Genomic DNA, 72,089 nt, shown 5'->3' with positions numbered 1-72,089 from the left:
AGCGGGGTTAGGACTCAGACCACAAGTGGCCTGTGGCTGGAGTTTGTGGCCAAGAAAAGAGCAGTAGAACCTGCTGTCACACCCCAGGCTTCTCCACAAACCAATCTGGACACCCTGGGGTGCTGAATGGCCCTGGTGCCATGCAGGTGCTGGGAGGCTTGCAGTAGATGACCTGTTGATGAGCTGCAGCTGAGTGTTGTGTCCTGGCACCCAGGGACCTGCCCTGAGGGCAGCTGCCCTCCAGCACCTACAGCAGGGGTGGTGCTTCCACCAACTAGAGAGCAACACTGTCTCACATTCTCTGGCACAGACTGGCCCTCAAGTGCTCCAGCAGAACCATCCTCTTGGGGGTTAGGTTTCAACATATGAATCTGGGGGACACAAACATTCAAACCAAAACAGTCAACCATACTGGTGCCTGACAGAAGGAGGAGAACCAAACACAGGAATGGCCAGGTCTGGATACACATAGCTCAGGCCCTCAGATGTGTGACCATGACTGAGTGTTCGTCCTGCGCAGCCTTTCATCAGAGCACACCAGATCCTCATCCTGCTCCAGGTGGGGCTCATCCCACTGTGAAGTGGGGACCCTCGGAGACAGTGAACCGGTGAGAAAGTTCACGTTTTAGGGTGAGCTGGCGGCACAGCATTAACTCCTGCAGGAGGTCCAGGGTTTGGGAAGCTTCTTTATAACCCAAACTCATTTCCCTTATGTTTAAAGTGGAAATAATAATAAAAGTATGTCTTCACGTGCATGGCTACTAAGTTTTATAATCAGATGGAAAAGCAAAAAAGGACTCAACTTTGCCCTAGAAAAGCTCTCAAAGCCCTGAACACAATAAGCATTCAGAAAGCCTCATAGGGGGTGTGGTGACACAATAGTGCCCAAGGCCCGTCCAATAGGTGCTTATCACTGCATCAGGCATTCCAGAGGTGATCCTACTGTGCCACCTTCTTTTGTTTTGTAACCATCTTGACATCTAAGTGACAGAATAGAGACTAGGTGAGCCATTAGGTTGGAATTGTGAAACATTTGAAGAGTCTGGTGAGCATCACTCCCTGTTCATAGATGGCTGTGGCTTCCTGATGTCCTCACTTGGTAAAAGAGGCAAAGCTGCTCTCTGAGCCTCATTTTTAAGGGTCTTCATCCCATTCCTGAGGGCCCTACCATCATGCCTTAATTACCTCCCAAAGGCCCCCCTTCTTCATACCTCTTGGGGGTTAGATTTCAACATGTGAATTTTGGGGACACAAACATTCCAACCCATAACAGTCAACCATACTGGTGCCTGACAGAAAGAGTATTTTTCTCTAACTTTTCATATTTTGGCTCACAGGTGAATAGACTTTGCTCTCTTCTCCCTGTGGAAGAGTGTCGAAGAGAACATCCTGGCCTTTCTCTACCCACTTCAAGGGGCCTCCTCACAAAGAGGCGGTGAGCACTGGCTCTTGACAACTTGAAATTCATTATGTCCACTAGCGGGCTAGAACCAGTGCTCATATGCCACATACTCTTTCTGGTATTTTCAGTGGCTACGTGAAGCCAGCTGGTTATCCTTAGTCAGTGAGTGGGGTCAGGGATTTTCTCGAGGCCCTATCTCTCTCTCTACATTGGCATCTGAGAATGGGGGCTCCCAGATTTCAATTCTCAGGACCACCACCTTGTCCCGAGCTTCAGAACCCTCCTTCTCTCCAGATGTCACCTGCATGTTGCTCGAGAGAACAGGCTGGCCTTCCTCTAGCCACTTCAAGGGCCCCCTCACAAAGGGGTGGTGAGCCCTGAGCTCTTGATAACTTGAAAGTTATTATGTCTACTAGTGGGCTCTTAGTTGACATATCTATATCCCATTGAAAAGAAAGCATGAACCTCAAAATCTCTCTGTGTTGCTTAGTGAAACCTATATATAAACTCCACCAAGAGGAGGAGAGAATGGCCACTATTCCTGCTGTGGTGAAATAGTCAGAAGGTTAAAGGAGGGGGATAAATTAAACAATTTGGGCAGCTCTTGCAATAAAGGACAAAAAATAAAAACAGTTGGGGATACTGAGAGGGAAGTTGTCTAGTTGCATGGAGGGAAAATGAGATTCCTGAAGATCATAAGCTTTGACCTTTTCAGATTGTCCCCCTTTTCCTGAGAATCAAAGAGGTAAAGTTTTGTATATTTTCTGACCCTAGGGATACAGAGTTCTGCTTATATTGTTTTCCCAGGTCACCCAAATACAGGATCTCCGGGGCATATGAGCTACCTCCCACCTGATTACTCCACTCAGAAAGAGCCTATACTTAAGTTGCTGGTAAATTACCTTCCTGACCCATCCATCCAGTGGAAAACATTTCCTGTTGAAGACTGAGGAAATGGGACATATTTTACAATCAATGTTTATTAAATATATTCATCCTGTACAATGTAGCCAACCTGATTCATTTAGCATTATTTTATTTGAAAATTATTCTTTTTAAAAATTTATACATTTTTGTTGTCTCTATTCTTTTGTGTTAAATCCCAGATCACAAAACATAATCAATGACTTAAAAGTGGTTTGTTAAAAATGAGTGTAATGAAAGCAGTGATATAAATACTACAGTTCAAAGTAACATTATAAATAGGAAAGAAGACTTCTGTTGTGTTCAGATATAGTCCATAATCTGCATGTAGTAGAACAAGTGATACGCAAGGAGGTTTCCCAACTGGATGGGAAATCTGACAATGGAGCTTTAAATCAGATTTCATTAGACCCAGGAATGTACTTGTCTCTATTCTGCAATGAGTTGTCTGTTTAGAAACTTAAATAAAAAATATGAAGATTTTTCCACAATGGCCTTTTTAATAAACGTACTGGGAATGCTTTTTAAGAACAAGTACAACATATTGCTTTCCAGTTTTAAGTTAAATATTTTTATCTAAGACTCTAAAAAATCAGTCTTCTCAAAGGGATAAACAGGTTTGAGTCCAAATATGTTCCCAATGTTTATAAAACCAGTTTCACAGTTTTTGACACACTCATGATCAGGAAGAAAGTAGAGTAAGCAAGTGGAAATGGTTAGAGTGGTTCTCTACCTATTTCTGGTTCTTCACCTTCCTTGTGCACGGCAGTGTGGCATCTCTATGCTGCCTGTGAAGCTGGGCACAGCCATGTGACCTGCTCAAACAGAGAAATTAAAGTGGAAAACAGGTTTGGTTCAGTGGATAGAGCATCAGCCTGTGGACTGAAAGGTCCCAGGGTTCAATTCCGGTCAAGGGCACATGCCTAGGTTGTGGGCTTGATCCCCACTGTGGGGTGTGGAGGAGGCAGCCAATCAATGATTCTTTCTCATCATTGATGTTTCTATCTCTCTCCCCTTTTCCATCCTCTATGAAATGAATAAAAATTTAAAAAAAAAAGAACCAGTGTGCGCCCGCAATGCTCTCTTTCATGACAACTTGTGGAAGTCCCACCACTGGTTATTCCACCAATGGGGGAGATGTGAAGCAGAGCCCTCAGCTGACCTACACTGGACATGAACTTTACTCAGATTCGGGGGTCATTCATTACTGCAGCATAACTTAGCCCATCCTAAGTGATACTTAGAAATGGAACCCTTTAACCAGTCACAAGTTGGATGAAGAAGAGTATTAATCTATATATATAAAAGCCTAAGCAACCATTCAACCATTTGACCATTAGCTATGATGCGCACTGATCACCAGGGGGCAGATGTTCAACGCACAGACATGGAAACATGGAACAGACTGATGAATCTCAGAGGGAAGAGAGGATGGAGGAGGGTGGAAAGAGATTAACCAAAGATCTTATATGCATACTAGAGGCCTGGTGCATGGATTCATGTACCAGTGGGGTCCCTTGGCCTGGCCTGTGGGGATCAGGCCAAAACTGGCTCTCTGACATCCCTCAAGAGGTCCCGGATTGCGAGAGGGTGTAGGCCAGGCACCGGGCCTCTAGTAGAATATAATATGGAAGTGTAATGTCATTGGGGGTGGATGATAGTAAGGCTGTATTTGTTTTTGGTTTGTGGTAGAATTAAACCACTGATGTACAAACTTTTGAACCCCCTCTTGGAATATATTCAAGAAAGAAGAAGCTGGAAAAGTTTTTTTCTTCTGAAACTTTATAGTATTGAAGTGTTTATTTTAATTAGCACCGTGAGTCATGGTGAGGATTAGAAAATGTGTGTCAGGATCAGGGTACATGGAACACCGAGGAAGGTGGTTTCCATGAGAATAGAAGAAGTTGCTCCTAAATGTCAGTCTGCTCAGTGTCCAGCATTCTACATACTAATCGTGTTGCAATTGACCAAATGGGCACCACTCAATTTTGAAAATATGCAGGAAATACGCTAAAATTTGGGAAATTAAAATTGAGTGGTGCCCATTTGGTCAATTTCTTTTCAGCACATGGTATGAAGGGATTAACAGGAAGTACAAAACTGTATATTCCACACTGGCTGGGTTGGTTAAAAGGCACTCAAATGAGTATTTGAAATAGAAATGAGTTGTTTTTTTGTTTTTTTTTTTGTTTTTTTAAAAAACACATTACTTCATGGTAATGATAATATCAATTAAGGCCATTTCATTGATATCAAGTGATTGGCCCATGTGGTATGTGGAATATCTAACCATATATGTGGCAATTTATGAAGATTCTTAAAGAGATTGACATAGTGCAAATGACTTAACCATCAAGAATTTGGATCCTTCCTATTTGATGATTTTCTTCAATTACTATAGGAAAAAATAGATGACATGTTATTGAGTAGACAGTATTTTAAAACTGCAACCAAATGATTCCACAACATTTTTAAAATTCCAAATCTCAATTCAACCTAAAAGTGCATTAGTACCCATTACCTCCCAGCTTTTGAGTTTAATATTATACTTCTTTTTTTTTAATATATTTTTTATTGATTTTTTACAGAGAGGAAGGGAGAGAGATAGAGAGTTAGAAACATCAATGAGAGAGAAACATCGACCAGCTGCCTCCTGCACATCTCCCACTGGGGATGTGCCCGCAACCCAGGTACATGCCCTTGACCGGAATCAAACCTGGGACCCTTCAATCAGCAGGCCGACGCTCTATCCACTGAGCCAAACCGGTCTCGGCAAGTTTAATATTATACTTCTAATTGATGCTTTAGTTGGTACAGAGCATACGGGAGGGCTTCTCACACCTACTTAGTTCTCCATCAGATGCTTTCTGACAGAGCCACCTAGAATTTGCATCTAGTTTCATTGACCAATAACTGTGAGTTAGAATTTTGTGCTTTTGATATATTTCCATTATTCTGAAATGTCCTACTTTTTTTTTTGTACATTCATATTTTTAAATATGTGTGATTACCAAGAATTAGATAAAATTACACTTTAATTTTTAATTTATTTTTAGCTGACATTCAGCAGTTGCCCTTTTTTCTTTTTTAGATATGTTTTTTATTGATTTCAGGGAGAAAGGGAGAAGGAGAGAGAGTTAGGAACATCAATGATGAGAGAGAATCATTGATTGATTGCCTCCTGCACGCCCTCTACTGGGGACTAAGCCTGCAACCCGGGTATGTGCCCTTGACTGGAATTGAACCTGGGACCCTTCAGTCCTCAGGCTGAGTCTCTATCCACTGAGCCAAACTCGATAGGGTGTACACTTTAATTTTTTTTGCAAATAGCCAATTACTGAATAACCCATCCTTTCTTCAATTATTATGAAGCATTTATTTTATTAGATTCACATATACATGTGGGACTATTTTTGGATTTTCTTGTTCATTGATCTGTCTGCCTCACCCAGATTTTTTGTGTTGTTTCTTTTGTTAATCCACACTTGAGGATATTCTTCCATTGACTTTTAGAGAGAGTGGAAAGGAGGGAGAGAAGGAGACAGAGAGAGAGAGAAAAACATTGATGTGAGAGAGACACATTGATTGGTTGCCTCCAGCATGTGTGTCCCGACTGGGGCCATGGATTGAGTCTGCTACTGAGGTGCATTCCCTTGACCTGAATCGAACCTGAGACCCTTCAGTTCAAGGCCCAACATTCTAACCACTGAGCAAAACTGACTAGGGCTACCTATCCCAGTGTTAATTACGATGGTTTAAAAATACTGACTCTGAAATAATAATAAACAAATAAGAATGTCTGAATGATATTTTTAAGGATATTGAGAGGTCTTACCTTGCAATAAACTGTTATCAAATCATTGATCTATCACTAGATGATAATGCATACAGTAAGAATCTTCCAGGATGTGTCATTTCTCACTCTTCCCATTGGGTTTTTCTTGGCTTACAAACGTGAGCATGTTTTTTTCTATGTAGAAAATCCTAGAAAAAAGAGTCAGCTCTTTCTTGTGTTTCTCTGGCTGCATTGCTGTCCTCCTTTTGTCCCTGCTCAGCCCTGCTGCCCATGGAGCAGTTGCTCTTCCCTAAGCTCGGGTGCTATCTGGCTGCACTGTGCTCCCCACAGAGAACTGTTAAAGGTGCTCAGCAGCCTCCTCCAGTCCTCCGAGTCTATTTCTGACCTTCTGCCCCTTTGCTGATGTCACATCAGTCAGTAGACGCCAGGGCTCACATGCATCCTCCCCGCCGCTGCCCTGGCCTGGACTGCCTCTGACTTTTATGGGGCAACTTCTCTACCTCCTCCCCTAACACTTCTCTCATGCACATGGATGGGGTCCCTCCACAGCTGCGTGACTTTGCTCTTTCCCAAATCCAAAGAGCATGAAGTGGCTCAGCCTGTGTGGTTCAGGTCACGGACTCACATGCATGAAGCACCAGCTGCACATTTTCACAACTCAGTCTACCATCAGTTCCCATCTTCCCGACTTAACAATAAACCGGTCACCTTTCTGGGGGCTTCCAGAGCAACCGTGAAGTGCAGTGAGCATGGTGGGGATGCCAGGAAATAAAAGAGGGGCGCATTCCAATGCTGCATTGTCCCTGGTGCCTCTGAGGCTGCTTCTGGGTGTGAGAGATTGGAGCCTCTGGGTTACCGTGAAGCATGGTTTTTCCTGAAGCCCTCCCTTCCACCCACTCTCACACCACCACCATCTCAGTCTTCCTCCTTCCTCCTTCCTCAGTACTCCCACTGAGAAGTCCATGACGGCCTCCTGCTGCCAGTGGGTCAAATCCAAATTTCTGAGCCTGGCACTCGGCACACCACAGTCAGTGCACAAACCTTGCAGCATCTGCCCCCGATGCTGCCTTAGTTAATGTTCAGGTCAAAGGGATCTGTCCTTCAATCTGGACTCAGTCTCTTAGTAGCTGTGTGGCTCAGGCAAGTTGCTTGGCCTCATTCTTACCAAACCTATGGATCTTGGAGTGGCGTGGCCGGTGAGATCTGCTAGCCTATGTGTGTCAGGCACCAGCAAACCTGCAGAGCTCTAGGGCTGGCAGAGCACAGAGGCAGAACTTGACTCCTCTGTGCAGCAGTAGTGGGGACACCTCTAGACTCCTGCAGGGAACATGGGGCCCCTCGTTCCTTCCTTGGTGCTCTAGGGAGTCCACAAGAGCTCCCTTCTTCTTTTCTGCTCTTGGAGGTCAATAAAGTGATTTTCTTATTGATCACCCCTTTTGACCCTATTTTATTTCTTGGCATCTCCCACATACTCATTACACTTAACAGGTGCTCCATACAACTTTGAAAATAAAAGTCCTCTGGGACTCCCCATTTGTAACCTAGAGAAAGGATCACTGAGAGCCAGAAGAGCTGGTTTACATCTAAATGAGCCCTGTTCTGGCTCTGTGACATTGGACAACTAAGTAACTTTCCTGAGCTCCAGCGGCCAACACTTTCATGGAGCCCTAGACAGTACTCGGTAGCCACATATGGCTGATTGCTAGCATTTTCAACAGAGAGATATGGAGTGTTTCCATCACTGCAGAAAGTCCCCCTGGACAGTGCCCACAGGTAAAGCACCAAGAAGACTGGCGTGACTGGCAGTAATGGCACAAAACGATGCTTATGGGAAATGCCTAGAACAGAAATTTCACTGACCACAGACACAAGGCCACATTAAGCAGAAGAGACAGCCAAGTGACTCTGGGATGCACGCCAGAGTATCTGAGGAATTAGATTAGTGGAGATTCAGATAAACAACTGAAAAACCTCATCATAATCGTCTTGGAGTTTTCTGGGCTTATTCAATAATAGGAAGGAAGAAGGCAAAGTAGCCCCCACCTGCTGTGGAAGTCTCTAGCATTAAGCCAAAGAAATGAGGCAATTCCAAAAGTTATTCTGAGGCTTCAAATGCGACATGGTGGTTTTCAGATCTTCAAGCTTCTTAATTGATTTAAGAAATCGAGCCTTGAGTTGAAGAAGCAAAGGGAATTGGTATTAACTCAGAGAAAAAGGAGATTAAAGAAACTGAGTAAGAGATTATAGCTTTTCCCAACCAGGAGATGTCATTAGATTGCCCCCCCCCCCCAATTTCCCAGAGTCCTCTTCAATATATTTCTGTAACATGTTACTTTTAATAATATGCTTTGGGCATATTTGGTTTTGCCAGCTGTACTATACATTTCTAAAGGGCAAGGATAATGTCCACCCTTCTGTTCTTTACATCTCACTAGAGTGGTCCTGTAGGAATGTCCCTCCTTGCCTAAAACCCTCCAATGCTACAGGAAAAATCAAACTCCCACATGGACTGCCTATATATTTTAAAGGGCCCAGTGCAAAATAAAAATACAGGGTTCCTTGTTCAAAAATGGTGAAGAATTTAAAGATGGTGACCATAGCCCTAGCCAGTTTGGCTCAGTGGATAGAGTGTCAGCCTATTGACTGAAGGGTCCAGGGTTTGATTCCAGCCAAGGGCACATAGTTCAGTCGCGGGCTCATATCGATGTTACTCTTTGTCTCTACCCCTTCCTTCTAGTCTCTCTAAAAATCAATGGAAAAATATCCTGGGGTGAGGATTAACAAACAAACAAAACAAAACAAAAAAACACACAAAAAAACAACAACAAAAAGGTGGTGACCATAGAGCATTAAACCCAGCATGAGCCTTCTCAACCCAGGGGCCTGAGTGACTGCACAAGTCTCTGAGGATGAGACCAGCCCTATCTGATCTGACCTAACTTCTACTTACAGGGAGGGCAAAAGTAAGCTTACAGTTGAGTTTATTCTTGCATTACTATTCATTAATTGTTATTTTCCATACGACCAACTGCAAAACTACTTTCCCCCCACCCTGTGCAGCTCCTCAAAGTCTTAGATTTTTAGAATGTGAGTCTCTCAACTTAGAACACCTTTGGGGGCTCCCCCCACACCCATTTGCATGCATTGATTTCTTGCTTATCTGGATAGTTGCTTAAATGTAACAACTTCAAGAAAGCCTTCCAAGGTCTAATCCATGCCCTACATTTTCATAATTAATTTAGTGCCTTGTGTGATTAATTGACTGTCAGTCTAATCCACTGGACCATAACCCACGAGGGCGGAGACCAAGTCTGTTTGGTTCATCATCATAACTCCAGCGTCAAAAACAGTGCTACTAGATGGAAGACACTCAAGAGAATTCTGTTTATCAGGTAAGTGAAGAGATGAATGAATTGCAGTTTTCTATATCCTATTTCTTCAGAGAATTGGCTGGTGGGGACAGGAGAGAGAGGACTCTGGAGGAGGCCCCAGCACAGTTCCCAGCCCAAATCCCAGTTCCTAGCAGTTTCACATCCTACAACCTGTTTTGCCCTTCGCCAGAGAGCCAGCAGGGATGCACAAGAGTAAAGCCAAGATTTGGTTACTTATGGTTGAACCATCCCGCCATCCGTTTTGGGTCTTGGTGTATTCTTCTCGCTTGGCAATGAATTCACTTGTTTATATTTTGTTTACAGATTTTTTATTGGTTACATAACACACTTAATCCCTTAAAGTCCTATGTGCATCTTAACTCCTGCTTTGAAGGACATAGTAATGGCTCCCAAAAGTCAAACAAAACAGTCTTTCCAACCAAAGACATGAGAATTTCTCAAACCACTGAGTATTCACCTCTGAGGAGGGAGAGGCCAGACTGGGGTGGAGGACAGGGGGGAGGGGTCAAAGGAGAATTAGCCTTATCTGTAATGCTGCATTATTTTAAAAGAAAAATATATTCCCGTGATATATAATTTTAAGTTACATGCAAATATGACATACAGGTCCTTTACTTCACTGAACTGGCCATAAAAATTTAAACAGATCCTTGAAAACGAGGAAGTCCTAGCCTGTATATGTACATTTGCAAAGTTTAGAGGTAAAAAGCGAACAGTCATCTTGACTGCATCCGTCACATAATCGACTTTCTCGAGTTTCCCATCACTTCATTGATTTTGTTGGCTGGTTTAACTTTTTTAGTGGCTTTGATCTGTTTACTGAGCCAGTGTGATTTCAATAACTCCAATTTGGTTTTCAAATTTTTATTTGGTGTTTCTGCATCTCCAAATTATACGCTAACCATGCAGCAAGAACAGGTGCCACCAAGTCCTTCAAAATGACCAGTTTGGGATTTGTACAGAGTCAGTCCTTCAGCGACATGTCGCCCACATGTGCCTCGCCTTGTAGCGGTCCTGTTGCCACATCAAACTTTACATCAGAGAGCATCAGGCTTTTTTTTTTTTTTTTTTTTTCATGAAGAGGGTTAAGGTACATTATCCCCCTGCTGTGTCTCTATTGGTGTGTCCTTGCATTTCAGGGGTTAGCATCTCAGGCCCAACATGGTCATCAACAACATCATTTACAGCCTGAATAGAATGAACTTGGCTTCCAGGTCCGGTCCGGAGGAGAGTTCCAGCCCCACCATCATCCTTGTTCTCAAGCTGCTTTGTAAAGCAATCATCTGAGGATTTAGCATTACAGTGGGGCCTTGACTTACGAGTGTCCCGACTAATGAGTTTTTTGAGGTACCAGCTGTCTCTCAGCCGATTTTTTGCATTGAGTTGATAGAGTAATTTGAGTTAACGAGCTCCTTAACGAGCTCGGTCTCAGAACGAATTAAATTCGTAAGTCAAAGCCCCACTGTATTTCAGTCTTGCCCTCTCTCATCTCCCGGAGTTGAAGCCTCTTGACTCTCCCAGGGTTTACTAGTAAATGACTGCAGCAACAGGCGCAGCAGCTCCAGCCACGTGGGACCAAATCCTGTTCAGCTGCAACGGGCCAGAGCACACAGGGACCCCCTCTGTCCCACAGGGACACTCTGCAATTATCCAGGTGCCCAGACTCTCCTTTCCCCAGCACAGAGTGGAATTCCCACCACCATTTACCCTCATGACTGTCCTGTTGTCTTCCGCACAGCAAGTTACAGCAAGAGACTTACTTAGTAAACAGTCTTTCCTTATGTGTCCTGGCTGCCCCGTAGGTGTCCAAGTTTGCCACCCAGCTCCAGAGTCTTCGAGAGTTTTGACACTAAAGGGTGTGGGGTTGTTTGGCTGTTCTGTAGACTCAGAAATGCCTGCACTCTGGGCTGCCGCTCCTGTGCGTGGGAGGCCTTGCCATGTCCCTCTTCCATCCTGAGTGAGTGCAGACGAGGTCTTACTGCTGTTTCCAGGGATGGAGTGGCACAGGCCCCTGGCTTAGGCAGCACCCTGCTTGCGTGGGGAGAATCAGGAGCTGGATTTCACGGTGGAGAGTGACCCACCCCCACGAGCCTCTGCCTCCAGCTGGTCCCTGTGCTGTGCATCGCAGGCTCGTGAGGCTGCATAACAGACAGCGCGGAAGTGGCCTGGCTTTGAGTTGCAGTTTCTTACACATCGAACGTGGCTGCAGTGGGTCATCAGAGAAGTTCAGTTTTAGTGTAGTTGCTCAAGGCATATCCCAAAGGTTATCTCAAAGGTTCTCATGTGCGATGGTTAATTGAATGTGTCAACTTGGCGGTTGGTAAAACCGCTTTCTGGGTGTGCCTGTGTGGATGTTTCTAGAAGAGAGTGGTATTTAAATGGGTAGAGGCGTGAAGATCGCCCTCACCAGTGCCGGGGGCATCATTCAGTACCGAGAGCCTGACTAAGACAAGAAGCCAGAGGAAGAACATAGTGTTCTCCTTGCTAGAGCCGGGGTATCCACCTTCTCCATCCCCCGGGCACCTGTACACCTGCTTCTCAGGCCTTGGCACTGGGGCTGAACCCCACACTGGCTGTCCCGGCTCTCCCCTTGCAGGTGGCAGGTCATGGGGCTTCTCGGCCACTGTAATTACGGGAGCCAGTTCTCATTACATGTATTCAGTAACATATACACACATGGACTGGTTCTGTTTCTCCAGAGAACCCTGACTAATAAGTCATGTCAAAAGGAAGAGAATTTTGGAGAGTCTCATGCTGGCTATGAAATACTCAAGCCTAAAGAGACTCCCATGCCTCCTGCTTGGGAGTTACCTTGTTTGTCCAGAGCTAGTGGCCTGGATGTGTCATCGCCCAGAGCCAGGCCTGAGGAAGCTGGAAATCACTGAAGCACAGCACTGATGACTGCCACACCTGGCTCCGAGGGGTAAAGGTCAATAAAAGGGAGTACTGTCCTGGATTCTTTCCTGGTTATAGGTTTGGCCACATGCAGACCAAACCATTATGTGGCTATCTCATTTCCACATTTTGCCCTGTCGGGTTTTTTGTTTTTCTTTTGTCTCAAACTTATTTTATATTTTATCAATAGCTCTATCTTAGCCTAATACATGCTAAAATTATTTCCCAAGGAAACTAGTGATTTGTCTGCCTTCAAAATACTTCTCACAGAGGTAGACTGGAAACCAAGTCAAGCAGTGCTTTGGCATACAGCTCAGCAGCATGCCGTGGGGTTGGGGGTGATTACTCCTCAGTGTTCTCTTTTGTAAAGCAGGGACAAGATTCCGACCAATAATCCTATATAATAAAAGGCTAATATGCATATCAACCAAACAGTGGAACAACTGGTCGCTATGATGAGCACTGACCACCAGGGGCAGACGCTCAATTCAGGAGCTGCCCCCTGACGGTCAGTGTGCTTCCATAAGGGGAGCACCGCTCAGCCAGGCTCATGGCTGGTGAGCACAGCAGCAGTGGTGGGAGCCTCTCCTACCTCCACAACAGCACTAAGAATGTCTGGCTCTCCACAGGCCTAAGCCATCAGTCAGACATCCCCCAAGGGCTCCCGGACTGGACTGCGAGAGGGCACAGGCTGGTCTGAGGGATCCCTCAAGTGCACAGATTTCATGAGCCGGGCTTCTAGTTACTTCATAATATTGAGCTTCTCAAATGAAAACAAAGTCAAACTATTCCCTTCTATATGTCTAGCCATGCCAGAGGTTTCCTTTCCAAGGAATAGGGCTGATAATCTTTTTGTTGTTAACAATTGCAGTCATTCAAAACCATTGTAAGTTTTGATGGAATTTATAATTTTTGAACTGAACTCTCTTTAAAAACATGTCCAAACTCCTCATAATAGTCACTTGGTTCAGACTAAACAATTTTACTTGGCACACCCCGTCTTGGCACAATTCTAGTTGGGGTGGTGGGTTTGCCTCCCTTAATATCTACTCAAACCTCTGAAAGTATGCCCTATTCCAGTGGCTAAAGCTCTTTAAAAACTACATTTCCCAGACTGTCTTGTAGCTCATATCTGGATGTAATTTGGGTTTCACTAATCAGATTAATGGTGTGAGACTTGACTTTGGAACGCACCTATACAGGAAGAGAAGGAGGATGTGAGGTGTGAATTTTGCCCCTACAGACGACAGAGGTCATGTTCCTGGCGTTGGTAGCTACGTTTACCGTTTCCTGATTTAGCAAAGTCAACTTTCTGATCCCAACAGAGTGGCATAGTTCTGGATGGGTAGCTGTAGTGGTGGCTTCCCAGTCGGTGGGAAGTTTTCCTTCCTGATGAAAGGCCTCTTCCTTGGTGGCCTAGTTTAGCAATGTGGTTTGGGAGTTACTCAGGAAAGTCAGCCAAGAGTCTATTTCCTCAGCTTTAGCAGTGACGCTAGGAACCATTTAATACCCTATAAGCCTTCAGGCTAGCGGGAGGACACTCATCTCTCATGAAGCCGAGCAACAGAGGTGGTCATTATCTCACCACTGATGGGTCTTTAGGTTTCATTCCTGAGCCTCTGAGCTTTCCCCTTCCTAAGGTTTAAATTTCATCCTCCTCTTCTTGAAGGCTGAGCAACAATCACATCTCCGAATTTCTATCCTTTAGGGAGGTAATTACTGATTTTTAATACCAAACAACTGGGACTCAAATGACTCTTGAAATTTCCACTAGGTAGCTCTGTGTTATTGATTTGGGGTTTTCATTGACTCCCCATCTCTAGATTTTATAATTAGACTCCTTTCCGCATTCCCTAACACTGCCACTCTGCAGTGCTTGGTATTCATCACTGCAGCATTCTGGTGTACCCTGAGCTCCATATGAGCAAAGAAATGAAGAGTCTGAAAATCCACATGATGAAATGAAGAGACTCTAAACCAAAGTAAAAAAGGAATGTACCTAGTTCTAAATTCTCTCTTATCCCAAGTCATCCTGCTGGTTGCATCTAATTGCTCAGCTATTCCCTTGATAGCATCTCTGGTGTAATTGACAAACCTCTGTTGATTATAATAGTTTATCCAATCTACATTCTTATTAATAGTTGACCATCAGAAAAATACAGACTCAAATCCTGCTGCTATCTGATTCCTAGCTTTAAATTCATTAGGGACTCCTACTGGAACCAATGGGCTCTGTGTATATATGGGTATCAAAGGAGCCCCCTGGACTCTCTCTCTTCTTCCTAGTCTGTCCGTCTGTTGAAAAAGGTTTACGATATGCCAAAGTGAAAGGGATAGCCAATTGTATCAGAGTGCAAGTTCCGCTCCAATTGCTGGGCAAGGCCACAAGTCAGGGTCCCCATGACACCACCAGACATCAGCACGGGTATCGACAGTGCAGCTTCTGAGGATACTCGGCCATTTACGCATCCTATAAATTTCCCATAAATTCCAAGTACTGTTTCCCCTCTACCTTGAGAGGCAGGAGGTATGTATAGTTTATGTCTGAGAATGGGGGGCCAGATCATTTTGGGGGTCCTTGCTCTTTATCTCTGTTGGATGGGAACAACAGGGAGAGAGTCTTACAGGAAGCGTTTCTCCAGGGGGTTTCCTCCTGATATAGGGCAAGCACACCTTCCGCCCTGTTACTGTGTGAGGTCCATCCCAATGGAAATGGGATCACTTGGGCCTCTAGCCTTCCTGCAGAGCAAGAGTAACAGTCACTTTTATTTAGGGTGTGAACAGAATATCTAATCCATTCCACCCAGGCATTTATTCCCTTATACCTTTCTTCTATTTGCCTGGTGGTGGCAGTGGCCTAGGGGATCTTGTCCTCTTAACCACAGGTCACAACATCTGAGACTCAGAGAGCTCAGTCCTTCCAAGATTAGAGAAGTCAGAGGAGCCTCCCTTTGGAAAAGGTGCCTGAAGGCCAGAGGACAGGCATTCCTTCCTCCCTCCCACACACATTAGATAAATGTGTGCCAGGATGGTGTCAGGTAGGGACAGACAGATGGTCAGGTGTGACACCTGTCCCTGGGGCGTTAACTGCTCTCAAAGGAAATTGGCCGATGGTATGGACTCAGTGAAGGAGCACTGAACTCCTGGGCTCTGGTTCCAGCTTTGCCCCATTGGAGTTTCTCTGGGCTTGATTTTTCACATCTCTAAAATAAGGGGGGTCAACTGCATGATTTCTGAGGTGCTACCATCCCTGACATTCTATGAAACCATAAGTGCACCCTTAAAAACACCATATTGTAAAGCTCGACAGTAAACAACCCTATTAAAAAATGGACAAAAGACCTGAACAGACACCTCACCAAAGAAGATATACAGATGACAAATAAGCATCTGAAAAGGTGCTCCACATCCTATGTCATTAGGGAATTGCAAATTAAAACAACAATGAGATACCATTACACACCTATTAGAAGGGCCAGAATCCTGAACACTAGTGACACCAAATGCTGACGAGGATGAGGAGGAACAGGAACTCACTCACTGCTGGTGGAAATGCAAGTACTACCATTGGCCTTGGCCAAGAAAGGGTCACTGAGCCACTTTGGAAGACAGTGGGCTGGTTTCTTACAAGGTAAACATCGCCTTACCATACGACACAGCAATTGTGCTCCCTGGCATTTACCCAAATGAGTTGAAAACGTATGTCCACACAAAAGCCTGCATGAGAATGTTTGTAGCAAACATTCCAAATCTTGGAAGTAACCAAGATGTCCTTCAGTAGGTGAATGGGTAAATAAACTGTGGTACATCCAGACAGGAGAATATTATTCAGTGATAAAAGAAAATGAGCTACTAAACCATGAAAAGACATGGAGGAAACCTAAATGCATATGAATAAGTGAGGCCAGGGTAAAAAGTCTACATACTGTATGATTTTAACTCTATGATATTCTTGAAAAGGCAAAATTATGGAGGCAGTAAAAAGATCAGTGGTTATCTGGTGTGAGGAGGGAGGGAAGATCTGTAGAGCACAGAGAGCTTTAGGGCAGTGAAGCTATTCTATGTGATACTACAATGGGGATACCTGTTGTTAAACATTTGTCCAAACCCATAGGATGTACAGCACTAAAAGTAAACCCTAATAAAGCTGTGGACTTTGCATGATTAAAACAAAAAAAAAGCTAAAATCAGATGAACTTACAACTTGTTGACATATTTAGATGTTTATCATTTAACCCAGGAATGCTCCAAAGGTTTTACGTTACCAATCAGGCTGATGAGGCTGGAGAAAAGGTGGAGGGGGAGAGGGAGCAGGCCCTGCAGCCTGTTCTAGGACTTGCAGCTTCCAGGCCTCCAGCCACTTGGATTTAAAATTGCCACATTTTTCCTTAGAGTTAACATGCTAAGGTTTGGGTGATAATGAGCTCAGCTTCTCATAGTATCAGGATTGTTAAGTAAAGAAATTGTTTTTTGGGAAGTGGGTGAGAATGCTGGCCTTGGAGTCTAAAGGCTCAGTGAGGGGCCCCTTTCTTTTTCTCTCTGTGACTCATAGGCTCCCACTCTTTTGGGATGTCCACACTATTGTGGCCTATTTCTGGACCTCAGGGCCAGCCTTTCCCTGGGCCACTTATTCTACAGTTGTGAGCATTATCTGAGCTTTCTGTTTTTGTCTCTCTCATCTCTACACACAGACCTTCTGAGCCTCTTTTAACAGCTCTTCTACACTTCCATCCTTGCAGTTCTCTAACTTGTTCTATTTAGGCTTCTCTGCCTTTACAGGGAGAAGGACGACTGCTCCCCCCACCTCCTCTAACAGAAAGCAATCTCCTCTTGAGTGACTGGACTTTTATCATTAACATATTTATAATTACCACTGAAAAACTTTATCATAAACCCTTCATTTTAGTTACATCTATTTATTATACCTTAACAACGTTGAGATTTTAAAGCCAATTATTATTACCCAAAGCATTTTCTTGACCAAAAAAAAAATATATATATATATTAAACAGGGATAACTCGCAGGCTGATTCTTCTTTACAAAATGGGAGTGCTCCTCCCGCCCCACCCCACTATTATTTCTGCAGCTTGCAGAGCTGGTCCTCCTAGGAAAAAAAAAGACTTTGGGAAATTTAGAAGGAAACAGAAACAAACAAACAAACCAAAAAACCCTACAGTAAGTAAATGAGCACTCTCAAAAGGATGGACTGGACATTAGCCTTAGAATCTTATCTCACACTCAGCACAGCAAAACGACCTTAGGTTCTGAGAGGCACAAAGCCCACACAGCACAGAAGGGGCTTCCCTATGTTCATAAAATGGCGAAGAGCAAGCTAAGCTAGCAAAGAACCTCAGTGACCAAAGTTACCTTACAGACACACAGACAGAAAGTCTTTCAAGATTCAAACACTGAATTTCTGGCCACTGATGCCTTAAAGTTCCTGCAGTTTCTGCCATGTGCTCAGCCTGCCCACAAGCAGCTGGGCCCCCAGCAAAGTGGGATGTGCCACATCTTTAAACAGGTTGATCCAAACAACAACGAGACCCAAAACATCAACAGAAACACTCTTACATACGATATTTACAGGTGCACACAACCCACGGACACCACAGAATGCCCTGCATTAAAAAAAACCACCAAAACAGAGCAATGTCTCCTGTCCCTGGTTTGATGACTGCTTTCTCCCAATGGACTATTTGGGGAATGTATTCCCTAGGCCTAGAATATTTGCTTCCCAGCCTCAGAAAGTTCCTTGTGTTTGTTTGTGCGCAATCCCCCATACTGGAGATTTCTTGCACTCCCTGAGATCTGCTTAGTCCTTCTCTAGCTGCTTCCCTCCTCCCTCCTTCCCTCTTATGGGAGAACAGAACTGCAGATCAGAACTCCGCACTAGCTTCCCATCTGGGACACATCTCATTCACACACACACAACCTCCAGGATGTCCAGACCACCAAGGCCCTACTTACTTCCCTCCGAAGATTTTCTGTACCTTGGTCTAGGCAGAGAGTTACCTGGTCACCTGGTTTCCTTTTCTGAGCCCTTTCCCCCTGCATGGCCAATTATTGACCTTTGATCTGGAGTCTGTCGCTGGCTTGGAGTGTCGTAGGTTTCCCTCTCCCAGAGGCCACCATAAGGAGATGGTGAGGTGCAGCTCCTCTAGGGAGGGGGTCTAAACGACATGAGCCCCCAAATTGTTAGATATGCCTGTCAATGAGACAAACACTGGAAACTTGATCAGCAAGGCAGATTTACTTCTGCAGAAGGGTGCGTGCCAGCTGAAAATCACAGGCAAAGTACACCGAACTGGAAGTCCATTTGGGTTTTATTCCCTGACACGGTCTGCCCTGCTCCTCACTCTGACTCTGATTGGTCAGAGCTCAGAGCTCAGGTTCACATTAATTAGAGGAAGGGGAGAGGTAAGACAGAGCCTAAGGTGGCAAGCCCCTGAGAGTCTGAAGGTCATATCAAAATGACAGAAACTAAGATGGTGGTGAACTCCTTTCTTTGACAGAAAAGATTGCTGGTTTACTCTCACAGACGTTAGCTATTTTGGTAGCTATAACTTTAGCTCAGATGACAACCTAAAATGGACACATATGGGAAAGAACCTACTCTGGTTAACAAGTGCCAAATGCTATTGCAGGCCATCACTAAACACAAACACCTCTCACATGCGGCTGAATGCTTTTTAGGAGAAATATGCTGCAGGAGACCCAGGCACACAGTGGTCAACCCCGCAATTCATCAGTGTCAATGACCAGTGGGACGCTAGAAAAGGTTGAATAAAAAACGATTACTTGATTTCTAGAATTAAGTACTTTCTATTAAATTATTGGAAAGTTTTTCTTCTGACAAAACAGCTACACTCATATATTATTCTTAAATTACTAAAGATAGACTCAAAGAAGTTTAGAGTTAGGAATTTGCAGTACTAGAATGAAGTTATTGTGCTGATGAGATCAATTTTCCAAAATATCACACTTCCATGAATATGTTGACAAAAATCAGACATTAGTTTTAAAGTAATTTTCTTTAAAAAGACCCACAACTTTTGAGAATGTCTAATTCACTCTTAGAAAGAGATAATGAAAGTTTGGAGCACACCTGAGTTCAGCACCTGACTCTTGAGACTTACTAGTGGTTTGACTGGATTATTTTATTTCTTTTTGTTTAAAAGAATATTTCTTTTTAAAAATATTTTATTGATTTTTAGAGGGAGAGATAGAAACATCGATGTGAGAGTGCAACATCAATCGGCTGCCTCCTGCACGCCCTTTACCATGGATTGAACCCATAACCTGGGCATGTGCCCTTGACCAGGAATTGAACCAGCAATCTACTGGTGCAAAGGACGATGCCCAACCAACTGAGCCACACCAGCCAGGGCTATTTTACTTCTTTTAACCCTCAATTTTCTCATTTTTTGAATATAAATAAGAAAATGTATACACCCTAGGGAATGGTTGTGATTATGAAATAATATATGTAAGTTTCTCTGCTCAGCAATCATTAACTGGCATTATCATTATATGTATCAATCTCAGGATGTGATCAATGTCCCAGAATCTGGCTCTCATTCGTGTTTTAATTTTATACAAGTTTTCCAAAATTAAAAGTTTATTAAACGCTTCTGTCCTCACATCTAAACCCATCAATGCATTGTATTACACATCTTGTTATTGTTGCTGAGGAGGGAAACCACTATATAAAACAGTGGCTAAGAGCTCTGGTGCCAGACAAGGGGACTGAACACTAAATCCACCATGGTCTACCTGAGTAACCTCAGATTAGCTGCTTGGCAACTGTGGCATTAACCTTCCCGCGTCTCCGTTCCCCCATTTGCAGAGTGGCAATACATCTGTCTTATAAGATTGTCATGTTATGTGATGGAAACATAGTAATAAGCACTCAAGAAATATTAGATGCCCTTCCTTTTCAAGTATCTGGTGTCTGAAAAACCAATAAAAACTTGTTTTGGTTGCCTATTATTGCATAAAAATTACCCAAAAATTTAGTAGTAGTTAAGACGACAATTGATTATTTTTCAGGATTCTGTGTGTTGACTGGATAGTTCTGCTTCACGTGGTATGAGCTGAGGCACTGGGAGAGAGGGAAGATTCCGGTCTCTTTCACATGGCTGCACGTGGCAGCACACCTGAGACTATTGGCTGAGGACTCAGTTCTCTTCCGCATGAGCCTCTCCATGTGGCTGCTTGGGCTTCCTCACACCATGGCACCTAGCTTTTAAGAGCATGAAAGCAGAAGCTGTCAGGCCTTGTAGGGTGAGGTGGGAGTGAATTTACAAGGACATGAATATTTGGAGGTGTTATTTCTCCTCAAGACCCTAAGAAACATCTATTACATTTCCCCTAGCAAACTGGGAAAGTTGGTTGCCCCATTCAGCATTATGTCAAGTGTCAATGCTTTATTCTTTCAGGCTGTGGTATGAGTGGTACCCTGGGGTCTTGTTTGTGGCCCTAGGTTGTTATTTTCCTCTCCGGTTGCCTGGCCTCATTTATCTTAAGGAGCCACTGCCTTTACTACACACATTAAGTGGATCAGAGTTGGGAGGTGAAACCCACCAGCTTGTTGCAAATAAATGAATATTCCCCAATACATACAGATTTTTGTTATCAGTAAATAGATTTCTGTAAAGAGCAGGGTCTCAGACAACAGAGCACCATTTGGGGGAAGTAGAACAGGTGTCATTATGCACCTTAGAGAATGGCTGTGATGATGAAATAATATTTGTAAAGTTTCTCTGCTCAGAAATCATCAACTGTCATTATCATTATATGTATCAATCTCAAGATGTGATCAATGGCCAAGAATCTGGATCTCACTCATGTTTTAATTTTATGCAAATTTTCCAAAATTAAAAGTTTATTAAATGCTTCTGCCCTCAAATCTAAATCCATCAATATGACCACAGGGCTAAGATGTGAACTTTGAAACTCAGGCCAGTGATTTCACTTCACCTTACAGGAAGAAAATACGTAATTGAGAAATAAAAGCAATTCTCACAGCTCCCACAGCCTTATTTATACACAGTGAAATATCAGTTAGAATAGCAGTGAAAGGCTTCCCTCACCAAGAAGCCCCTCCTTGTTCTACCAGAAAGCCCCCAGAACTGTTGTTTGGGTCATGGTCAGCACTTTGGAAGGTCCTTGCTAAACAAAACAATCCGGTAGCAGAAAAAATTTCCTGTCAGCTCCTAGCAAAATAGCAAACAGCAAGGTCTTTTTGACGGTGAAAGATGAAGACCTGAGCCGAAGGACTCAGGGATGTTTGGAGCAGGTCCACTTCTCCATCCTGGACCCCTGCAGGTAAAACCATCCTATGGGATTCTAGATTCTTACCAGTCTGAGCTCACACATGGCCTCAGCATTCTTCTCAACACTCCAAAGAAGCACTACCAAGGTCAAGAGCTGGTCTTCAAGGTGAAATAGATCTTGCACCCCTGGTGAAGAGATTAAGCATTGTTTCTTTTCCCCATGAACTTATGTATACTAGTATAGGATTCAGAAAATACCGTGAGAGCACTCTGTCTAGAAGGCTGGTGTTGCCAGCACACCAATGGTGGAACCAGCACTGCCGGGAACAGGTGAAGGGCCAGAGCTGGAAGAGTGGAGACTGACAGGGAACATTTGGGCACAACATGGAGCAGCAACTTCACTTCCTCCTAGTGTTTTGGGTCAGTCCTGCGCAGAAGGAAGGAAATCATTCCTGTTTTCAGAGCAAAACAAAAATTATAACCTAAAACCAGACCCCACCTCAGCTATTTACAGTGTGAACTCAGGATTCAGAAGTGCCAGTTGAGGTGTTTATGACAACACTCTCCAGAGACATAAATGGAAATTACTAAAATTATAGGTGACTTGGCTATTTAGGGGCAGTTCCGCACTTTTCTAAATTGGAATGGTGCTTGGGTAGGTGGAAGCCTTGGACATTCCAGCAGCCCTTCTCGAAGCCACACAGTATTAAAGATAGATCTGGCCTGGATCTATGAAGCCAGATCACATGTTGATATTTCCAGTCCTGCGGGTCTTAAACAGAATTCCACTCTGTGAGTTTTGGCTGTGAGTGGACTTCAGCATTAGAATACTTGCCCTCACCAAGTAGCTGCAACATTTTATACCAGAAACCAGATGTTTATTTGTGGAGTTTAGCCTTGCCCACCATTTACCAAAATAACAGGAAAACTAGACTTTTTCTATGTTTGAACTGTGTTTTCTTCCCATTACATTCTTGTAATGCCGGGAACATATGTGTAAATAAAAAGACTCCACCAGCACATATTCCTCAAAAAATATAACAAAATTATAACTCATGGAAAAAGTCAGCAGATTTTCCATATAACAAAGATCAACATATAACCAAGAAACATGTGCTGTTTATGTTTACTCTTACTATTGTCTAAAAATGAGAACCATCAGCACTCGATGGTCCTAATTGCTAAGTGTTTTAGTAGCACTGACATCTTTCTTTCCATTAGAAGCAAAGAAAGAATGGCAAAACCTACAATTTTATTTCTAAAATGATATACTGAGAACACAAAAATAACTCTAGTAGAGGTTTATCATGTTTTTGTCAACTCTACTAGCAGTTTGAGATATTTTTTTAAAGTTGAATAACCAAGGCCTGAAAAAACCTCTAAGAAACAGAGGAAGAGGGAGATAGGTTTAATGGGCAGTGGTTAGGGCTGAGCGCAAGGAGAACACAGGCATAGGGAGAGAGATGCTAATAGGTCGGGGGCGGGGGGGATACAAGTGGCTAAAAATCTGAGGGGGAAGGAGAGAAAGCCTTTCCCTTTGGTAATCCCATCTAATTTCAGAGTTTCTAGATGGAGGGCTTCAAAGCTAACATGCACTCTACATCATATCAAATTGAATTCTACATTCTTAATGTAAGTTAAGACATCCTTAAAAGAATTAGCAGAAGCTATAAGAAAGAATTTGGGGAAGAGGAAGAGCTTTCCTGGTGTAACTCCAGAGGCTAAATCATAACGGAAACACACCTTTTATTTTCTACACCAAAAACCATGAACAAATTGAAAAGGCAAGTGGCATGTAAGCGTGTGCTCAATACCTATGACGAACGTGTCATGACTGAGATGCAGGCAACAAAAACTTAAGTGAAAAAAAGATAAATACCAGGGGTGTCAGGCAAATCACAAGGACAAGCCATGGGCAAAAGAAACTCAAGAGCCCAGTGTACAACCTCCTACACTCGCTTCCAAAGGGTGAGATGTTCAAGCATCAAGACCATCTTCACACAAAACAGGAAAGCGGGACAGAAAGGCTTCTGGGACATGCCGACAGACAAGCCTTCTCGGGCCTGCAGGCCCGCGGGCAGAGAAGGCCCACTCTCAGGGGGGCAGCTTTACAACACGGCGGAAAAGCCTTTTAGAATGGGCCTAACTCCTGATCCAATGAGTCCATATCTGTGAGCTTACCTTAAGGAAAATATTAAAGATGTCCGCAGATATCGAGAATAAATCATGGCTACATTGTTAACCAAGAGCAAGGCATGCTATAAATATCCAGCAATGGGAACGTGATTATAGAACACCCTGGAACCTCAGGACAATGAAATATTAAAAAGCTATTAAAATGAAGTTGTGAAAAGATGTTTAAATATGTGGAAAGGGTGCATATGAACAAAACAAACAACTCAAGTGTATTGCGGCGAGGAAGGCTCTGCAGTGATCTGACATCTAGTGCTTTATAAGTGCTGGCTACTTTTCTAAGAACGATTCCATTTTTGAGAGAAAAATATGTACAAAAACACAGAAATAAAATCTGTGCATATCAACATATCTAGTTAGTTCAGAAATGTGGAAGGTTTCTATTTTCTTCATGTGCTTACTGTATTTTCTGAAATTTCAGCTGAAATAAGTGATATTTAGTGTTTTTAGAGGTTAAAAAAAAGAAGGTTTTGAAAAATCAGGTTCTATATTAAGAGCTAATGCAATGGAAACACATTTATAATATTTGAATAGGGAAAGGGAAATTACAAATCAGCACTGTGATCCTAAATATGTTATTAATTATGTATTTAGAGATAAATATTATAATAATACATATTTGTAAACAAATATAAACATGACAATGATCTATTTTTGCAAATACTATACACAGTCACAGAAAAAATGATTGAAAGCACACACAATAGAATGTTGGACACATCAGTGATTATTTTGGGTATTGGGATAGCGAGTGCTTTTCAGGAGTTTTGTGTGTGTGCATTAAACACCCTGAGAGAAAGAGAGAATGTAGAACTTCCTGGAATTCAAGCCCACCCAGGGTCAAGGCCTTGGGTCACGCTGGCCCCTCAGCACTCCCTCCACATGGAAAGTACCCAGGCCCTGTGATTTGTTCAATATGCTTGCATTTCTGCCTTGTTTCTGCTGCCACCTGCCCAGATGCAACTTCCACTGCTCAGTCATGGCTCCCATAAGCCCTCTCCCTGCTCACAGATGCCCACCCATCAGTTCCCCCCACGCCTCCACCTGGGGCTGAAGGCCCCCACTGTCCCAGGCATCTTGCCGGTTGCATTCCTTCCTATACACCCTGCCTTACGAACTAAATCGCTCTACTATGATCGCTCCAAATGCACTCTATGGTTTCCCACCTCTGATTTTGCTCAAACTGCCCCAACTACCACACACCAGAGGCCTTGCCTTCCCTCCATGTTGCCTTTGTGGCATCGCTCAGAACCCACCATTTGTGATTCCCGCTCCTCCCTCCCAGAGAAAATCCATTTTTCCCTTCCAGCCCACTCATGTTATACAATGAATAAAAAGAGCAATACAAATAAGATTTTACCTTCTCTATTAGATGGATTGTATTTCCCTATACCCTTCCCTTAGCCCAGAAGTAAGGGGAAATTAAGGTTTGGATGCAAACCAAAGGCTTTCCAAGACAGGAGACTGTACATTCCATCAATGCAATCCTTTAATAAGTGAACAGATCCGCTCAGGGCTCCACAGGCTCTGCTGCTACTTTCCCAGGAGTAAAGAAGCGGCTCCCGGCGGCGTCCCTAGCAGAAGCCCACCAGCCGGAGGGTGTTGGGGAAGCTCTTGCGCATCCCCATGCACTTCTCCTGGTCGATGTACAGAGAATTGGCTTTGACAGCCAGGTCGTGCTCCAGGGTGGCTTTGGTGTGGACCAGAGACTGCAGGGTGTCCTCGGCCTGCCTCAGGCGCTTCTGTAGGGTCTGGATGGTGTCATCTACCTCATACACCTCATTGACAAGGCTGCGGGAGGAAGAAGCACCCGATTAGATTAGCAGAGGACACATTCCCAACAGTGGTTATTAGCTGAATTAAGGACGTGTGTGGTCAGTGAATTCCTATTGGAGGTGTGGCTGCTGTGCTGGGCTCAGATGGAGTCCCCAGAGGCACATGGGTCACACAGTCATCACAGCTACTTCATATTGCAAGACTGCAAATAGGAAGCAAGACTGGTGTGGGGCTCTAGTATCTGTCAGGGCCACACCCATTCATCACACCCAGAACCCCAAAGGCAAACTAGGCCTATGTTGGGGACAATAGCAAATTTTACACACACACACACACACACACACACACACACACACACACACACACAAACATTAAACTGTTAAACATTTTATTTTTTAAATATTTACTAAAAGTGGAAAAAATAAAAACTTAGCTGGATTTTCTTACATTTATTTTATCATTGAAATTATTTTTGTAGTTAGGAAGAGGGGGATAACCAACTTGATTCAGTGACTAGAATTTTGCCCACCCTCGCCACACCCTGGTTGGGTAGAGAGAGGGATGGGTTAATGAACACGCCTCCAATTGTAATGCTCCTCTCCTGTCAACAATGCTCCAAGATAATGCTTCAAGGTTCCAGAGTAAATATACTTGTAAATGTCAAAAACTTAATAGAACATGAAAATAATGCATAAAATCAGCTACATAAACTGTGAAACAAATTGCAGTTCCAATTAGGTTGTGATAATGGAAAAAACATGACACATTTCTCATTAAAACAAAAAGGAAACTTCATGGAAAAATTTAGCATTTCCTCAAGTTCTATGTATTGATATTGTTTTAATTTTTATTTCTTTACTAGTGAACCTTTTCTAAATGTCTGTTGGTCATTTTGCATTTCTTGGGTGAATTCTCTCTGTCTTGTACTCCTTTTTCTACTGAGAGATTTCTATTTATCTTATTCATTTGCAAAGAGCTTTTTCAGTATCAAGCACATTGATTTTTTTTTGTCTGCTATGCTGTGGCAAATGTTTCCCCAATTTGTTTTTTGCCTTTTAATTTTGTGATTTTTTGTTATATGTAAGAGCTCAGTTTTTTGTTGTTTTTTTAAAAATATATTTTATTGATTTTTTACAGAGAGGAAAGGAGAGGGATAGAGAGTTAGAAACATCGATGAGAGAGAAACATCGACCAGCTGCCTCCTGCACACCCCCTACTGGGGATGTGCCTGCAACCATTGTACATGCCCTTGACCAGAATCAAATCTGGGACCTTTCAGTCTGCAGGCTGGCGCTTTACCCACTGAGCCAAACCAGTTAGGGCTGTTGTTTTTTTAAAATATTTTTTTATTGATTTCAGAGAGAAAGGGAGATAGATAGATAGATAGATAGATAGATAGATAGATAGATAGATAGAAAGAAACATCAATGATGAGAGAAAATCATTAATTGACTGCCTCCTGCATGCCCCACACCGGGGATCGAGCCCGCAACCTGGGCATGTGCCTTGACTATGAATTGAACCGTGACCTCCTGGTTCATAGGTCAATGCTCAACCATTGAGACATACTGGCTGGGCAAGAGCTCAGTTTTTACTAAGCCAAATCTCTTTTTTCCTTTCTGATTTCTTCCACTGTGTTTTGTTAGAAAATATTCTCTTCCTGAAGAGCAATTAAGAGCTCCTCTACCCACTGATTTGGCCAATAATATCCAAGGGAGATAACCATGTAGTCACTCAAGACGAAAATAGGAAACAGATTATAAAACGCTAATCCTATGTAATAAAAGGCTAATATGCAAATTGACCAAACGACAGAATGACCAGTTGCTAGGATGCACACTGACCACCAAGGGGCAGATGCTCAACACAGGAGATGCCCCCTGGTGGTCAGTGTGCTCCCACAGGGGGACCGCCACTCATCCAGAAGCTGGGCTCACGGATGGCAAGTGCAGCAGCTGTGGCAGGAGCCTCTCCAGCCTCCGTGGCAGTGCTAAGGAGCAGCGAGCAGGCAGGTGTTAAGGAGCGAGGGGTTCTGGACTATGAGAAGGAGCAGACTGGGCTGAGGACCCCCCTCACCCCTCAGTGCATAAATGTCATGCACCGGGCCTCTAGTAATAATAATAATAATAGTAATAATAATAATGATGGCAACTCATTTACCAACTACTTTATTAGTATTATATGTATAATATAATACATATTAAATGCTACTATGTAGTAAATACATATTCTATCCTAAGTACTTTACATGATTTGACAATTTAATCCTAATAACAACACTCTGAAGTAGATACTGTGATTATCACCATTTACAGATGAGGAAACTGAGGTACAAGGACCTCAGGTTTTGCATAAAATCCCCACCCACTGCTATTTTTTTTAAATATATTTTATTGATTTTTTACAGAGCAGAAGGGAGAGGGACAGAGAGTTAGAAACCAATGAGAGAGAAACATTGATCAGCTGTCTCCTGCACACCCACTACTGGGGATGTGCCACAACAAAGGTACATGCTCTTGACCGGAATTGAACCCAGGACCCTTCAGTCCACAGGCCGATGCTCTATCCACTGAGCCAAACTGGTTAGGGCCCCTTCCACTGTTATTAATTACCATGCTGCTTCCCTGCTTGACTCTGGTCAGTTGAAAACACAACTTCAAATTCACCAAATTTTAACCAGTTATTCAAAGTTAAGGTTTTCTTCATTTTGGGGTTCATTTATCAGTGGACTGGAGGTACATGAGATTAATTAAAAGATAGTAATATAAAGAGGGCAGTGACAATGAGCAAAAGGGATGTGGACATCCCTAGAGACAGAAAAAGATTTTGTGACCATAGAAAAAATATTCAGACCATATTAAAATCATTATACCAAGGCAATTTAATAGCTTCCCAGAACTTTGCAACTGGAAAATCAATGTGAAAGGTCATGGAGCCTAGCTTCCTTGTTTTACAGATGAGGAAACTAGGCCCAGAGGACTGGTGAACTGCCTTTTAGGGGCCCTCGGCCACGTGTGTTTATAGCTGCACACAACAGGAAGCTAAGAGGAAGTGAGGAGCCTCGGTGGCCATATGAAGAGCTAGGTCGCTGAGCTCCCTATGAGAAAAGGACAGAAGCAGAGACCGGGATATTGGCCTCAACACACTGGAACCCTTTCGGTGAGACCACCTCATTTCTACCTGTAATCCCCAAAGTGTAGGGTTGCCCCATAATAAACAGGATGCCCAGTTAAATCTGAATTTCAGATGCACGTGTAATTTTTAATTATAAGTATTTCTTAATTGTAGTAAAATACACATAACAAACATTTTACCATCTTGAGTATTTTTAACTATGCAGCCTTCACCACCATCTACTCACAGAGCCTTCCCCATCTTGCAAAATGGAAACTCTGCCTTTATTCAACACAAACTCCCCATTCCACCCCCCACCCCCCACCCCCCATCCCTGGCATCCACCTTCCTACCCTCTGTCTCTATGAATCTGACCATTGTAAGAACCTCATATGTGTGGAGTCACAGTGTTTGTCTTCTGTGACTGGCTTACTTCACTTGGCATAGTGTCCTCAAGGTCAGTCCATGTGGTAGCAGGTGCCTGAATTCCCTTCTTTTTTAAGGCTAAATAATACTTAGTGCAAGTATTTTTACTTCGCATAAGTATTTTTAGTTTGTTGCATGCAATATTTGGGGTATATATACTGAAAAATTAATCATTATTTATCTTAAATTCAAATTTAACTGGCTGTCCTGTTTTAATTTGCAAAATCTGGCAACCTGCCACAGGGCCAGTATAATGTCAGGCCCCACGTGGGCTCTCACAGCTTGTTATGATTATTAAAATGGCACCAAAGTAACAATTTTTGTTCTACTCAAAATCCGTCATGCATGCCTTTCCTACAGGGAGAAGTGTAATCTTATTTAAGGAGTTGCACAAATCACAGTTGTTGTTGAGGTTGGGGGTGAGAGGGTGGAGAGGCCAAGAGAGGGAGCCTCATTTTGTATTCTGTATAGATCTGTACTATTTGAATTTATTTTAAAATCAGAATAACCACCCATACACAAAAACACACACACAAAAAAAAACCACACACAACTTTTGGGAAAAAAAGTAAGCAAGGTGAAAAGTGTGACATAAAAGTATAACGAAATAATTTCTTCACAGTTTTATCTTGTATTGAGTAGTAGAATATGACAAAATGAGAGGAAGAAAACATTAATGTCAAATAATACCATATACTATAGCCAGATGACAAAATAGTATGCAAGCAATGTTTACAACAACAACAACAACCACCTTGTGCTTGCCATCGGGAAGGACGCACAGTGCTGGTTGAGGGTCAGGATATTAAATCTACATGCAGAAAGATCCCAGTTTTGTTCTTGTGTTTGGTGGCAAATATGACAAGTAGATGGCATTGCTTATTCCTTGATGGCAGAAAGAATTAAGGGTGGTTTTTTATTTCTTATTTCATTTTCTGATATTTCTATCATGAACTAATACTATTCTTAAACTCAGAAAGAAAACAATAAATATTTTTCAAAAAGGAAACACAATTTTGAGGGACTTTATCTCTCTTTGACCTTCAGAGAGGTTTCTGACATGACTCAGCTGACCTACACAACTGGGAGCACACCTCTCGCTTGGACAGCGCAACCATCACACCATGACCCTTTCACAAACTCCCCGAGGGTCCCACCACACCCTTGTGCTGGGCTCACCCTTCCGGCTGGCCATGCTAGGATGTGGCTGGCCCAGGTCTACGCAGGGCATGGAGCAGTTGGGCCCCCAGCACCCAGGCCACCTGTGTGTCCCATCCCAGGCACTGGCAATGTCATCCTGAGGATGCTGAAACAAAACCCTCTGATGATCGTGACCTGCCCTCTTCCTCATAGCCCATCCCTCAGTCACAGTCCTGTTATTCCATCTCCCAGAGAACCTCACATGTGCCACAGAGTCCTCCCCTGTGCTCTGTTGGCATGCCCTGGAACGTGCCTGCTGTCCCTGACCTCAGCGCCTTCACCCTTCCCATGCCCTCAGCCCAGCACTTTATCCACCACCCACCTGCCCGATCTGCTAATGTGTGCCCTCCTCAAAGCCCAGAGGAACAGACTTCTTCTCATGTCCACAGTGTGGGTGTTCCAGGAGCACCAGCGCCCTGAGCCCATCTTGCTTGAGGTTGAATCCAGCAGCCCCTCCCACAGTTGACAGGCATGCAAAACATGCTTGTTGGATGAGGACCAACTTCAATATCCTAAGTTAGGATGGTAACGGTGGGAGGTGGGGCACTACCCAGAGGTCCAAGTCCACAAGGTCTTTCAAGAACAAGAACCAGACCCCCAGACCCCAAGTGATGGAGACTGTGCTGGAGGGAGCCTGGAGGAGGCTGGGGGGGGGGGATTTGGAGGGGGCCTAGAGGGGCCTGGAGGGGCCTGGAGGGGCCTGGAGGGACGTGGAGGGGGACTGGAGGGGCCTGGAGGGGCCTGGAGGGGGCCTGGAGGGGCCTGGAGGGGCCTGAAGGGGGCCTGGAGGGGGTCTGGAGGGGCCTGGAGGGGGCCTGGAGGGGCCTGGAGGGGCCTGGAGGGGGCCTGGAGGGGCCTGGAGGGGCCTGAAGAGGGCCTGGAGGGGGTCTGGAGGGGCCTGGAGGGGGCCTGGAGGGGCCTGGAGGGGCCTGAAGGGGGCCTAGAGGGGGTCTGGAGGGGCCTGGAGGGGGCCTGGAGGGGCCTGGAGGGGCCTGAAGGGGGCCTGGAGGGGCCTGGAGGGGCCTGAAGAGGGCCTGGAGGGGGCCTGGAGGGGGTCTGGAGGGGCTTGGAGGGGCCTCGAGGTTCAGCTTCCCTTCTACCTTCAGGCAACCTGAGAGGAAGGACACTGCAAAGTTCCCACTCCCCACCCCCTAGCCCCAGGCTCATAGAAGCAGCAACAAGCCATGAGAAATATCCACGCCATGCATCTTCTTTCATCTGAGACCCTGTGCCTGTTTTCTTACTCTCACTGGGGAGGGACAGAATGGAAACTTCAGTGTTAAGCTTCTCCCAGTCTGGGATTGCTAAACACAAAACCGGAGAACTGATAAAAAGCATGTTTTGTTGTTGTTTAGATCATGTTGGATTGAAACTAAGTCTTTTGTAAGGACCCCAGAGTATAAAATATCACCAGGAGAGAAGCAGGCCTCCCGGGAGGCTGCTGTACAGGCGGCGATGGGCTCCGTGCCCAGGGCTGTGTATGGTCACACTGGGCCTGCTTCTCATCTCCACCGCCCCTGCGCCCTGCCTCTGCCTTCAAAAGGAACCCTGAACCCCAAGGAACAGGAAGATATATGAATATTTACTCCTAGCAGCCAAACAATAGTCTAGTGGAAGATGTATCTGAGGGAACTTTTGAAAATATGCACATTAAAATATCAGGGTGTTTTGTTTTTTGTTTTTTTTTTTAAAAAAAGGAATTTAAGACACATAGAAAGTAGGCAGTGAACACCCTGTGCCCCATTGCTGTGTGAAGCCAGACTGCAGGAGGCCACCCTCCCTCCACCTGCGCCATCAGGGACACACTCCCTCCCTCAGGCACACTTCACTCTGGTTCCTGTTCTTGCAGCTCACAAGGAGCTGTCCTGCCGAAACCTCTCATAACTTTTGGGGAATTACAGAATTGAAAAACATTTGCATTCAAATACAAATAAAGCGACCGTAGTTAAAAAATGTATCAAGATTATTTAAGTGAAGTGGAGCCTGGTCTGGCCTGCCGCCAACGATGCCAAGAATGTTTACAATTACTTTTGAAAGAACCCATTTAGAACATTTTAAATGAAAATAAAAGTCTTGAAATGAAAACAGCAATTTTTCTCAGTCCTCACTCCTTTGAGTTTGTGGACTTATTTTTTCTTCTACTGGCGGGCCAAAGGGCTGCTTTCAGAATGATCAGTGGAAGAGGAAAAATACTCCCCTCCCCCAATAATAATCCCAAATTCCGCTGTTGTTACTCTGGGACCATATTTTTGGCAATGCTATTTTAACAAGAAATCTTTATGGAAACAAAAGCAGGTTTTGTCCTGAAGCCAGTGAAGGAGCAAGGGAAGTAGACGTACTACAAAGTCGACAGGAAGTCAGGAAAAGCAGCTCTGTGTGGCTGTGAAGGAGGAAAAGAGTGAAAGCCATTCAGCGCCAGGGAGCCACTGTGAATGCCCGGTTGTTTGTCAGGCCAGCCCACCACTCCAAACCCTTTCGGAGAGCGCCTGGCTTGTGCTCCTGTGCTTGCAGTCTGAATCTCACCACCACTGGTGAGGACGCAGGAAAGCTTCTCAGAGCATGAAACCTCAGTTCCGCTTCTCTTAATCATATCTGCATGAAGCCACAATCTGTGCCCCAGCCCTAACTGGCCAGATGAGTGTGCTCTCCGGGAGCGCAGTCACTGCACACTGGCCACTGGGCCCACCTGGCTTCTGGAGGGAGCGCAGCCTGCCCTAAATAATGGGCTCTGTACCGGAGGGGCTCCAGGGAACTCTCTTTGAGAAGCATGTAGTTGGCTGAACTCCTCTGTGGCTATAGCCTCAGACAACAGCTCCCCTGGGAGAAATGCAGTAATCTGTCTGCATACCTTCTCACACGTGCTTCTTAGCATCTGACACAGACCCCCAGGCTGTGCGTGCTGAGTGACAACCTCCTCCTTGGCTCTCGGCCTCATCCTCCTCTCATCCTCGTGAGAGATGAGGATGCAGTATCTGCGTTGCTGACTCACCCCCATGGGCATTAAGGTCAGAGGAGGCCAGCTACGCGGCAGGGGAAGGTGAAAACAGCCCAGTGTGGAAGCTGGGGGAGCAGACGCAAGCAGCTTGTTTGGATTCACACTGTGGCTCTCCTTGTACCACCAGGTGCCACATGGACCAAGTCACTCAACCCACTTCTGCCGCAGTTCCCTGGTTTGTAACCTGAAGATAATGTATGAGGGGAGGTGAATGCTCAGGACGGCGGCCAGCGCAGAGTGAGATCACTGGTGGCGCAGCTGCTATTACTGCCTCCATCACCATCTGTATTGTTACTTTCATCACTGTTGGCCCCGGGAAGATCACTCTTTCCTTTCCCTCCAGAAAACCCACACTGTCTCTTTGGTGAAGCTTAGGGTCGTTTAAGCCCTTGGATAAAGCCTGCATGATGACATGGGAATTCTGTCCTGGGCCAGGGACAACTGCTGGCATCTCTCTCCAGAAACAGCTCTGGACTTCAGGGCTCCCCCTCTGCTCCTGCAGTGGCTCCACCTCTGCAAGAAGCTTTTGTGACCAAAGAATAGCAACAATGAAATCCAGAGAGGAAAGGCAGAAGCAGGCATTTGGAAATTAGAAATAAAGCCAGAATTAAGGGGGAATACTGGACCCTGGCCAATTCCTTACAAGCCCATCCTAAAAGGAGTCTTCAAAGTTAAAATGGTAATAAATACATGCAGTGTTTAGTAGATAAACGGTGGTGTCAGATTCCTCCGGCCGTGTGTGCGCGGGAGATGTATTGATGAAGACCAGCTGGTCTCGATTTCTACTGAGAACAGAACAAGCTGAAATGACCCTAAAACTCTGTAGGGGTTTTAGGGGATCATGAAGATGCTCTTAATGTCAAGAGCAGATGTATTAACCCCCAGAAGAGGCCAAAGAGAGCAAATGGGCAAAAGCAGAGAGAAGGGGTCAGTGGAATTGTGATGCAGGTCCCTTTTCTGACAAGTCTCAGGCACTTGGAATAAATACACAGTAAACCAATGCACTCTGCCATGCATAGCAAGGTGTTCTGGATACTCCAGACAACTCCAGAAGCTGAGGAACCCCAAATCCACCTTGGCCTCTCTGAATGAGGCCAACTGTTTATCACTTTTTTTGTGTGTAATGTTGATATCTTTTCCTTTAAAAAAAAAAAAAAAACTATGGTAAAATATACATACAGAATGTATCATCTCCATTACTTCTAAGTGCACAGTTCAGTGGCATTAAGTGCATTCACATGCTATGCGTCCAACCACCAACATCCATCTTAAGAACTTTTATCAAACTCTGTGAATGGAACTCCGTGAATCAAACTCTGTGGGCATTGGACACCAGCTCCCATTATCAATACTTAAAGAAGTCCCGGCAATGAGCATCACTGTGCTTTCTCATTAGGTGCCTTGTGTGTTCGCAGAGAGCGCTTTCCTGAAGGACACAGAGCCGGGCAGGCTGGTGCACTGTCCCAAAGGGCCCGGCTCTCCCCCTGCAGGGGTGCCCCCTCCCCACTCACCGCAGCTGGGCCATATCTCTGCAGAGCTCGATGTTCGGTCTCCTCGTCCGCTCGTCCAGCCTGGTCTGGGCCACCTTCAGGAAGGCAGACTTGTCCTTGATGGCCTTCCGGATGGATTCTATTGTCATTTCGGTCTGGAAAATCTCCTGCAGTGTCTGTAGAGAGAGAAGCGAATGCCCGATGCCTAGCTGTGCATGCCTCCCACCTGCTCTTCCTCCTGCCTGTCCATAGAGGGTGGCCCACCTGCCTCCTGGGATGGGGAGGTGGGTTCCCTGAGCACACTGGCCCACTCCAGTCCCAGTGCCAGTCCCAGTTTCAGTCCCAGCCCCAGGGAGCCTGTGCTGGGCAGCTCTCTCTCTTCCTGCCCTGGAGAGTTGACTACACACGTCTTCCTGACTCCCGACATCAGCCAGGGTGGTAATTTATGTCAAATAGGCAAATGCTATAAATCAGAGCTATTTTTTCCCCAGAAAACCAGTTTCTAATTTTTTTTTTTTTTTTTTTTTTTTTGCCACATCACCTGTTGTAACTGAGAAAAGTGAGGCTGTGAGGTTTGAGTGGCCCTAACTGCCCTCCTCACCTCACTCGGTCCTCCCCTCTTCTCTTCTGCTCTCTCTGCTCACTAACCGCACAGGGATGTCTTCCTGCTGGTGGGGATTTGTCTTGAAGCAAATCGAGGTCAAGCTTCAGGGAGTCTCAGTTGCAAGGGGGCAGAGGGGCACTGGCAGTTTTGTAGTCCTGACTTTATAACCTTTATTCTTAAAGAGACACCCCTCCCCCCAACCACATAAACCTGGCCCTCTCCCTGGGTCTCCTCTGTGGAGCGAGCCCCCCTCTAAGCTCTGAAAACCCTACCTCCTCCTCCATGCAGACCTCTGCATGCCCATTTCTCCAAGGCCCCTCCCATCACTCTCCCACTTCCCCTGCCCATACCTTCCGCCTGAGACACACCCAATATCACCCAATTCCTTTAAATCTGCCTGTCTACCACCCATTCACCCAGGCCCAGGGGGTGCTGCCAGCAGGTGCTGTCTCCCCAGGCTCACTGTCACATGCTCACTCCCTGCCTGCACTTCCTGCTCACCCTACTCAGTGGCCGCGGAACTGTCTCTGGCCAAGCGGCCCTCATGAGACTGTGCCCTCAAAGCCATGGGCCTTTCTGATGGCCCCCTCCCCTTAAACCATCACCTGCCATAGTTTCTCTGGCCAACTGCTGTCCTAATTACTTGTCGTTCTAACTCTCCCTGCTCACTTCCAGTGCAAGGTACTGTCCCCAGACCATCCTCTGCTGCACCCTTTCTCCCGTCCCCTGCCAAGCTCTCACATGATCGCATGGATTCAGCGCTTGTCTATCTCAGGAACTCTTAAATCTGTCCCCTAATCTGTGACACCGCCCCCCCCCCCCCCGCCCACGCCCCAGCAACCTCTGCCCTGTTCCTGCACCAAGGCCCTGCTCCAGAGCTCCTGCCTCTCACCACTGCAGACAACTGCTGCTTCTGCTAAACACATTCTCTCTGTAGCTCCAAGGGCTTCATTCTGCACCTTTCTGATGCAACTCATCATTCTCTACGTACATGTCTGTCTCACTGTGACATTCAAGATGGCAAGGTCGACGTGTCATTCACGAACTTACACCCTCAAGTGCCTGCCTTGAATGTAGCTTTGATAAGCTGAATTCTACCCTCTCCACCACCCTCCCCCAAATTCATTTGTTAAAGTCTTAGCCCCTAGTACCTCAGGATTTGGCTGTATTTGGAGATGTGACTAAGTAAAAGTTCTAATCCAATGTGACTGGTGTCCTTATGAGAAGAGGAGATTAGGACACAGCCACATGCAGAGGGAAGACCGTGTGAGGACACAGGGAGAAGGAGGCCGGAGGAAACTACCTTACTGACACCTCGACCTCCGACTTCTAGCCTCCAGACTGTGAGACAACGAATCCCCACTGTGTGAGCCCCTGGGCCTCTGATGCCTTGTTTGGCAGCCCCAGCAGACTAACACAGGAATAAGTAAAGTTTGGAGAACTAAGGGACTCCATCGCATCAGTCTTCTAAAGGCCTCCAAAGGCTTCTTACTGTCCCAAGGATACCTTTCCATAAATGTCTACAGTCTGGGGACAAAAACTACATTTTATGCTCTGTTCTGCCCTTCACAGTCGGTAGCACACTCTCTGACTCACTAAGTGTGTGTTGCCCGAATAAAGCGCCCCGAGGAGGAAGGACACCTCACTGCATCCTGAGAACATGGGGCCCTCCAGGGGCTAACATCACTCCCAAGTGACATCACAGACCTGTAAGGTTCTTAAAGAAGGAACTGACAACAGATGCAGCATAACCCACAGACACAACAAGGGCTCTGAGGCTGACATCAAGCAAAGAAGAGTTCCTTGATTATCTTGAATTCTGATGGAGCCCTTCATTTTATTGCCCTTGTAAAACTCGTATACTTAGAGCACTTAAAAAGCTCGATATCAGAAACACTTTGAACCACCTAATAATTTCCAGTGTTTGGTTTTGTATTCAAGAAAAAACAAGTGCCTGAAATAATTCAACAGAAAACATTCCTACCATATGTTCTAATAATAATTTCACTTCCTAGTTACATACAGTGATTCATTGAGCTTTAATAATATTTTTGTTTCTGTTAAAAATACTAGGAAGAGCTTATGACATAGTGCATTCTTTGTGTTCCCAAAGCCAGTGGATTCCTATTTCCATCTGACACCTGACTGCCTTGCTAAAATAAATGGTGCACTTTGTACTGTTTTTAATTTCTCTTCATCTGTAGGGCCAGGAGGCGTGTGCCTCCTTGCCGCTCTCTGGGTGGTGAGCACCCTGGTCCCAGTGCCCCTGCAATGCCCATCAGCTCAGCTTAGGGCATCACCGGGGCTGGACTTACCTTTGCTAAGTGAACCTGAATCTTGTTCTTAGCATCGGCAGTCTCAGCAATGCGATTAGTTAAGGCCAAGTTTACTTTGTTGAACTGATTCCACATCTCATTTGCAGTCACTACCAAGAGGTTTTGAATGTCGTCTCTTAGTTTGGCTGAGGCTGCTCGTTCACTCTGAGAGCGAAGAAGATTGTCGTCTGTGAATTTGGCCCACGACTCTGGCACTGAGACCCTGGGCAAAGGAAGGAGAGCCAGACAACGGTGACAACGATGAACTGGCCATCGTCCATCCTGCTCAAGAGAACCCGTACACTGATCCCAACGTGAGTGCCCCAAACGCAAAATCAGAGCAAAGCTTAATTTAAATTTTTCTTAATTGCTCCATATTTTACTGTTAGCCAATTTTCTATAAATCCAAACCACACACTGACTCCTTTGCTAGTTTGGGGGAGAAAAAAAAAGATTGGTGGAGTGTAAGGGTAGTAGGTTCATTACAAATGTGTCACACCCACTTAGTAAGCATATAAAAATATTCCACATCAGGAATAACCAAATAAGTAAGGAAAACAATGATATATTAATAAGCCTCTTATCAAAAAGCAAAGAGTGAAGAGAATAACGATTTGCTGGTGAACTGTGGAGAGAAACTCATCTTCTGCAGGTAGGAACGCTGAACTGGTGCAGCCACGGAGGAGTGTAAAAAGTCAATGTACACGAGATCCTTTCAAATGCATATAACCCAGAAAGGTCACTTCTAGAAATATTTTTATGGAGATATAATTAACATATAATATTGTATTGGTTTTAGGCATGCAACATATTGATTTGATAATGTATATATAGCAAAATGATGAGCACAATGAGTATAGTTAATATCCATCACCATACACAATTACACATTTTTTCTTGTGATGAGAACTGAGGATTTGAAGACTTAGCAACTTTCACATATACATACAGTATCAACTATGTCACTCTGTTCTACACGGCGTCCCCAGAGCTGAAAATGCGGACTCGCCATGTATGTCCACAGGTTCCCGCACAGGGGCAATGCTAACCCTAATCGTCTGCCATTCCAAGGTGAATGTGTGCTGATCAAGCAAACAGTGTATAAACTTACCCCAAGGAAAAATGTTCCCAAAGATGTATATGCGAGTGCCATTTTCAGCAATATTTATGTCAATTACTGGAACCTTGGAAACAGCCTGATGCTTCAAGGTAAAACTGAGTGATTATGGTACATTAAAAAAAAAAATAACCCTTATAGCATGCAAGCTCATGTTGCAGAAGAATATTTCCACAAACAATGTTTTGAATATATCATGAGCTGACTACTCAGGCATGCTACTCAAGCTGCGTGTATGAAATACCATTACTTAAAAGCATAACTCTATGTCCACATGCATGGGAATGTATTTGAAGGACTGACAATTAATTGTTAACATTGGCATCTCTGGATAGTAGGTTCATGGGTGACATTTCTTTACTTGTTGGTGTGGTAAGATATCAAACAAGACTCTTACTGTTGGCTAGAGGTTTTAGCTCAGGCTCCAGTGACCCTAAATGACACCCTATTTACTCCACACTCTGTCATTCTACAAGAGGTGGCTAAGAGTTCATGCTGCACACAGGCGCCCTGTACAGAGGCCTATGTGGTCAGAGTGAGTGGTTTCAGGCCCGCCCACCCACCCCTGGGGGAGCAGAGGAAGACACTTCCTGCTCACGTCCAGCCAAGGCAGAGGCGCTTTGGGGGACCCCTTAGAGCACAGAGTCTGAATCTGAGTCACAACCCTGAACCTAACAGCGCTGGTGCTGCTGCTCTACAGGGGCACTAAGAGAGCGGCTGCTTTGGGGTGACTGGCCCACAGGAGAGAACCCACTTGGTTAGGGGACATGAGTGTGGGAAAGAGCACAAGGGAACTATTAGGGGTGATAGAAGTATTTTTTAAATATATCTTTATTGATTTCAGAGAGGAAGGGAGAGGGAGAGAGATAGAAACATCAATGGTGAGAGAGAATCATCGACCAGCTGCCTCCTGCACGCCCCCTACTGAGGATTGAGCCCATAGCCTGGGCATGTGCCCTTGACCAGAATAGAACCTGGGACCCTTTAGTCCTAAGGCCAACGACACTCTATCCACTGAGCCAAACCAGCTAGGGCAATGGAAGTATTCTTCATCTAAACTATGGTCATGGTTACATAAAAATAGAAACCTGTCAAAATTCATCAAAATGTACACTTACACTGAATACACTGATTGTAGGTGAATTTCACCTCAATCGAGTTGACTATTTTCAAATGACTGGAAAAGACCATGAACCCAAGATTGCATGCCAGGGCCCAGCAGAGCAACCACAGACAGACCACGTTCAACCATCAGTGGTAATAAAAATAACACCAGTAAGCTGTTTTCAACCCACACCCCACTGAGTCCCAGGCATCAGACACAGGCGGCACTTTCCTTTATGTTTAGCTGTGTTTTCTAGGCTTCCTACATCAGGAAGTGTTCCTTCCATAGGTAAGAATCTGAAGAACAAACATTGTTTTCCAAAAGAATATAGGTTGTAAGCGCCAAGGCCCAACTGCGAACACGCAGCGACTAGACTGGACACTTGTCCAGGTCAGGGGTGGCCGTTCCCTTCCCAAGCCTCCCTACGACTCCCATTTTAACCTGTCAGCTGCATCACTTTGAAAGAAGAGAGAACACAGTAAATAACATCAAAATCATGAAGTGGTGTGTGCCCCACTTACGTCGCATCCACCCTCTCCACTCCGCGAAAGTAGCTGACGCCATCCGAGGTGTTTCGCAGGTGGTGGCACTTTTCGTCGATCCGGTGCGCCACCTGTTTGTCATGCAGGTCCTTCTCCAGCTCATGCTGGGACGCTCTGTTCGCTCTATAACACAGAGGAGGACACGGAGCTTCAAGTTCAGGGAGCGATTTCATAAGAGGGAGAGGAACCGCCCTCTGTGCTGAGACCCACCCACTACTGCTTCCCTTTTTCACACCATGTCCAACTTTTCCATTACAAGGAGCCTTCCCTGAACATGGCCATGCACGTGAGTAATTAGAACCCTGCCCTTCATGTTCCTCCCATGGATAGGAGAGAAGATGTGCAGGTAGACAGGGGTCAAGTATCTGGAGCCCTAGGACTGGGGCCCATCTTCTTAAAATACAAATTGTTCTAGAGAGGACCCTGGCTTAGAGGAACCTGTCCACACCTGCACTGCCCTGTCTGTCTCCCTCCTCAACTCCTCCCCAAGCCCCATTCCCTGCTGTCAAAATCAACCTCCAGGGCAGGAGCCAGTGCTTGGAAGAGTCGGATGGGTGGGCTCCCAGGCAGGTGTGCTTCAGCAGCCACCCTCTGGGGAGGAGGTGGTGGTGAGCTCTGAGATGGTGGTTTCCTGCCCTGCCAGCAGAAAGGAGGCCTGGCACTCACTACCAAAGGACAGCCCCAGCGGGGACATTGGAGACTGGCAGCCATGTCTTCACTCACGGAGGAGTTCATTCAACACATAGCAACCACCGCTACCACATGCCAGACACTGCTCTGCACGTCCAGAAGGTGACAAAACATCTCCTCCTTGGAGGAGCCTGCATCCTGCTGGGAGGAGACAGGCAATGCTCATGATGAATAAGCAAGTCATGTGGTTTGTTAGCAGGAAAGTGGGCCAGGAGCATGAGTGGGGATGTTAAATGGGGCCATTGGGCAGGGCTCCTTGAGGAGGCGGCATGTGAGCAAAGGCACGCTGCGGGAACCAGATTCAGCAGAACCTCAGGATACCAGAGGCATCTGGCTTTCCTCATGAGGAAGCGAGAGATCACGGACTTAAATTCAGAGTAGCCTTCTGGTGCTGGGCTGGGAACAGCTGCAAGAGGACAGGGAGACTCAGGAGCAGACGGGACAGTTACCGAGGTGAGATGGGGGTGGCTCGGACAGAGGGTAGATGAGTTTTAAATATGAGACCAAGAGAATCTCCTAGGAGACTGAACATCAGTGAGAATAAAGAGCTGAAGTTCAGTGATTGGAAGAGCAAATTCTATCAACAAGGGTGGGCTAGACTGTGGGCAAGGAGCCCAGGACTGGACAGAATGCAGCTGACATGCTGAGCTTGGGTGTCCACTGAATATCCAAGTGCAGGAACCAAGTAGGTTGTTGGAATTTGGGAGAAAGTTCTAGACTAGTAAGAAAAAGTTGGGAGTCACTAGCATGTAGATAGTATATGAAAAAGTGGAACAACTGAGTGATCTTAATCATTTCTGTATTCCAAAAATTGTCTTAGCATGAAGCTATCACTCAATAAAGCCTGCATGGAATTGAATGGACTGGTTCTAGCTGCAGCATCCCTGCCACTGAGCCTGTGCCTTTGGGTAAGTCACTTGACCTTTCAGATCTCTTTTTTGATTGTTATTTATGAAGTGGAACCGAGGGTAGCAGCATGTAAGTCACCTGCATTCTGTGAATTCTGCAACAGTACACATGTGCAAAGGACAAAAGACAACAAGGCATCTCCCCTTGCTACTCTGGGTTTGGCCTCTTCCCTCGGGTTCTTGGTTGAAACTCAAGGATTAGAAGGCCTTTCTTATTTGTTGTCCCAGATGAGGATGGCCCCCAGCTTTCCTCCCATGACCTGACCTCAGATCTCTCTGGGTATCTAGAGCTAAGAAAAATCCTTCAGGCAGCACCCCACCAGCCTACTGATAGCCCACGATGGGAACTCTTGGCTGCCATGTTGGTGCTCAATGAGATTCCAATTCCAGCTAAGATCCAAGCTAAGTGCTTCACTGCTCCGTTCCTCCTCCCATCACCTTGGATGGATCCAGCCCCGTGGCCATATATGGGACTCAGGCCCCCAGATGCCGAGGAAGCCATCACAGGAAGTGAGGTGGGCATCTCGCCCAAACCTTTAAAGGATCGCAAACACGGAGGCCAAGCAAGTGCACACGCAGAAACAGAACTTCCCACACAGGCTGGACCAGGGCCACATGGCGACCATCGGTAAGGGAAATTGAGGAGAATGTGCTGTCCGGGGCGGCACAATCTGGGCCAAGAAGAGCAAAGGACACAGAAGATGGCAGCAGGTTGTAGATTATGAAAGAAAATGGGGCCTAGGAACTGGACCAGGAGAAAACCATAGAAGCAATTCTTTGAACCTCACTAAACTGTGATTCTGAATTCCTGGGGAGCAGAACCCATAAGTTAATATTGGAACGCTACTGCCCGGTATCTATATCTTAAGTAAATTGTATAGTTAAACAAACCACAAGTAGTGAGTCATCCTTAGTTAATATCATCCCTAGCGTCACCAATTTCCACATCAGACTCTTTCTAGTAAGCGTTCAAGAGAAATCTCAGGCACCTGAACCTCCCCCACCTTCACAGCTGCCTTGGTGGGCAGGCTGGGCAAGCTAAGAAAGAAGTAAGAGCACGGCTACAAGGCTCACTGCTCTGAGGATGTCACACAGAATCCTTGATAACATTAGTATATGCAGAATCCAACTGCTTTCTGTGGCCATAACCAAATGGACACTGATCTGTCTACTCATGTTAGGCAAGCCCCTAACACTATGCAAGCCCCTCCTCTGATTATTATCTCCCTTCTCACATCTGCTACCACCTGCCATTGCAGAGAAGAGAGGAATGCACGTTCTGGTAAAGAATAAGGTGGACGGACAGTTACAATGCAATGATGAATGAATGTTGAGATGTAACGAATGTTGATTATAAAGTCCTTCATTCCAATATTAATTATTATTCAATTGCTATGCAATGGTCGTAATGAGTATTGAGATGGTGTGATCAGAGAAGGAGCATTTCTGCCAGGAAATCAGGGAAGGCCAGGTCCTTAAGAAGGTAGAGGAAGTAGACATGAAAGTGAACCACGGTTCACCTCTCTTTGACTGTTGGGCTGCACACCCACAAGTCACGCTCTCATCAAAGAGTAATAGTCTTTGAGTTCAAAGAAATCTTAGCCGTACTCCAAGTTAAGACAGAAATACTTTCTATGAAATCTCAAATTATTTTTTAAATAAAAATGTAAAGCAAGTATTCCAAGTACTCATTTTAATCTCTAAATAAAAACATGCGTGAGCACGTATGTGTGTGTTTGTGTATCCATGTATAAGAAATTCCCATATAAAAAGCTAAGAGAAATCTGAATGGGAGGCATAGAAGTACAGTTTCATAATAGGTCTTACACGATATGAGAGGCAATAGGTTTTACACTGTATGAGGTAAAGCTCTTACGCAAGTTGGGCCACGGCCTTATCCAAATGCAGCTTCATCCTTTCTTGACAACACAGAATATTATCAACTTCCTACTCAATTGAAAAACACACACATTAATGTTTTTGTTATTGAGCATTGCATTCAAAGTCAATAATGTAACAAAACATCAATGAAGGAAAATTTTGTTTCTGGTTAAACAAGTAAACAACTATATATCCACTTATATACACATATGCCCCGATAACATTGTGATCTAAATATCAGACTGAAATTCATTATTTATAGGGCTATAGAAAATCATATGGAACAAGTTGGAACAGGGGTAAGATTTCAAGGTTTTTTACATCTCTGGTTCTATACAAACAAAATTCTGGTGATGTGCAAAGTGAATATTAACTATTCTTCCAAGACAGTGAATCAGGGAGGGGGAAGGCAGTCAAAAGGCAGCTTGTCTTTAGCCATGATGTGGCCTCCAACATGCCCAGCTCTTTGGTCCAAAGAGGCTGCCTTCCCTCCCCACTGGCCCACCTGAGCCACACAGCCCCACCCCACTGCTCTGCTTGACCTCACATGTGGGATTTTGATGCTGCTATTATGTATACACTCTATATAATAAGTGTTGTATCAGAGTTTTTAAAACAATCATTTGGTTTTCTCTGATATTCACATTAGAAGATCTAGGAACTCAAAATAGTACCAAGATGATATTTAAAAAGTGCACAAAACTGTTACATCTTTTTCAAGTGAAAAGTGATCATATTATACACACTGTTTTGTGGTTTGCTTTTTAATTTTAAACTTGAACATTTCCCCATGACATTAAACAATGCTGTGATCAACAACTTCAATAAATATTTAGACATCGCCAAAGGGTAGCCTTTTTTCCAGGTTTTGACAAGTACAGCCAAATTGCCTTTCAGAAAAGCTGTGCCATTTACAACCATAAGTGGGTGTGTGCTTCCTCAGCTCCCACGCCAAGTAGCCATTATGACTCCTCTTAATCTCTGCCAATGTGATAGGACCCCCCCAAAAGCACACCTGTCCAAATGTGTGGGTTAATGCTATGACTATTCATTGGTTCACCATTTGGCTTTTCTTTTGTGCTTGTCCACTTTTTCCATTGTTTTTAAAATTAACTTATGTGTTTTTATATGAAAAAGTCAATCTTTTCCCATCAAATATGTTATATATATATATATATATATGTATATGTGTGTGTGTGTGTGTGTGTGTGTGTGTTTTACAGTTTGGCCTTTGCCTTTATATTTTGTGCATGGTGTTTTTGATATGTCAACATTTATGATTTCTATGATGTTAAATTATCAAATAATTAAATAGCTCCTTTTCATTTTGGCCTTGCTAATTTGGTTATAAAGTCCTTCAACTCCAATGTTAATTATTACTCAACTATATAGTCTTATCTTTTACTGCTTAATTATGTAACATAAAAATATTGAATATCCTTAGAGTTATTTCAGTGATTACTCTCTGATTCTTTAATATCCTAAATTAATGAAGTAAATGAAAAACTAAATCCCTAACACATCTTATCAAGGTTCCTCTGCCCTTACAGGTAGCAAAGATTTCTCACATTCTCACAACAGCCTGTGCATCAGTCTCAGTTTTCAGTTTTGGTGGTCTTCCTCTTTACGGCTGTGTGTGTGTGTGTGTGTGTGTGTGTGTGTGTGTGTGTGTGTAGCTATTTCATTGAGGTGGGTGTTGGCAAAAGATGCACAGAGTAATGCTTTAAAAAAACCACTTAAAACCCAAAACCCTAATGAGCTTTTATACTCTGTACATGATGCACATGGTGGGCATTCCTGGGACTTTTAGTGAAAAAAAAAATACTTTTAATGAGACTCTTATTATAAAAAATACTTCAACAATAATTTTTATATATGGCCCTGGCCAGTTTTGCTCAGTGGATAGAGCATCGGCCTGAAGACTGAAGGGTCCCAGGTTCGATTCCAGTCAAGGGCATGTGCCTTGGTTGCGGGCATATCTCCAGTGGGAGGTGTGCAGGAGGCAGCTGATCAATGTTTCTCTCTCATCAATGTTTCTGACTCTCTGTCCCTCTCCCTTCCTCTCTGTAAAAAATCAATAAAATACATTAAAAAATAATTTTTATATATGAATTTAAATAATGTCAGAGGGTTGGAGGCAGGAAGGTCTAAATGTCTAAAACCAAAAACCATTGAGACTGTCCCCAGTGTTAATTTACTCATTAATCTTCACTCAAAGGTTCATTTTTCTTTAAAGTCCAAGAAGTTAGCTTGATCTAGGAGTTCCATTGATATAATGTCCTGATCAGTTCCCCCAGAGAAGCCACTTTGTAAGAATTTGGTGAAGACCACTGACTGAAAGAATCAACAGAATTCGTGAGAAAATATTTATTCTACCCACATTTTTTCAAAAGCAAGCATTTTAAAGCTATTTCCTATATTTTTTATAATATTCACTTAGTTATTTAAAAAACTGAGGCCTGTTTTGGTAAAAATAAGGTATGCTAATATCATTTCCTTGAGTAGGCTACAAGATACAATCACTGCTTGAACTAATTGGCCAGGGCGAAAGCACCCTCAGTTGATGAACCACTAGTCTAATCACAGACTCTGGTGTTTTGAGGTCAAGCAGTGTCTGGTACTGACCTGGAAAATATTTGCCTTTAAAGCAGTGCGTCTTGTTGTTGTTTAAAAAACAAATAATTTTATTGAGATATTGTTCACATACCACAGAATTCATGTACAATTTAATGGTTTTTATTCACAGAGTTGCATAACTATCACTAGAATCAATTTTTAAAATATGTTCATTACCCACCGAAGAAACAACATACCCCTCAGCTGTTATCCCCAATTTCCAATCCCTAAGCCACCTTCTCCTGGGCAGACCCTAATCTACTGTCAGTCTCTGTCGATTTCCCTAATCTGGACATTTCATATCAATGGAATCATGCAGTATGTGGTCCTTGGCCACAGGCTTCCTTCACTCAGCAGAGTTTGTTCAAGGATCAGTCATGTAGTAGAATGCAGCAGCTCTTTATTCCTTTTTATGGCTGAATAGCATTGCGTGGAGAGACCACGTTTTATCATTCATCAGTTGATGGGCATTTAGCTGTTTCTAAATGGTTGTGATGAATAATGCTGCTATGAACATTCATGTACACACTTTTGTGTGGCCACATACTTCCTTTTCTCTTGGGTAAATACAAAGGCATAGAATTACTGAATCAGATGATAAGTCTGTTTAACCATTTCCCAAATCAGTTACATCATTTTACATCTCCACCAGCATTGTATGAGGGTTCTAATTTTCCCACATTCTCACCAACACTTGCTATTTTTTTTTTTTTTGGTATTTTTTAGTTTAGCCATCCTAATGGGTATGAAGTGATATTTCATTGTGGTTTTATTTGAATTTCCCTGATGACTAATATTGCTGAGCATTTTTTTCTTATGCTTATTAGCCATTTTTATACCCTCTTTGGAGTTTTGGAGAACTCCCTATTCAGACTCTTTGCCCACTTTTGAACTAGGTTTTTTGTTTGTTTGTTTTTGTTTTCAGTTGTAAGAGTTTTCTTTTTTTCTTTTAGATACAAGTCCCTTATCAGATGTATGATTTGCAAAGAATGTCTTCTTCCATTCTGTGATTGTCTTCTCAATTTGTTGATGATGTTCTTTGAATTATCAAAATTTTTCCTTTTGATGATGTCCAAGTGTATCTATTTGTTTCTTATATTGTTTGTGCTTTTGGTATAATATTTAAGAAACTACTGCCTATTCCAGTGTCATAAATATTTATGGGTATGTTTTCTTCTTAGAGTTTTAAAGTTTTAGCTCTTACATTTATGTCTTTCATCCATTTTGACTCAACATTTTTTGTATGGTGGGAGGTAGGGGGCCAACTTTGGTTCTTTGTATGTAAATAAATCCAACTATCTAAGCACCGTTGTTGAAGAAAATAGCCCTTTCCCATTTGAATAAACTTGGCACCCAGCTGAAGATTAATTAATCATAAATGTGTGCTTATTTCTGGATTCTCAAATGCTATTCCATTTATCTATATGTCTATCCTTGTATTGTAGCATTGTAGTAAGTTTTGAAATCAAGAAGTGTAAGTCCTCCAACTTTCTTCTTTTTCAATATTATTTTGACTATTCTGCATCCTTTGAAGTTTGATGTAAATTTTAGGATGTGCTTGCCAATTCTTATAAAGAAATAAGCTGGGGATTTTGAAAGGAATTGTGTTGAATCTATGGATCATTTTAGGAAGTACTACCATCTTAACACTATTTAAGTCTTCCAATATATGAACATAATATGATAATTTATTTAGATATTAACTTCTATCGATACTATTTTGTAGTTTTAAAAAAGTGCTTCTAAACTCTGGATGTTAATTAAAATTATTTGGGGAATATTTTTAAATATCAATGCCTAGTCCCCACTCCAGATTTGAATCAGAATTTCTGGAAGTTGGACCTAATCACTGATATTTTAAAAGCATTCACAGGGTGCAATTTTGAGAGCTAGAATTATGGAAACACTAAAGTAGCCAAGTTTCAAATGAAATCTCTTAGAAATGCTTTAGTGTGTTTGTGGGCAAACTCATGAAGTCAAACTATTAGAAGTGGCTTATAATTTACTGCATCTCAGTGACAACAAGGCATCTGCAGATTTCACATTTATCAGCTATGAAGGAGGAAAGGATGATTTAGAACAATGTTAGGGAAAATGAAGTGGAAAAGAGAGAGGTGAGAAACAAATCAGAGGAACAATGTACAGGGGCTGGAAACTGATTACAGAGATGATGGGAGTCAGCAAGACATGCCATGGTAATGGGGGAACCTTGGTACCATTAATAGAAAGCAGAAAGCAGAAGACATCAAGATAGAAGAAAAGCTCACTTTTAGGCTTGATGAATGTAAACCAAAAATTGAGTCACCAATGTAAATATGTTTGACAGGTACTTAGGGATATAAAATTAATGCTTAATAGAGGATATGGCTAAGAGAAAGAGAGAGAGAGAGAGAGAGAGAGAGAGAGAGAGAGAGAGAGAGAGAGAGAGAGAGAGAGATTAGGAAGGGCCCAGGCATATAATGGCTAATCTTAAGAAATGGCAGACATCTGTGGTAGCAAGCCTAGTAAATGAAGTTCAGTATGACTTAGAAGTAAGTCATATTGAATTGGTGGTAGGTAGAAGAGAGCATAGTGGGAGAATCAAATGGGAGTGCAGATATAACAATAAGATTCTGATGGCAATTTGGCTATACACCAAAAGCTTCCCAAATGCTTATACCCTTTGACACACCAGTTACATTTTTTGAAATGTATTCTAAGGAAATAATAAAAATACATCAGTTATCAATAATATATTTGTACACTGCAATGTTATTAAAATATAAGAACAAAATAATAATAATAATGGAAACAATCTAACTATTAAAAAAGAGAAGATTGATTTTTCAAAAAAAATGATAGTGGATCATGATGTAACCATTAAAATCATGTATTAAAGCATATATAATGATGTGTGGAAATAATAACCAATACAAAATTTTAAATGAATAAAGCACTATTGGGGTTAGGGATGTAAATCAGCAGAACACAGAGAATTCTTAGGGCATCATTCTTTGTATGATTCCATAAGGGAGGATGCATGTCATTGTACATTTGTCCAAACCCATAGGATCTACACCACCAAGAGTGAGCCCTATGGGTAAACTATGGACTTTGGGTGAAGATGATGTATCCATGTAGGTTCATCATTTATAACAAATGTACCATTCTGGTAGGGGGTATTGGTAACTGAGGCTGCTATGCATGTGTGACTACAGGGATTATATGTACCTTCCTCTCAATTTGGCTGTGAACCTAAAACTGCTCTAAAAATGATCTTTTTTAAAACAGTGCTGCCTTCCCACATGTATATTTAATAATCACCATTGAACACTGATCTAGAAAAAAAATCACTAATCAAATTCATATATACTGTATATTTCTAATCCTGAAGACATGTCTGTGTGTCTTTAAGTTGGGTGGTATCTATCTAAGTATTTAATAAAAAGAAAGCTTAAATGCCCCCAAATTAATAGTGATTTCTGTGTAAGTCAGATCCAGGTGATTTTTATCTTTCTTTATCCTTTTCTGTATCTTTCAAATTCTCTAAATAAATATCTATTACTTTTCTAGCCTAAAAAGGTTGTTTTCTAAATGCTATAAACACTTGATGTTATAATTTCTTATTTATAAGTGGCTAGTAACATCACTTTTGTTTTAACATTAAATGCATGTTGGCAGCTAAGTTTCTGGTTGAAGCATTTCCCCCATATTTACCGTCAGCAGCTCTGCTTCTACTTCATCGTGAACTAGGTCAATGCCCATTCTCTTCTCTCGATGAAACAGACATTCTCGAGCTACCTGCAGATACACAGATTAGAAAAACCTCTAACACAAACTGACTAACACCTGTGACCTGAGTGTCTAATGACCTGCTTCTAACAGAAGTCAGCAAACACTCCCAATACCAACTTTTCAAGCCATTTTATTGGAGATGTAGGATCAAACCAATCATGACAACTACTAGTAAGAAAATCCCTTGTTCTAGATAGAAGGTAAAGAGTTAGCTCTTCAATTGTGGTTTGAAATTTTTCCTAATTTGGAGAGCTGACAAAATGAAGCAGATAGTTTCAACTTGATCTCCACAAATTAGCACCTGAGAAAATTACTTGGTGTTAATTTCTTCTACAGAAATACTTCAATAACCTGAGTCTTCAAGGTATTATTTATATTAGCTCCAAATATTTTCTATAAGAAGAGTAAGAGAAAAAAAAACAAATGATTGTCTTTAAAGACACCAAAATATTTGTGTAGCCAAAATCCAAGCTATTATTTTTAAAAAGGCAATTATAAAAATAAAATGGTCTTATCCGTTAAAGAGAAAAATACAGACAAATAGAAGATGATTTAGCCATACTCCTATCACTGTTTTGTTTGTTTGTTTTTAACAAAACAGAGATTATAGTGTCCTTATAATTTTATATTATGCTTTTTAGGGTTGACATTAAATGATAGACCCTATTCATAAAATAATCTTTGAGACAAAGTATATTAATGGCACCAATGGAAAATAGTTTAGATTGCTAACAATAAACTAAGTATGAGAGAACATTATGTAATACTTTTTCAAAGACTATTTCATGCTATGTGGTGACTTTATAATGTTAAATTTAAAATTTTTTAAAATATAATAGTATGAACATTATAGTCCAGATATAATATTATTGAGCAAAATCTTTGAGTGAATCTTTAATTTTTTAATAGTGCAATTTACATCTGATAGATGATGATTAACGAGTTGACAGGAACTCTGATTATTTTAATGTGTATTACTAAATCACTTTCCAGGAAGTTTCTTCTTTCCACAGTCCTACCAGCAATATATGAAAGTGTCCACTTTCTGAACTTTGCCAATCCTAGACGTTATCGATTTTTTTGTTAATTTTATAGGCCAAAGATAGTTCCTTCATTGATTTAATTAGCATTTTTATGAAGTTTTAACATTTTTCATGAGTTGACAATCTATATCTTCTCTTTTGAAAGAGATCAGTTTACATGACTAATTTTAATCAGGGCCTTCAGATACTATGTTGATAATAAATAATCAAAAACTTCTGGGCAAATATTGAAGAAAAAATTCAATTCAAGTGAGAACCATCTCACGGAAAGTAGTCATCTCTGAAAGGAGCACTTTTCAGGATAATTTAAAGTAAGTGAGGTTGGGTGTAGCAGGGCGTATAACAGACCAGAAATCCTCACACTGAAGGGAGCACAGAGAAAGTGTGGAAGGGCTTCTAATCCCTCAAAACGATCCATGAGTTACTTTAAAATGACATAGTTAGTGTCTATCAACCTCTCAAAATTTCTGGTGGGTTGCATGTATTTGTATGTGCTTGTTTTTAATGGGGAGGGGGCACAAAAAGAGTAACAGTGTGTAGGGGTCTCCAACAAACTCTTCAACCCACTAGACGTCAGCTCCTTGATCCTCTAAACTCTGCCAGTACAGATGTAACAATAAACTATGAAAAATGCTTATCATGTGGCAAATAAGTCACACAAATATAAAAATGGTATGAGCTTTGCTCACACACACACACACACACACACACACACACACACACACACAGACATAGAATGTCTTCAGTGATAGTGTATAGAATGAGGTTGGAGTGCCCTCACACACTCAGAAGGTTGGAGGCAATTTGAGTCCACTCAGAAGCCTGGTCAGAGGCCAGTAACCAACTGCAATGTGGCCTCCATGACCCCAACTGGCTTAACCTCAGTCCCATTTCTCTATTCAACCAAACTATTCCATCTCCTAAGAAGATCTCGTTTGGCCCGACTGGTGTGGCTCCATGGTTGAGCGTCAACCTATGAACCAGAAGGTCACGCTTCAACTCCTGGCCAGGGCACATGCCTGGGTTGCAGGCTTGATCCCCAGTAGGGGACATGAAAGAGGCAGCCGATTAATGATTCTCTCTCATCATTGATGTTTCTATCTCTCCCTCTCCCTTTCTCTCTGAAATCAATTATATCAAGAATATATATATGTATATATATATATATATATATATATATATATATATATATATATATATACATATATATATATGGAAAGTTTCATTTGATTACTTCCTTGTGCCAAGAAATGGAATTATACCGTATACACAGGCATTTCACAGCCCAGACTAAACAAATAGTTGGTTTTATGGGTGTATTTTTCCCCAAAATGTTGTTTATGTTAATCCAGGGACATCAATGACCAAGATGAAAATTTCATCTTCCCATCTCTTAAATATATTGTATGTTACAAGGTGCCTCTTTAATTAGCCTCATTTGCTTTGCATTCAGAATTCTTTCTGCTTATATGATTGCTCTGTATAATGTGTAAAAATAGCAATTGTTTTAACATTACTGGCACCAGTTACAAATTTATTGATAGGGGCTGACTTCTACAGGTGAAATAAAACCCAATTCAACCAATAAATAACCTCAGAAATTCAACCAGTGAATTATAATCGTAACAACGGAGTCATTAATCATTAGGCCTTATATTTACCTGAAGAGGGGCTTCCGTCTCCATCAAAGCCCTCTCCAATTTTTTCTTAACATCAGTTAGTTCATTTGTCTCTCCAATCATTGAATCCAGCTCATGAATTATTTCAGATTTCCAAAATCCTATGTCATTGACTCGTTCTCCCAAATTTTGAGTGGAATCTGCCTGGGTTTTTCTTATTTGTTGATATTTGTCTTGAATCAAGCGAGATGTATCTACTCTTAGACTCTCTGAATTATGTCGGGAAGTGTTGGATTCTTGAAAGTTGGTTAAATTGGACCTATACCAATCATCAGGAGTGTACCGCGTGAAGAGAGTGGTTCTATTGGAAACGAAGGGGAGCATGGTGCTCTCGGACACCTTCTGAGATCTGGTGCAGTAGGGGCCCAAGGTTGGTGAGTCAGCAGCTACTTTGTAGTATGTGCTCGGTCTCCAAGGAAGACTTAAGCTATGGGTCATATTGGAGTGGGGGAAGCGGTCCCTATAGCTTGATGTCACGGAACCGATCGCTGGTAGAAAGTTGGTTGGTGTTGGTTTAGGATGGGCATAAGTTGCCGTTAAAGTTGAACCTAAAAACTCCATGATGCTCAAACACTACTTGTAAGTCTCTCCTGTTTAAAAGGGGGGGGGGGGGAAGGTAAAAATAGACAGTCACATAATTTAATCTGTGGTGAAAATTTACAAATAAAAGACCACATCTGACTTAGTATTAGTAGCAGTGCTTCCTAATACATATATTTGTTTTACTCTGATACCCACCTTTACCAGTGATAATATATTCTAATATTTTTTCATTTCTATGTTGCCAAATATATTAAAATCACATTTTTAGATTGTCTATTTGATTTTTTAAAATATTTTCAAGTTACAAGAAGTAATATTGTCCTACAATAAATTCAAATTAAGAGCCTAAACTATGCATTTTAACAGATAGGGGTTCAAATCTTGGCTCTTCTATTTACAAGCCATGTGACATTGGGCAAATTACTTAACCTCTTTGTGCCTCAGTTTCCTCATCTTTCAATTGGGAATAATAGTACTTCTTTGGATTGTTATGAGGGGTATTAGCAGCAAGGCGTTGCTTGGCAGCATCCCCCACACAATCTGGGTTATAATGCTGTGCTTGGTAGGCAAACATAGCTCAAGGCAAGTAACTAGATCCCCTTCCTGACAACTTGGCACCTGTAAGCACTTACAATATGAACATTCTAGGGACGCCACTGAGGCATTGAGGTTTGAGGATTGAGTAAGACAATGCTAAGGATGTGGAATGCTTTAGCACAGTTCTGGGCCCATAGTAAATGCTCAATAAATACCAACTTCTAAAATTACTAATAACCAGAAACACCAATCAGAAAGGATATATGCACCCCTATGTTCATAGCAGCACAATTCACCATAGCTAAGATCTGGAAACAGCCTAAGTGCCCACCAGTAGATGAATGGATTAGAAAACTGTGGTACATCTACACGATGGAATACTATGCTGCTCTAAAAAGGAAGGAACTCTTACCATTTGCAACGGCATGGATGGAAATGGAGAGCATTATGCTAAGTGAAATAAGCCAGTCAGTGAAGGAAAAATACCACATGATCTCACTCATTCATGGACAATAGAGACCATTATAAACTTTTGAACAATAATAGATACAGAGGCAGAGCTGCCTCAAACAGATTGTCAAACTGCAGCGGGAAGGCCGGGGAGGGTTGGGGGGCAGGAGGGAGGGGGGTAAGAGATCAACCAAAGGACTTGTATGCATGCATATAAGCATAACAAATGGACATAAGACATTAGGGGATAGGGGAGGCTAGGGGACTGTCAAGGGCGGGCGAAAAAAAGGACACATATGTAATACCCTTTGTAATACTTTAAGCAATAAAAATAATAATAATAATAATAATAAAATAATAAAATAAAAAAATAAATAAAATTACTAATACAGAGGAATATATAAAATAAAAGGTAAATATCCATTCTCCCTCCCAAAACTGAACTCAGAAGTAGACACCATGGATAGTTCATTAATAGTTGTATCTCTCCAGATTTTTCCTCTTCATATGACAACATATGTATTGTTTTTAAACCTGCATACATACACCATTTATTCATATGCACAAAGATTTTTAATACATAAAGTAAATTATCTTAATCATTATAAGTATTATTTTGGAACATGCATCTATGTTTTGGACTTTTCCCACTAAAACATACAGATCTACTTCATCTTTTTTTACCAGTTGAAAATATTTTATTGTCTGAAAATTATGGTCATTATTAGTCCAAAAAGTGAAGGTTACCATAGCTTATGACATACTTTTCAGCAACTAAATATCATTCTGTTTGGGGTTAATGCCTATGGATCCATTTACTGAAAAGGAAAAATCAAATCAGATTCAATTCCACAGCCTTCTCAGAATAAAAAAGCATTCAATTATTCAAATAGCTATGTCTTGAAGCCTTTGGTATCCAAACCACAAAATAATCTATCTGTAAAATTGTGGTCAAATAAAAATCCACTTGGACCACATGTGATAAAACAGCTGCCCACTGCCAGTGGCGTGTCCCACCTGAGCTTAGATCCCTGACTGTCCCTCGATTCTTCCTTCCCTTTGCCCCCACACATATACTGGCCATGCTTAGAGTATTATGGTAAAAAAGAAACCTTAGTAACCACTTGCAGTTCTTCCCTTAACTATGAAACTTAAACACTGCCTTTTGAAACAACAAATTCAAAGTAACTTGAGACCTTAGCATCCTCATAGTAAACCTTAGGCTGTTCTTAGCTCTAACCTCTTCCCCAAGTCAAATCTGGAAATAATCCAGTAGTTTTCTTTCAGCAAGAAGCTTCACATGACTTTTATTAATTCTCAACAGTAAAGGCTCTAAAAGTGAATGTCTCATTTGATCCTTCAGCCAATGGTTTCCAAGTGCAGGATTACCACATGTATTTACACAACACATATTATGTTCAAATCTTGAGGGAGCTATCTTTGTTAAATATTGACTCTTGGTCATTTCTCCAAGAGATGATGTGTGAAGATGCAAAGGTTCATTAGGGGTGAGATATAATTTAGAACCTGGTTTCTGAAGCATAAAGCTCGGCTGTATAAAGTTCACAGATGGAGAGCTTCTTATATATGGCAGTAAGTTTCACATGGAGACAACATTCCACGGCCATGCTGAAGTTCAAGATTCAGCCAGCCATCTCACACATCACTCAGAAAGGCTGAACAAAAGACAACAGCATAGCAATGCCTTGTATTTTGGGTCATTACTGATAAAACATATTGAGAGTGTCATTGCCTAAGAAATACTCAAAAACTCAACATAGACTCATTCTCCAACCATGATAGAGAAATAAAAACTAGACCTAGCCTCTTACCTATAAAAACTAGGCAAAATACATGAAATAGTTTTCCGATATTGGACAAAAAATCCTCACAGGACTCCGATCCGTGAAAGAAGAGAAACAGATAAGGTAAGCCTTCTGACAGGAAACACAGGGCCTGGCAGCATTCGTAAATTAAGGAGATCAGATCAGAACTGAAGGCACTGAAACAGCTCTAAGTTGTGAAGCAGGTCCTGGGATAACGCAGGCTGTACAGAGAAAGAGCTCCAATCTACACAGTGAGTCTTGGCTGCTTGATAGGCTGCCGGTACATCAAGGGACCTTCCACAGACCTTGGCGAAGAATGATGGCACACTGTCAGCTGGACCATTTCTAGAGCCCACGGAGAGTGGAGAGACTTGCACCAGTCAGAGTGGAGAGTTATTGGTAATCACCTGGCACATTCCATGGAGACCCAGAGAGGTCACACATTAGAGACGGGGCTGAACTACTTCTAGAATGCAGCTATTGAAAACTCACTCTAGCAAACTTAAAAAGAGACCTCAAAGAGATCAAACTACTCCACAAGTCATTAAACTGCCTGACAACATCAAGACACCCAAATATATAACATCACGGTGTCCACCATCTGATCAAACACGTCCAGGCATGACAAGAAGCAGACATTTCTCCTTAATCAGGAGAAAACTCAGTCAATAGAAACAAGCCTATGAATAGCAAAATGTGATGGCACCAGCAAATTATGTACGCGCATTTAAAGAACAAGAACATAACAGAGACATGGATGATCTAAAAAGGAGCCAAATGGATTCATCAATAAAATATACAACATATACTTGCATAATTTCACTACATGGGATTTTCAGCATATTAGATACAGGAGATGTAAAGATTAGTGAGCTTCAAACTAACCAAGCCAAAGAAGAGTTTTTAAACTAAAAAAAATAAAATAAAAACAAAAAGAGACTCAGCAATCTATGGTACAATGTCCAAATGGTAACATCATGTACTTGGAGTGTCTTAAAGACAAGGGAGGAAAAAGAAAAACCTTTGAAGAAACAATGGCTACATATTTCTCAAATTTTATGAAAACTACAAATCCCTAGATCTAAGAAGTTCCACACAATTCAAGAAGATAAATACACACCCATGTGCGCATGCCCACATGCACTGTCACCACCACTACATGGCCTCAAAACTCATCATAACCAAATTGCTAAAAATCCACAATAAAGGGAAAAACGTTAAATCAGAGTCAAAGGAACAAAGATAAGAATTAGTGCAGAATTCTGGTCAGAAACTGTGCAAGACAATCAAACATCTTTAAAAGCTGGAAGAAAGTGTAAGCCTAGAATTCTGCATCTGGTGAAAATATTCTTCAAAGATGAAGGTGAAATATTTTTTTTTTCATAAAAACAAAAGCCAAGAGAATTCATCAGCAGCCGAACTGTTCTAAAAGAATTGTTAAAGGAAATTCTTCAAGCAAAAGGAAATTATGCCAGATGGAAATTTGGATCTAAACAAACAAATGAAGTGTCAGGAATGGTAAGCATGTGTTCTAATATAAAACTTTTTTAACTTTTAAATTTCCATAAAAGAAGGTTGTTTAAAGTAAAAATAATAAAAAAATTATGCAGTTTATTTATAAATTAGAAGTAAATTATATGGTAATAATAGCACAAATGATGGGAGAGCTAAAGTGGAATGTATTCTTGTAAGGGTCTTATTTTATAACTAAAATGGAACAATGGAACTTAAGTATATACTGCAATAAGTTAAAATGCATATTATAAGCTTTAGGGCAGCAGTTCTTAGGATGTAAGCCAGGAATTTATGGGCTTGTCTAAAACCTTCAGGGGTGACAAGGTCAAAACTATAGGGTGTCCTCCCAAAATTACACAGACTTTGGCTGCCATCTTTAATTCTAACGAGTTAAATCTGAAAAGAAAGAAACATCAGTTGAGCTATCAGCTGTTAAAGTGTGTATACATTTTTTGGAGGACACACTGTATTTGCACAGTAAATACTTAGATACCATTTGCCTTCTTCACTCATTCTCTCACAAATTTACAAGTTTTCCAGCTGTGACGTGACACATCACAACAGACTGAGTGCAGGACCCAGCCACTAAGAAATTTTAAATCTTTGCCAAAAATGTAAAACAATGTCACTCTTATCACTAGTTATTTTGTTTCAGAAAACAGATTTTTAAATAAAAAACTGTTATTTATATTACTGTACAATGGGTTTTTAAGGTTATTTTTCTAAAGAATTATTTTTTTAATTTTAAATTTCTAATATAATAAATATCAAGAGATGTAATCCATTTAAACTAAAGCTCTTTAGGTCCAGCATGAAGCCATTTGAATATAAAGGGGTTCTAAGACCAAAATGTTTTTGAACTGCTGACCTTGAGCAATCTCTAAGAAAAAAATAAAACAGAGTTAACACTAATAAGCCAACAGTGGAGGGGAAAACAGGGAATACGTACAAAAGACATACAATTAATTCAAGATAAGAGAGAGAAAAATAAGACAGAGAAAACAAACAGCAAGATGATGGACAGGAACCCAATCATATTGGTACTGACATTTACAACAAATGGTTTAACAATCAAATGAAAAGGCGCAGATTTTTAAACTGAATTTAAAAAAGCAATATTAAACTGTATGCTGTGTAGTGAAAAACACAAAATACGGATAAGTTAAAAACCGAAGTATAGAGAAAAATATGCTATGTAAACACTAATAAAAAGAATACTGAAGTGGCTATATTACTATCAAACCAAGTAGATTTTAGAACAAGAAATATTATCAAAGATGAAGAGAGAAACAGGATAAATTGATTAATAAGGGAGATAAATAAATTATCTTACATGTCTATTTAACCATTATCAGAATTTTAAACACATGAAGCATAACTAGCAGAACTAAAGTAAAGAGGAACAAATCCACAGTCATAGGTGGGTCGTTCAATACTCATCTGTCAGTAGCAGAACAAACAGAAAGGATTTGGTGATAGGATATTTGAACACTACAATTAACTGGATCTAATATATGTATAGGACACTCCACCCAAAACATCAGATTACACAATATTTCCAACTGCACAGAGAACATTCACCAAGTAGACGATATTCTGAACCATAAGACAAGTCTAAATAAATTTAAAATATTGAAATCATGCAGAGTATTTTCTCTGACCATATCAGAATTAAATTAGAAATCAGTAATGGTAAGGTATTTGGAAATCCTCAAATAGCAGGAAATTAAACAACATAGTTTTAAATATCCTCGAAGTCAATGAAGAAATTGCATGGGAAATTGGAAGATATTTTGAACTAAATGACAATGGAAACACAGCATATCTAATTGTGAAATGCAGCTAAAATAGTGTTAAGAGGCAAGTTCATAGCTTTAAATGCTTATATCAGAAAATAAGAATGAGCTAAAATCAATAATCTATTCTTTCATTTTTAATAGCTAGAAAACAAAGTAAATCTCAACTAGAAGGAAGGAAATAATAAAGAGAGAAAAATCAATAAAGGGAAAATGGGGGGAGGGCAATAAAATCCTAATAGTAAAATTGATAAATCTCTTTCTGGGTTGATCAAGATAAAGAAAAAGAGGAAATATTACTATAGGGGATATTACTATAGACCCTGAAAACATTAGAAAAGTAATGAAGCAATATTACTAACAACGTTATGCCAAGAAATTTGACAATGTAGAGGAAAAGGACAAATTTATTTCAAGACCAATACTAACCAAAGAAGAAACAGATGTCACAAATAGTTTCATAGTAATTAAAGAATTGAATCTATAGTTTAAAATCTTTCATCAAAGAAATCTTCAGACCCGGATGAGTTTACGGATGATTTCTACCATACTTTTAAGGAAGAAATAATACCTCAGTTTTTAAAAGCCTATGTGTACTTTGACACTTTGCCTTTTCCAATGTTTAAATTATTCTCTAAATTCTATCTCAGTCACTTCCTAGGAGGGTGAGACACATACTAAGATCATTACCTGTTATTAGAAACTAGAGGCCCAGTGCACAGGTTTGTGCACCAGTTGGGTCCCTCAGCCTGACCTGTGGGGATTGGGTAGAAACTGGCTCTCCGACATCTCCTGAGGGGTCCCAGATTGTGAGAGAGTGCAGACCAGGCCCAAGGACCCCACTGGTGCATAAATGGAAATTGAGATTGGGGAGGGACTGCAGGAGGGCTCCAGGGTATGCCCGGCCTGTCTTGTCCAGTCCCCTGAGGCTGGACCCCAGCAGCAAGCTAACCAACTAGTTAGAGTGTCTGCCCCTCGGTGGTCAGTGCGCATCATAGAGACTGGTCAAATGGTCGAATAGTCGGACACTTAGCATGTTAGGCTTTTATATATATAGATATATCACCTTTCCAAGTAAACTGAACACATTCTTTGGAAAAATAAATGAAAATGGCTGCAGAAAAATCAATTCCCTAAATCATGCAATTGTTTATTTAATTATACTTTTTGTCACGACCAAAAGCATAAGATATGAGACATGTGCTGCGAAGTCAAATATAATGTTTGGCTGTGTTCATTTAATGTGGGCTCAGTAATTATTTACACACTGTAAAATACTATAATAGACTCATAAATATTAACATGGTAAAATATAATCAATATATTTTCACACAGAGATTATTTCATAATCAATCACACAGAGATTTTAAGTACTAGAAAACTTGATTTACAATCCAAAGGGTAGCCTCTAGTTGGATAAACAGATTTTATTAGCACGTTTAGGCAGTACTCTGAGATCATAAATATTTTAAGGTATAAAAATCTATAGATCATTTTCTGCAGAAGACAGGCCAAGTGCAGAGGGTTTCCACAACTCATCCCACGCTCTGCCCCAGATGCGTGACAACGTGAAATGATCACATACAAGCTCGGTTCTTTTGGTCATATACATGAATATACAGTGTTAAACTGGAGTAGAAAGAAAACACTGACCCAATATATTAATAAGTACCAGAATCAGAAGAAGAAATTTAATCAGACTTCAATGTTTCAGTAATTTATCTTTATGCATATATTAAATAAGAATGCAGAAAAAGTTGAATAATCTCTTTCTCTCCCCCTTGCAAAAAACTCAAAGTTTTATAAGGACTCCTTTATTGATGGTGGAAGTTTAAATTGCTCTACATTAGAGAGCTACGTGCCCGTATCTCATAGAGTTGAAACAGCGCATTCCCTGTGATTCTGCAATTCAACGTTCTGACATCTACCTAGAGAAACTTAAGCATGTACACAACTAGTATGTACAAGAATATCTTTCTAATAAGTTTTTAAAGGAAACAACCTGAAAAAGACCATCAACTGGGGTGCACATGCATAATATGTGATAAAGTCATATAAAGCTTTTCACAGAATGGATGACCTATGTATAGCATGATATCACTATGTAAACTTAAACACTAAATGCTGGTCCTGGGGTAGAAGTGGGGCAGGAGAGAGGGAACAGGATTCCCAAGGGCACGTGGGAGGCCTCATCTGTGCCAGGAACAGCTTTATGGTTGTTGTTGTATGAGGCATGGGTACATGGATGCTCAAACACACTATTTTGTGAAATATTTCACTCTAGGTCAGACAAAGACTATTTTATCAGATACCTCAAAAACACTTTGCCTATCAGTGAAAGTATTGGCTTGCTTTTTTCAATGACCAAAGGAGTACTTTTGCTCATGTAGACAATGTTTATTGAACCAGAACACGGTAAGCATCCAGGGAAAAAACATAAAGGGGCTTGGTCTAAATTCGAAATACAAGTCAGAGCTTCCCAGCCAGAGCCCCACAGAAGTGGCAGCGCTGGAGGCGACACCAGCCTGGGCACGAATCTCAGGAACTGTCTCAGAGGCAAGGCGACTGTCCTGCCCTCGCCGTGCCTGCATCCAGCTAAAGCAGGAAGCACGAGGAGCAGTGTCTGAGGACACAAACATCACAGTGACAACGCACAGCACTGCTCGGAGGTGTAAGAAAATGTAGGAGTTAGCGGAGGGTCCGGGGTTCGGATGCCCCTTCTCCGGGTTCTGCGTTTACTTCTCAGTCCTTCAAAAGCCTCAGAAACTTAGATCACGAAGGTGTGGGGGTGGAGGCTGGATAGGCTGGCTGTGGATTTGTGTGGGGTTTTTTTTGGGGGGGGGGCGGGGAGCGGGAGGGAGTAGAGAAGTGAAGGGGGTAGGAATTCCAAGGTTTCCATGACCTCGCCTCGAATTCTGAGGTCAGAATCCTGTTTGGGGAAGGGGCCTCTAGAGGGGTCGCCTCAGCGAGGAGCCAGCGAGACCACTCACCTGTCGCAGGTGCCAGGTGAGGGGCGGGGAGCGAGAAGGGTCGCAGACCCACCACCTAAAGTCCTCGGAGGCTCAAACCCCACCGGCTCGGTCTTGGCACCGCTTTGCCGTGACGTCAGAGCCCGAGGACCAGTCAGCGGCCGCCCCCGTCGGCTCGCCAGGAGCCGATTGGCCAGTGGGTGGAGAGGCGGGCGACAGAAGCTGGAGGAACAGGTTACCATGGACGCTGCGCGCTTAGTAACCATGGCTCTGGGAAGTCCTGCCTGACCCTGGAGGTGAAAGGGAAAACCCCGGAGAGATGGCTGGGTGATGCCTGTTCTCTGGTACCTGATTCGGACTCTTCTAGCTGCGCAAGCTTGGTGGCCCCTCTAAGGCGCAGCTTGCTGACAAGACCCACATTTACTCCTGTCTTCTGCCTGGCAGATCTGCCATGGTGCCCTTATCTAGTGATCGTCCCCTCCTTCCTCACTCTAAGGAAAAGATTAGAGGCTTTCCCTCTCTCTTGAGCTAATATTTCTGTAAAGACTAGTCCATTCTATTCCAACGAGGCCATGTCTTCCATCACCGTTCATCCTCGCAACCCCCTACAGCCCTGTAGGAGTTTACATTTGATCCAGGGCACTCAAGCTTGGAGAAGCCCACGGACTTAGGCAAGGTCACCCAAGCACTAAAACTCAGCTCTGTCCAACCCAAGGCAGCCTTCCAGGCAGCAGTCGGAAGGACGAGCAGAGTCCTGGGCTCCTTTGCTGCTAAAGAGAACGAGTTAGTTCCTCAGTTAGCTCCTCTTGGAATGCCTGGCAGGTCCTGTGAAGGCCTACGGAAGGCTGACTCTGGGGGCTTGCTGTCAGGATGGGGCAGTCTGGCCACCCCCTAACAGATACAAGGGAAGTAACTACGGGTTGAGGGCCTCGGCTTTGCCAACCAGAAACTCAGTCCTGTGTGTTTTCCAGGTTTATTAGAGGCTAATTCAAGCTAACTGAACTCAGAGAAACCCGAGGTAGAGAAGCTGAAATGACCCTGCAAAGGGTTTGCATAAGCAACATGGCACCTCCGACAATGGAGACACCATCCACTGACCAGAAGCCACTCAGTAGCTTGGCCACAGCACTGGGCAAGACAAGTTCCAGACCCTGACCCCAGGCCCTGCCCGGGGCACTGCCATCCTTGCCTTTTTGTTTTTCTATGTTTCTTACCAGCAAGTCTTTCTATTTCTGGTCAAAAAATCATTTTACCCTGAGTTATTTTTTATTTTTACTTTTTCCTCTTGCATAGAGTGTTGACTTTTGTATTAATTTTTAGAATTCTAGACGGGCCTTGCTGATGCCTGTAGCTATAGACATAGTAAATACTACCAGCCAAAGGCCTGCATCTGGTCTAAAATAGATTTCATTTCCTGCAAACTCCTTGACAATGACATACAATATTTGTGCTTTTGCACACATCAAAATGCACAGTATCACTTCTAATTGAATATCAAATTTATTCAATTTGTGAATTAAAAATAAATAGGTGAAATTATAGAACTGGGATTCTAGTTTTTAATCTTGCCCTACTATACCAGCTAAAGTGAACTTTTTTAAAATGTTAAGATGATGTCACAGCTTCCATTGCATTTATCATAAAACCTACACACTGTACTATGGCCAGTACCATGGAAGATTGCATCCTTCCTACTGGCCCTGACCTCAGACCACACCTCTCTCCCTCCCTCACTGTGTGCTGGCCACACTGGTCTTTGCTCAGGTTTTCCCATGTGCCATGCTGTTTCCTACCTCAGGACCTTGGCATATGCTTTTTCCTCTTCCTGGACTACTTTCCCCCTCAAATGTCCCTGTCCTAGAAGCAGTCCCCCTGCGAAATTACGTCACCCTGCTATACTCCCCAGATCCTTTCCTTCATGGCATTTAGCACACTTTTCAGTTAGTTAATTTGTACAATGATTTAACTAACATCTGAGTTCCCTTCCAGAACATAACTGTCAGGAGGGGAGGAACCAGGACTCTCTTGCCCACCATTGAGTCCTCAGCAGTTACCTGGCACTGGAAAGGGTGTATCCACACCTCTAACAACTTCTATGGGGCAAAAGACCTCGCCCATAATTGAGCTCACAGTTTTACTGAAGGATTGAAAGTCAGACTGTTTCTGATTCCAAACTGTGGTGTGAATGGTGAGAGAACCCCCCCCCCCCCGCACTTACATGGCTGCTCCAATGTTCATAAAACACAGAGGTTCTGACAGTAGCTCCATGTGTTTGTTTATGTACTTACTACGTGTGGCCCTCCACCATGTGCTATAGCAAAAGCAGAAGTGGGAGCCATGCCCCCCTTGGCAGAGCAGGAAAACTCACCAAATTGATGCCAACCAGACAAGGTATCTGCATTCACTCAGAAGCAAACAGTCCAGAGATATGCTAATTGATGTTTCTCTCTCATGGATGTTTCTTACTCTCTAGACCTCTCCCTTCCTCTCTGTAAAAAACCAATAAAATATATTTTTTTAAAAACAAAACAAAACAAACAAAAAAACGAATCTCTCCTTCCCTGTGTTAGTTTGTATCACATGTATCATATAATCTTTTTGATGCTATATTTATTTACTAATGTTTTAGCATTACTTCATAGACTATAAACTCCTTGTGTCTGCACACACACACACACACACACACACACACACACACCACTATTGCACTGCAATAATACAAATCATAGCTAGTATTTCATGAACTCTGTGCCATACACCATATATTATGCTAGGGCTTTACTTACATCACCCAGTTGATCGTACCTAGTCACAGTATGGGACAGACTAGTATTGTTTCTAGATGAGGTAAAAGAGTTTTGGAGAGAGGTTGAGGAGTATGCCCAAGGCCGCACGGACAGCAAGAGGAAAAGCCAGGTTGGAACCAGCTCTGCCCAACTTTACCTGCTATGGTTTTCACCTCTCTGGTATGCAAATAAAAGGGAAACAAGTCATAACTCACAAACACGCTACCAACCACGAAGAAGGAGCTTAGAGTGATAGCGCAAGACAGGCACTACCCTTACACCCATGACGCCTTCGCCTCCTCAACACTCCGGTGAGAAAGGCCCTTCTGCCCGCTCCATGGCAGTCCATGCTGACAGCCTGTTCAGTTACTTCATCTCAGCCTGGTGGCAGCAGAGCAAGCTGGCTCTGGGGCAGAGGTCCCCTGCTGGGAGCCCTTCAAGTCAACTTTCACAGGGACAACACCTCCATACAGCAGCCTAAATAGTCTAGACATCCTCGAGAAGGGAGGATGAAGGGCCCACAGAGCAGGTAAAATGGCTGGTCCAAGAGAATTTAGGCACAAACTCCTCACAGTTCTGGGACTGGCATCCTTGAAGAAGATGTTTGTTTTCAGCACAAAGTTCAATGGGACCACAGAGCAGGGGCTCAGAAGGCTGACAGTGGCTCTCGGCTACTCTGTGAAACCCTCTAAAGGTCTACAAGATTTAACAGGCCGAGCAAGAGAAATGCGTGGGAAGCTTGTCACCGTGAGTGTGGCTGAGGAAGTCAGCAGTAGCCAGCTTTAGCCTGTTTCCACACAGAGCACCAGCCCTTGGAGGCTGAGAGAGTCAGAGAACCCTTTCCTTGGCCCTTTAGCACAGGAAAAAGAACCCTCTGTCTGCCTTAGGTGGTGTTCCTCCAAGTGCATTCCTGGGACAATTAAAGAGGCTATCTAATAAACCAAACAATAAAGGTTCTATATCAAATACATTTGTGGATTCTGGGGCAAAGTTCAATGGGTTTCTTTAACACGAGAATTCTGAGTCTTTAATGTACAAGTTGCATTTTCCAACAGGATTCAACCCCAGTTTTTAAAATGGGACACTTGTTAACATTCACACTGAATACATTCAGAAAGCCCTGGTTTAGAATAAAATGTGTCCTAAAAGTATGTGTCAGAGAAAGACAGAAAAATTGATATCCATGTCTAGCTAATTGCAGACATTCTCCAAACCCATATCAAAATAAATGATTTATTTGTGTATTCAATTACAAAATCTAATTCAGTTGTGATTTGATAATGGTTCCCTTTCTACAAGTAAGTAACCTGTCTAGGAATGTGGAGGGTGGGGGAAGATTGTGTGTTAAAGGGTGACTCATGGAAAACTAAATGAAGAAGGGAAAAGGAGACATAAAGGTGAAAGAGGTATACAGGAGTGTGAGTGGGAATGATTAGGAATGAAAATATAAAATGTTGCCTTTATAACCTACTGTCTCTCATCTGCCTGTTTCTTCTAAATTCTCTTAATTCCATCATTTCATTTTTATGGCTAATTATACAAGGAAATTGGAAGCATTTGCATTGTCAAAGGTGAGAGAGGCAATAGAAATGTTTGCAGTCTAAATTTTTAAATAATGTGAGTTCTTGAAATGTATTCTTTGTCATTATTATTGGAAATAACTTAGAAACAGATTTTATTTCAATTTGCACCATCCATATCAATGATACCATTTTCCTTGAGGGCTGTGTTAGAAATCAGTATTTTGGGAAACAGTAAGATCAATATATATAACTGGGCATGGGATCCAAATAGACCGGATGTACAGAAACTTCATTGAGTATGTGATGCATTCACTGAGAATTTTATCATTTACAACCAGAAGGTGATAGCTGTCACTGTTGTTTTGTTGTGTTACTAAGCTATTTATTGGGGTGTGTATCACTTTCAGGTCTTTTCATTGAATAGACCTTTATAGCCTGAAATTGCAGGCACACCTTGTGGGAGTATCTCCAGAGAGCCAAAGTGCACAGACTCCATCGAGGCGAGTTATTGTCTTAAAGCTCCTTTGTTTAACAGATAAGGGGCTGTGATTCTAGAGGCCTAAAGACACGCTCAAAGTTGCATTTTTGCTTGTGGCCTCCTAATGGAGTGGGAAAGGATGGGCTTCCACAGTGCTCTCTTGTTTTCTTTCCATCAGAGCCATTACCTCATTGCCATAAGTTTTCACATGTTGTCTCCCCCCCTCCCCCGCCCCCAGATTGTGAGCCCTACAAGGGCAGGGACAAGGTTCTTCCAGCCTTAGTAGCAGGAACCATTTTTAAATACTTGCTCTGTCCCAGCTTCATACACCTCATCTATGACTCTCACAATAACCCCACAAGGTTGATAAAATGATTCCTCTTTACAGGTAATTACAGGTTGAGTCACTTGACCAAGATAACATTAGCCAGGAGGATAGAGAGCTGGAGTACAACCTAGGTCTGTGTGACCCCAAAGCCCGTGGTCTTTCCCCCACATCAGCAGTTCTACATCCTATTTGTACATTCTCCTTTTCATCTTACCATCTAACATCAAGCTTGGTCTGTGGTGTATCCCTAGCACATGTTTGTTAAGTACAAATGAGCTCTTGGAGAAAGAGGGACCAACTTCCCTTCCTGGCACTTACTGGTGATGTGATATTGGGTAAATCCCAAAATCATCCCAGGTCATTTGGGTCTCTGCTTAAAATATGGATAATGATGCTTCACTGGACTGTAGGGGAGAAATTAAATCAGATTTTTCAATGAAGTTCTCAGAAAGTAGATTAAAATTTGGGTGCTCAATTGTGAGTAGTTTTGGAAATACTAAGAGTACTTAGCCCATATAAATAGGATGGCCCCTACTTCTACAGGGGTTAGCAGGGGGATTCTTTCTCTTTCTCCTCAAAAGAAATAAAACTCAAGGGGAAAAATACCAAGACTAGGGTTATCAGGTGAAGAGCATTATGGTGCAAGTCAAGCATGTCAAACTCGTGGCCCACAATGAATATTTTTGCGGCCCATCCAATATAATGGTATCTAAGAAACGTTTTAATAAAAATTTTGTAAATTAATTTTTACAATCTCCTGTTATACATAATTATTAATAACAAACTACAATGTTAGCTAATGACTGATTACTATCATCGTGACACCATTTCTCTCTACTAATACTAGCAGCGAATATTTTAGCAGCCAATTGCCATGTCATTAGTCTTGGACTGACTTGTTTGGTGTTCGCAAAAGGAAATATTTCACTTTCGGGGAACAAGAAAAATAGGTTTATTTGTGTGACACTTATTAATTTGTGCAGTTATTCAGTGTCTGGTAAGTTAATGTTCAAGAAAAATATTAATTTTTATTAAAATGTTCTATTATTTTATGTTAATGATGACTCGTTTATTTCAGCCCTTTGTATTCAGAATGTCTCTAGCAAAATAAACCTATGTTTCTATGAAAATTGAAGCTTTTGTTTTTTGCGGCCACATACACTTAAACCTTGTTTATTTGGCCCGCGTTAACCTTTGAGTTTGACATGCTTGGTGTAACTAATCAGCAACCATCTTAGCTGCTGAGATGTCTAGACAATTAATTGCTTTTCTTATATGACTTGAGGCTCCTCTGGAATTTAATCATAAAGTTCCTATAAAAGTTCCTGGTATTTATTGACAGTCCAATGTCATCAATGAATCATCAGCAAAACCAAAAATGATTCATATTAAGTGCTGTAGAAAGATCCTAACACTAAAGGAAGAGTCAAACAAAGACACAAATAGGATACTCATGGCGGGGGTGTGGGGGGGGGTGTGGTGTTGGTTTAATGTTGTTAATAGTAATACAAATGTAAATGTTGGGTCATGGATAATATCAAGTAATGGATTATACTTCATACTATGCATAAAAAATAGGGGAATATATCAAGACTACTTAAAAGATCTGACATTTTAGGATCTGAGACCATTTTGTGATATTCTTGCTAAGATTCTGCAGACCATGCATTATTAACGAAATGTAACTGGTACAAGCAGAGAAAGACTAACGGATCTGAGTAAGCTGGTTTTTATCAGAGTTACACCATATTTCATCCAAATAAGCCAATGGGACCTTTATCTGTTAATAAAAAATGCTTCTAGGCTCAGCTACCACTGGAGGATGTTAGGATTTTATCAATGATATAGAACATGTCAGAGTCAGGGCATCAACGTCTTCATGTGCTGGATTCAGATCACTCTTGTAATCACTGAATATTTTTTACCCCTCAGCTTACAAGGCAATGAGTACTGACACATGACTGGCAGTGGTGTGCTAGAACTGATAGTGGTTTGCAAGAGCCCATTGTTACATTTGCAGGAATTCTGCAAGCTGGTTGTTAAACCCAGTCACTACTAAAACTAAATTATATAGATGTATAATTAAATAAATTGTATTCAAACAATGGTAATAAGTACTCAAAAATCATCACTCTAATTTTTTACAACATTCTACTTTTTTTTTTTATCCTCTTGAATTTATTTTCACCTGTTGCATATTTAAGGTGGGAGTACTACATAATGATGGCATGCCTTCCCAACTTTAAGTTCAGTGACATCATATTGGTAAACATAGACATATATCTTTTCCCTGAGATCCAGCTGCTGAATGTTTACAACACTGTGAGTGCCCCCTGCTCTCATCCTTACAGAAATTATCACCTGGTGGGACAGGCAACGCACCTGTGGTGCTGGTCCCAGCACAGCAAGAGCCCACAGAAAGGGAGCCAGTCTCCTGGGAGTTCTAGAAAGGAACAGCACAGCCAGCCAGGACAGGGAGAGCTTGGTTTACAGGTTACAAGGGAAATCACGTAGTTCTTTGAAGGGCTGAGAATCTGTGGAAGTAGAAACGGACTTGAATATAGGTAGATGTGCTATATCTTTATAAGATATTTAAAATGGCATTTCTCAGTGATTTAATAAGAAAGTTAATTTACTTTTGTTGACATTGTTGAAAATAGTTTCTCTACTTTATAACATGGAAATAGCTGAGACTGGCTGGTGTTAACTTAGTCTGCTTTGTGTTGTCCTTTGATTTATACTAGCTTCAGTTGGCCATTTCCAAGATACCACACTGTAGACAGAGGTACTAGGTAACTGACTGCACTGTTTACAGCCAGAGCTTACGTTTCCAAGTCGATGTGTTATTGTCACTGGCAGGCAGTGTAGAGAAGGCCATTCAGCTTATGGTGTCAGCCCGGCCTCAGCACCTGGTGAAGGCAGCCTTGCTAGCTAATCCTTTAGGGGGCTGTAGCAGGTGCTGTGAGTGCCCAACTGACACCCCTCAGGTCCTTGAACCATTTCTTCAGCGCAGACTCGCAGCGTGCTTTCCCTCTCAATAGTGGACTGCACCCTCCAGGAAGCATCGCCTTCACATGCCGCAGGGTACTTCCGCTGCATAAGAAAAGCTGGAAGTGGCTGGGAGTTTGTGTTTCAGGCCAATGTTTAACCAAATACCAATGAGTTCAGGGGCGTGTATACCCCAGTTCCCTGGCCCTGATGGGGACAACTCTGAGGTGTAACGTACCCTTCTGCAGAGGTCCTCCTATGGCACTGAGCCTAAGTTACCTTCCTGGGGAGTTTGCTTGATAGAATATTCCTGCTTCTCTTGATTTTCCTTCTAGATCCCATTTCTTCATTTCTCTACTAGTTTTCCAGGGAAAATTTTTCTGATAAATCACTTTCACATTAATCCTCAAGCTCTGCTTCTAGGAAACCCAAACTAAGACAGAGGCCTGTTTCATATGATGTACTCTTCACCCTCACGTCCATCCAGCGCTCCCTGGCCACAGCTGAGTGGACCACAGGTGGGCATTTAACTCAGAGGAAGCCCAACTGTAGGTAGACTGAGGTAACCTAGCACAAAAGCCAACCCAGGCGGGTCCTCTCTGGGGAAGTTTAATCTTGAATCATACATAGGGTAACTGAGTCATCATATTTGATATTACAAAACTCTAGGTGAGACTCATAGACTTGGAATGCCAGGGAGCAACAAAACAATCCTGTCATTGGAGCTGTTAACGTAAAAAAAACCATTGAAACCTGTAAAGAATTTTGTTAGTTTATTTGAGCCAAACTGTCGACATATGCCGGGAAGCAGAACCTCAACGAATTGAGATAGTGCTCAGGAGAATGGCAGGGTTACATCGTATTTATACATGAAATTCAAAGGAGGAACATAGGTGGGTTACATAAAATTCACTGGTGATAGATTAAGGAGGAGGGATAAAGTGAAGCAGGGAAACCTCTGGGATTGGACAAAAAGTAAAATAATGAACACATACTTAGGTGGGTGCAGGATTAATTCACATGATAAATGAAGGAATCTGCTGCATCTGTCCTGGGCCCAGCACACCTGGCTGTGCCCCAGGGGTTCCATAAAAAGAGAAGTCACAAGTTACCCAGATATTCCAAGGATATGTTATCTTAGATGCAAAAAGACAGATAGGCTCAGTTACTGTAAAGTGGACCTTGTCAGTGAAGATA

The 72,089-nt window shown here is 42.4% G+C and overlaps 1 protein-coding gene across 1 annotated transcript; it reads right to left on the bottom strand.

The window, feature by feature from the left end:
* Positions 1 to 25,349: 25,349 nt before the first annotated feature.
* TEKT3 (tektin 3) lies at positions 25,350 to 53,714 on the bottom strand. The gene is made up of 7 exons (XM_036341511.1): positions 53,136 to 53,714; positions 50,354 to 50,437; positions 44,037 to 44,107; positions 40,542 to 40,685; positions 37,799 to 38,021; positions 34,901 to 35,055; positions 25,350 to 25,669 (listed from the first exon to the last, which is right to left on the bottom strand). The coding sequence occupies exons 1-7, from the start codon at positions 53,712 to 53,714 to the stop codon at positions 25,453 to 25,455; spliced, it is 1,473 nt and encodes a 490-aa protein (XP_036197404.1). The 3' UTR covers positions 25,350 to 25,452.
* Positions 53,715 to 72,089: the final 18,375 nt, after the last annotated feature.

Source organism: Myotis myotis, unplaced genomic scaffold (assembly GCF_014108235.1).
Source record: "Myotis myotis isolate mMyoMyo1 unplaced genomic scaffold, mMyoMyo1.p scaffold_m19_p_17, whole genome shotgun sequence".
NCBI classification, from domain to species: Eukaryota; Metazoa; Chordata; class Mammalia; order Chiroptera; family Vespertilionidae; genus Myotis; species Myotis myotis.
Note: the sequence above shows the minus strand (reverse complement) of the source record. Positions and strands in the feature narration are given on the sequence as shown.

Coding starts and splice junctions, on each gene's coding strand:
- TEKT3 (XM_036341511.1), bottom strand. CDS start 53,714: ATGGAGTTTTTAGGTTCAACTTTAACGGCAACTTATGCCCATCCTAAA. Junction 35,056..37,798: donor TTCAGGTTCACTTAGCAAAG/GTAAGTCCAGCC, acceptor CTCTCTCTACAG/ACACTGCAGGAGATTTTCCA. Junction 25,670..34,900: donor AGAGATATGGCCCAGCTGCG/GTGAGTGGGGAG, acceptor TTCCTCCCGCAG/CCTTGTCAATGAGGTGTATG.